Source organism: Monodelphis domestica, chromosome 2 (genome assembly GCF_027887165.1).
Source record: "Monodelphis domestica isolate mMonDom1 chromosome 2, mMonDom1.pri, whole genome shotgun sequence".
NCBI classification, from domain to species: Eukaryota; Metazoa; Chordata; class Mammalia; order Didelphimorphia; family Didelphidae; genus Monodelphis; species Monodelphis domestica.
This window is the reverse complement of record NC_077228.1, coordinates 423,471,756-423,543,844: the sequence shown is the minus strand read 5'-3', so window position 1 is coordinate 423,543,844 and position 72,089 is coordinate 423,471,756.

Below are 72,089 nucleotides of genomic sequence, written 5' to 3'. Positions count from 1 at the left end.
ATGGTATAAGAGTTGCTTTAAGCTGACCTGAGCTAGAGCTATTGGAAAAAACCTTCAAATGGGGAATCACTACTAAGAAATCTGTCTAGGCAAAAATAATGGGCAAATGGACATTTGCCAAAGTTCCAGCTGAAATCCAAAAGATAGTAGACCTGAATCAAAAAAGTTCCAGTATTGGAGAAAAAGAAGTCTCTGCCTGAAGATAAGATGTAATGCCTGAAATCTAGGAAATGGAAGAATGTCTACTAGAGTCCTGGTGAAAAACAGGCTAATAGGCAACTATAAACATCCACTTCATTCTGTTAAACTGACATGATCTAACTGTTCCTCTATCTATGCCTTTATTTGCACCTTAAACTATATTTGTAACACCCTTCCTCCCCTCCTCATTGCCCAAAAGATCAACCAGATCTCAAGGATTAAAGAAAAAATAGAAAAGAGACTCATCAGTGCCCCCTAAAATTGTTGACATCAATCAAGGCATAAAACAAGGAGATGTATATTCACCCAAACTACTGTTATGTGGAATGTCCTGAGCAAAGACCAAAAGGAACAAGTGATTTCCTATTGAACAATATATATGCTCCATTGTACAGATGATAGTATACTGACTATAAAATATACCTTTAGAAGACTGCAGGATATGGGAGGACATCAGAATTACTCAAAAGAGGTCAGTTTTTAAATCTATTAAAAATACTTTATGAATAAAAGTTGTAACTATGATATAGGGTTGAACAGGCTTTGAATTGGTACATCAGCACATTTTATATGCAAAAAACAATGTGACATTGTGGGTAGATAATGGAGGTGAAGTCAGAAAGATTCATGTTCAAATCCCATCTCTGAATGAACTCTTACTGTGTATGTGACTATAGGCAAATCATTCAGGCTTTATGTGATTGAGTTTCTTTATATCAAATGGAGATAATACCTGCATTATACCCAGGCCTGCAATGTCACAATTACCTCTTGGTACCACTTTTTAAATAGATCACTGATAATTTAGAGGAAGGCACCAAGTATGGGGAAGCCACTCATTCATAGGACTTGAGGATTGGTTAATGGAACTGAGGGTGTTTTGCCCAAATAAAGAGGTAGTTCTACTGAACACAATGGCTGAATTGAAGTATTTGAATAGCTGTCATGTGACAAAACAATTAGACTCATTTTATTTGTTCCTCAGAGATAAAATGTGAAGTGGAGGTGGAAGTTTCAAAGAGAGAAATTTAGGATTGCACAGTTAGCTAGTACCTATTATGGGGTGATCAGGGAGGGGTAGCACCCTTGGTATGGAGAGCTTGTCATGCCCTCCTAGGGCAGTTCTCCAGCCTCTGACCATTACCTGACACCCAGCTCTCACTTGTGGCTCCTAGTAGCTGCTAGCATGCATCAGTGGCCACACCCTGGGCAATGGCTTCGACAGGCAGGCTAAACCTTGTGAGGGTAGCCATCGGCTCACCCAGCATGTGAAGACTGTTTTGGTGGAACAGGTGGAAGAAACTAACAAGAAGTTTCAATGGCTGAGATGGCAATGCAGCAAAGAACTGTGGAGTGCTCAGGGCATGTTAGAGCACAAAAGACAACATGGCCATCCAATGCAGCTGAGGAAGTCTCCAGGCGTAATGATTTTTCATGGCACTGGACCCAGGCTTCCAACGCCGAGAGAGTGGGACTGTCTCTGTGCATCGACTTTTCCTCTTAAATCTCTTTCACCCACAAGTGTCTTTGTGCACACTCATCTATTCCAACCCTGCCTACCCTTTTCAAGACCTGCAGCAATGGGGGAGTGGCAACTCAGCAGGTAGAGGTGACCACTGGCAGTCGTAGTCAGGATCCTGCACGTAGGCAGCCCATGGACCAGTGGTCGCTTGGCCTTGTAGGGCAGCAGAGTTGTTCGGCAGCATCCTGAGGGACTGAGCAGCCCTCTCTAGGATAGCACTGCTCACCCTAATCAAGGGAGGGGACTAGAAAAGGTTTCCCAAACATTGCCTGCCCTACAAATACCCCGTCAGCACACCACGGCAGACGGGTCATCCCTTTAAGTGGTTGAAAGCAAAGAAAACAAAACACAAAGAAACTCCTACTAGGAGCATGGGACATCAGGACATTACTTGATAGAGAGAATACCCCAAGACCTGAGAGAAGAACAGCTTTAATTGGTAAAGAACTGGCGTGATATAACATCGACATCGCAGCCTTAAGCAAAACACGCTTACTAGAATTGCTGAGTGCAGCGAACCCACCACTGGATACACCTTCTTCTGGAAAGGTAGAGCCACAAGTGAAGACAAAATCAACAGTGTTGGCCTGGCTATCAAGACCAACTTGCTTAAACAGCTGCCAGACTATCTTGTTGTTGGACAACAAACTGTCTGCCAAGGGACCACTCATTGGAAGCACAACCGAGAAATGGAACCAGTTCAGAGATGAGGTGATGGAAGCATCAAAGGCAGTCCTAGGCCCCAAACAATGCAACCACCAGGACTGGTTCGACAAGAACAACACTGCTATTGAAGACCTATTGAACAAAAAGAACAAAGCCTTTATGGAGTGGCAAAATAATCCAAACTCTGCTCCTAAAAAGGACAGATTCAAGTCTCTCCAAGCCACAGCGCAGCGTGAGATCAGGACAATGCAAGACCGATGGTGCAAAAAAAAGGCAGAAGAAATCCAGTGCTTTGCTGACACGAAAAATCATAAACAATTTTTCAGTGCCCTCAAGACTGTCTATGGGCCATTAAAATCTGCCACTGCCCCCTCGCTATCATCTGACGGTGACACTCTTAAAAGATAAAAAAGGCATCAGCAACAGGTGGACCCTCCTCGGTCAACCAAAGGGCCCTTGACCAGATCCCCTAAAACCACACCATCGAACAACTTGACGTCCCTCTTTCAATAGAAGAAGTCCAAAAAACCATTAAACAAATGAGTGCAGGCAAGGCACCCGGTAAAGACAGGATCCCAACCAAGGTGTAGAAGGCCTTAAAGGGAAAGGCTCTTCAGGCATTCCATATAGTGCTGACCAGCATATGGGAAGAGGAAGACATGCCCTCAGAACTCAGAGATGCCTCTATCGTAGTCCTATACAAGAACAAACGCACACAAGCAGCCTGTGACAACTACAGAGGAATCTCACTACTCTCCACTGCTGGAAAGATCCTTGCCCGTGCTATACTCAACAGACTCCTGTAATCTGTTTCAGAGCACAACCTGCCTGAATCACAATGTGGCTTCAGACCAGATCGCAGCACCATCAACATGGTCTTCATGGTGAGGCAAATGCAGGAAAAATGCCTTGAGCAAAATCTGAGTCTCTACATTGTTTTCATAGACCTAAATAAGGCCTTCGACACAGTGAACAGGGACGCATTGGGGGTGATCCTTAGCAAGCTCGGTTGCCCAGAAAAATTCTTCAAATTGATCCAGCTCTTTTATGTCGACATGACCGGGGAAGTCCTATCTGGTGGAGAGACTTCCGATCGCTTCAACATCTCCAATGGTGTGAAACAAGGCTGTGTCCTCGCTCCGGTGCTATTCAACCTATCTCTCACCCAAGTATTACGACATGCTATGATGGATCTAGACCTGGGCGTCTACATCAAATACCAACTGGATGGCTCACTATTCGACCTTTGCCGCCTGACTGCAAAAACAAAGACAACAGAGAGACTCATCCTGGAAGCTCTCTTTGCAGATGACTGTGCTCTCATGGCCCACCAAGAAAATCATCTCCAAACCATTGTGGACAGGTTCTCCACCACAACAAAACTGTTTGGCCTGATTATCAGCCTCTGCAAAACAGAGGTGCTGTTCCAACCTGCACCAGGGAGGCCAACTAACCAGCCGTGCATTACAATCGATGGCACACAACTTTCTAACATCAACACTTTCAAGTACCTGGGCAGCACCATCGCCAACGACGGGTCGCTTGTGAGATGGAAATCACATTAAAAGACTGATATATATTAATTTAAGGTCACCAAGGAATTCAGCTATGTAATTCCTAAATGAAAACTCAAGTCAGCAGTCAACCTTTTATGGAATTTTTAATTACTTAGAGGAGGAAGAAAGGCATGAGAGAGAGAGAGAGAGAGAGAGAGAGAGAGAGAGAGAAAGGGGAGAGAAGGGAATAAGGCTTAAATACCCACTCTGCTTAGGCTGGGCCACAGGCCCAAGGCCTTGGATAGCCGAGGCAAAGAAAAGAGATCAGTCCCTATCACTCACGTGACCAAAATGGAGAAATAGTCTTAGCGCCTCCACTCCAAAGCACCAGGCTCCAACAACCTCCTCTCTCTTCACACCTGAAGTCCCCAGAACTCCTCAGCTGTCCTCTACCTCACTTCCTGTGTCTCACCTGTACCAATGGTGGCTCTAGCTTAACCCAGGACCACCCAGAGGTCTGTCCCCTTTGCACATGTTGTTGAAGGTCATATTCTCAAATTATTAAATCTTGAGCTTTACTGCAGCCGTTCCTAAATCCTGTTACCCTGAGTAGGGTGGAGATTGTAGTTTCCAAGACCTGATTCTATCATTCCAAGTATCTCCATTGTTATTGATCAGGAAATAGCCAAATCCCATCCTCTAAAGAATGGTTTGAACAAGGTTGAGTAGTTTTGAAATTCACAATTCCCCCTGAGGCCCAAGGAAGGCTAACCTCTTGATGGGTCTTGTAAACATACTAGCTATGAAATTACAATAGTTAGAGATAGGGGAAAAATAGGAGAGATAGAGAGAGACAGCAAAACCAATGTTTTGCTGGGCATATTGACAAAAGCCAATTAGGGGGCAGTCCCCTTTGGCAGAAGAGTGTACATTCAAAATAAATTCAATCAACCTTCAGTTCAAGCAACTACACCCCAAGGTTCATTCTTGATCTTGATGTAATGTAGGTTTTCTGGCATCTTTCTGCAACAGTTCATTCTCTGGATTTAGGAGTTAGCAAGCTTCTTCCTTGAAGATGTTTCTCAAACAAAAAAAATTTTTTTCAAAATCTTGGAATTTTATTAAAATACAATCTCCCCTGAAGTGGGTGTTAAAAAATCCAGTTCAGCTCAGGATGCATTGTTGAGTTATGGGGATATATGTGTCAGTTATTAAAAGAATTCAAAAAACAATAAAAACAAAACAAACAAAAACAAAAATATATAAAGGGAAGAAAAAAATTTCAAAATCAGAATCAAAATAACAAAATCTATGTATAAAATGTTGAGTAAACAAGAATAACTTCATAATGGGCCCTTGTAAAGGTCCAATTTACAGTAACTTCTATCCCACAAGTCTGTAGGACAGAATTCAGTAATATTTCACTTACTCATTTGCAGCCAAGACTACAGGAAGTTGTCATAAGAAGGAAAGGAACTAGAATTTTATTTTGATAGGGAAGAGTCATTCCCTGGTCTGACTTTTTTCATTCTCAAGGATATAGGGAGCCAGCATGATAGTCAAATTTTTGTACTTGTATGAGTACTTCATAAAGAGTGTAGATACAAGGAGTCCTATGACTTAACGTATGTCAAGTGTCGCAACCTCGAGTCCACATTAGTATTTCCTGTGTGCTCTTTTGGCACTATTCAGGTAAAGTCTGTGCTCCTAGTTTTTATCCCATTTCCTGGAATCAGACACAAACATTAATCATAGTCCCATAACATTGTATCAATAAATGGCAGGTTCCCACAGTCAGAAGCTGTTTGGGTATGTATATTTAAACTTATATCACTGCAGAGAGAGAGAGAGAGAGAAAAAAAAAGAATCCGTTCCAGGGCAAAAGAGTGGTAAGGGCTAAGCCATTGGAATTAAGTGATTTACCCAAGGTCACATAGCTAGGAAGTACCTGAGATCAAATTTGAACCAGGACTTTCTGTCTCAAAGTCTGGCTCTCTATATACCAAGTCACCAAACTTCCCCCTCATATTTTCTTTTGGAAGGAAAAGGAGGTACTAGGGATAAAATAGAAATTCTGAAATTCAGGGGGGGGAAAACTCAGTTGTATAAATTGAAGATGCGAAAGACTCAGCTAAGTAAGTAAATATTAAAAAGTCCTATAGATATGAACAGAATGCACATTCAGTAGTAGTAGTAGTAGTAGTCTCTCGGTAACCGAGGATGACGATTGTCTTTGTGCGCTTTCATCTGTGATATAGATGAGTGTGCACAAAGACACTTGTGCATGAAGATTTAAGTGGAAAAGTCCATGCACAGAGACAGTCCCACTCTCTCGGCATTGGAAGCCTGGGTCCAGTGGCATGAAAAGTCATTACACCTGGAGACTTCCTCAGCTGCATTGGATGGCCATGTTGTCTTTTGTGCTCCAACACGCCCTAAGCACTCCACAGTGCTTTGCTGCATAGCCCTCTCAGCTGTTGAACTTTCTTATTGGTTTCTTCCATATAAGCACATTCAGTATAAGCCAACAATACAGCATATCTGGGGGGTAGGGGGGAGTTTTTTAGTCTTAGGTGGTATTACATTGAAAAACTAAGGAACTTTGATCAACACAGTGATCCATGATGAAATATCCTCTCCACCTTTTAGGAGGGAGGTATTGGATAGATTTGAAATATACTTTTTTTGGGGGGTATGGCGACTGAGGGAATCTGTTTTTTCTTGACTATGCATATGTTACAAGGGTTTTGATTTTCTTCTTCTTCCCAATTGGGGAGTTTGGGAAGGAATGGAAGCAAACAAATTTTAGGCAAAAAAAAATTTAAAGCAAAGTCTGATTTTAAAATCAGACAGATTATAATCCCAGTCTCTCTTGATCAGGTCATATCTATAATATTAAGTTCCAATCTCAATGCCATAGGAATCTAGGAAGTACCATGAGTATAACAGTAGTCATGGAATCAGAAAGACCTGAGTTTAAATTTGAATTCAGATGGTAAGTCACTTAAACTATGTCTGTCTCAGGTTCTTCATTTACAAGATGAGTATAAAAATACTGCCTACCTCCCAGGGTCATTCTGAGAATGAGAATATTTGTATAGCTCTTTAACCTTAAAGCACTTCATAACACTAGTTATCATTATCATCATCTTCAGATTCATCATAAGTACTTAATAAATACATATTAACTGATTCATGTCACATTAGAATCTGTTGATGAAAATAAAAAAGGCCAGCCTAGAGAACAGAACTCTGGAGAGATACAAAAAATCCTAACAATTCTGAAGAATTGCTATTTCAAAGAGGGCTATTTTGCTTGGCCCCAAAAGGCAGAGCAAGAACAAATGGATGAAACAATTCTAGTTACCACCTTACACCTGTCAAGCTGGCTACTAAGACAAAATAAAGAATTATTTAAAGGATTATTAAAAACTGGCTTGACATGCAATCTGACAAAAACATTTTAAAAAGAAACAGTGGATGAAAGCTAGAGTGAGGCAGATGTGAACATGATAAAAGGAAGGACTATGTGATACATAGAGAGTGTTTCATCCTTGGAAGTATTCAAGAAGAGAGTGGATTTCCCTGTGTTGGGAGAGTTTAGAGAAAGAATTTCTACCTTGAAAAATTAGTCTCTGAGCTTGGAGATCATTTTCCACTCAAAGAATCTGTGATTTTATGTACCACTGCCACTTGACTCAGACTATAAAGAAACCCTGAATGGATAAACCAACCCAGAAAGTTATCAAAAATTTTTGCTCAACAATGGAGCATAGAGTGGAACAACTTACCAACATGGCATCTTCTTATTGTCCCCAGTTGGCTAGACTTCTACCTCACCTTGGGAACTGTCTGTGCTGACCTGGAATGCCTTAAAGAAATGAATAGAATTGTAATAAGTTCTATTATCAGTCTTTTTATCTCTCTTCCCCCCAACCATAGCTTGAACCTTCATTATAGATGCTTCTTCCATCCCTGGATTAGCTAGATGCCTAGAAACTGTTCTCACTCCAACATACTACCTCCATTCCAACTGTAGCTGGGTATGATGGACAATGATGACTACAACAACAACAATGACAAAGATAATGATTGCTATTGCTGCTACTACTACATCATCACCATCATCATTATGATAGCATTTATATAGTTGTTGTTTTTTAAAGATTTGTAAAATGCTTTACCTATATTATCTCAGTTGATCCTCATTACTACCAAGAGAGGTAAGTTGTATTATTATCTCAACTTATCAGATAAGGAAACTGAGATAGAAAGAAGTTAAATGACTTTCCCAGAATCATACAATATCTGAGACAAGATTTGAATCTGATCTTTCTGATTGCAAGTCCAAAGCTCTATCCACTAAAAAAAAAAAAAAGCAAGTTTCCAAGGAAAACACTTCTTCCTCCCTTAAATCTCACATCCACTCATTTGCCTGCTCTTGTGGATTTTATCTTTACAACATAACTCACACTGTTCCCTTTGATGATACAGCCCTTACCCTAGTCCAGGGCCTCATTAGTTCTCACCTTCTAGTATTCTGCCTTTCCAGATTTTTCTTTGTATTTATTTTGTTCCTATCTTATATATGTTGTCTCTTTCACAGAATGAAAGCTCTTTGAAGGCAGGTTTATTTTTTTGTCTTTTGGTCTTTAGCAAAAGGGGCAGCCAGGTGGCACAAACCTAGAGCACTAGGCCTTGAATCAGGAAGACCAGAGTTCAAATCTGGCCTCAGAATTCTTACTATCAAGTGATTTATCCTCTGTCTGTCACAGTTACCTTAGCTATTAAATGGAAAGAGTAATAGCACTTATCTTCCAGAATTGTTTTGAGGAACATATGGGATATTTGCAAAATGCTTAGCAAAGTATTTGGCATATATAGTAAGCTTAATAAATGCTTATTGCCTTCTTCAGTATCTAGCAAAACCCCTGATACATAGTAGGCATTTAGTAAATACTTGCTGTTTGATTGAAATATTTAGCAGTCACTAATTGGACTCCTAGCTTCTAGATTTCCCCCAATCCAATCCATTACTCATATAGCTGTCAAAATAATCTCCCAAAAGAAAAAGTCTATCCATGTTGGTCCCCTGTTCAAGACTCTTCTTACTCCCACAATAAAATCCACATTCATTAGCCTATCACTTAAAGACCTTCATCTTCTGATTCCAGTTTGTGTTTGTAGGCTTAGTGTACATACATCCTCTTTATGTACTTTATGTTCCAACCATGTTGGTCTTCTCACTATTTCCTGAATTCAATATTCCATCTTCCACTTCTCTACCATTGCCAATCCTGTCCCTTGGTTCTGGAATATACCCTTTCCCTATCACTACCTTTCTTTCTCCCCTACATGATGATTTATGTTTTTAACCATTTTGTGCTACATGTCCAACACTAGAAGTGAAACTTCTGAGGACCTAAGCCCGTTTTTGTTTGCCTTTGTGCTCCCAGCATTTAGGTGGGGGTTTAGCACAGGACTTTGAACAAAAAATGCTTGTTTGGATTAAAGTGGCTTGCCTTAAGAAGTATGGGAGGTGGTTGGATAGCTGAGTATTCACAAATATAAAGACTTTTTAAAGCATTACAAGTACCATGTCAACAAAGAAGAAAAAAAAACAGAATAAAGGATCTCCAATTTTATGACAATAAACTGAAGCCATTAAGGAGTTTTCCAAGTTTTTTGAATTGGAAATTACTCCACAGGTCAACTAGTCCAACCTGCACTTATTCCATTTCCAGCATTTCTTGCAAGTAGTCAATTAGCTTCTGCATGAAGACCTCCAAAAATTAGAAAATTCATCTACTTCTCAAGACAGGAAGTTTAAAAGACTCAAAGGTCAGAAAGAGATCAAAGTGGCTTCCCATTAATCCTTTAACTAAGGGACATTTTGCTTTCATGTCTGGTCCCTTTCATGGATCCTTAGCAGAGGGTCAAGATGATGAGAGAGAGACAGAAACATTTTGCATATTCACATGTGTAAATTTTTTCAGGGTCTCTCAAATACTAGAGATGTGACCTCACATGGAAATACAAACATACAAAATGGCCAAACTCTTTCAGAATAAAGTTAGGAAAATTGTTAATCCAATCATTTTAATCATGTAGCTATATTTCTGAGTCACTGGGGAATTGATCCATCCCTTAACATCAGCACAGATGGGGAATGCCAATAAAATAATCCAATCTGTCTTATATGCTTTTCTTCACCTTTGGTGTCTCAGGAGAGATTTGAGGAAGAGGGAGAAAAAATCTATTATTTCTTGAAGTAAAGAAAAAAAATTTAGTAACTCATGTGCTCTGGTTTATATTTATTCTACTTCTCCTCTCCCTACCCTGGAGGCCCTTCTGGGAGTTGTCATTTTTTGTGGTGCCTTTTATTTCTCTATGGCCTCTTTTGCTGGTAAGTAAGCAGACTTCCACTGTGGCATCCATAGGGTGCACTCATGTCACTGTGGAAATGGCATGTAATTTATCCTTGAAAATGCATAAAACAATATTTGGGGGAAGTCTAGGAATGAAGACGTAATAAGGTTTGAGAAAGAGACCAGTTAGGACTGTCAGGACTCTGATAAAAGACAAACCCCCTCCTTTTAATCAGCACCTGCCAACACAACAGGAAAAAGTCAACGTGACTTGTTTTGTGCTTTGTTTCCACAGTGACTATGGCTGAGTTTAGGTACCTTGGTTCAATCCACAGCATTAGAGGCTCCCAGAAGATCTAAGACTTTGCCATTGCTCCAGATATTCCCCTCTCTAACACCTCCTGGAAAGGCAGGCACCCCTAATTAGCTAACTGCTAATCCATAAACAGGGTCAATGTGCTTTTGAATTGGCCTTCTGTGAGTGGCAGCACCTCAGGTGGTACATTTTACACTTTTATTTCCTTGACAAAAGCGGTGTGGGCAGATGGCATTAAAGGATTTCTTAGAAATCATGGGAATATCTATTTGTGAAGAAATTAGCACTAATTTTCTCTGGACTAATAATAACGCCCCAAGAGGAAGATGAGTTCTGTCCAGAATTCTAACAGACAGATGACAGGTCTAAAAAGTGAGGAAGTCACTGCCCTTTTTGGAACTTCATTAACTCTTCCCATGTGGTAAGAAACCCTATAAACACTTGAAAGAAGCATCTATACTCTGAAAAATTACTTCCTCTTTAGTTAAATAGTCCTTGTGAACCAGAAAGCCTTTAGGACTTAAGATACTTTCCCCTCTAAAAGAAAGAATCATAGGTTTCACTCCTTATGGAATGGGAAATTCTGTCTGCACTGTTGTACCAGTGCTTAGATTGTCTTTTGGGTTACCACCTCTTCTCCTCCATCAATGCTATACTTTCAATGCCACCCCCACCTCTCTTCCACCAATTGTTTTTGTCCCAGATGAAAAAAAAAAAGTCCCACTTAAGAGCTCTGCCAGAGAATCCTACCCTCTTTCTTTCTGCATGATGCAAAAACCTACAATAACAACAAAAACAACCAAAATCCACTCCTATAGAAGCAATGAGGAGAAAAACCAGAACCCTGCAAATCTTGGAGATAGAGCAAGTCAAAGCTTTTGTTTAAAACACCTCATATGTGTAATTGTATACCACTTTAAACATTTACAAATCCTTTTAGCTCAGCTGATATTCCAACAAACATGACGTAGTACAAGTCAAAAATGCCTAGAGACTAGGTTCCAGGTAAGAAAAATCATATTCTTGATTAGGCTAGAAATAACCAATAAATGAATGGTCCATGATCTCACTCAGTGATCAGGGACAATTCATCCAGGGTCTTGAATCATTTAAATACAGTTCTGAAAGTTCATTATTCAGCCCTGGACCACCTAAGACATCTCTAATCAGTGAATACTTAATGAGGGGAGGGCTAATATTTTCCAGCCTCTCTCATCCCCCCATGGTGATAGAGGGAAGTCACACATCTCATCACAGTATTTCAATGTCCCCGGTTATCTGGATAGAAGGAGAAATGAAATTGGGTCTGGTTATGTTTGACTTCCATCGTTAAATCCTAATGGAAGAAATCAAGGTCACAGCCATGTTTAAGTCAAAGTTAGTTCTATTTACAAGAAATATGGAACTTATATTCTCAATTTTAATCATCCAAATTTTAGAATATGCTCTGGGAAAAGGTATATAGGGACATTTCTATGATTGTCAGGAGATAGGAATAAGTAAAAGGCTTGGACATAAAATGCAATATTACCGAGCAAATTAGAAATCAAATGATGCTGTGTGAAGAATAAATTTTAGTAGGAAAAATAAGCATCATTAATCTCAGTTTTAAGACTGAAAATTTTAAACACAGAGGGTCAGTAGGTTACCCACCAAAACCAGGACAAGGACCCAGATCTCTTGAGCCCTAGTCCACCATATTGTTTGTGCCTAGTGAAACAGGAGTAGCTCTTAGCTATCATGGACTATGGCTAAATCCCTGATTGACATAACCTATGCAGAATTGGCAGTCACTTAGCAATGACTGTGTATGCCAGAGGAGTAGCAGCTCTTGAACCTTGACACCTAGGAACTGCCCACCCCATATTCAATATCCATAAGCTGAACTGTATGCTCCTGTCTGAACACTCAAGCAATGTCTTTGCAGTGAGAAAAATTCACAGCCTCACAGAAACCTCCATATTGCATTTATCCCTTTTTTATTACAAAAGTCTCATATCCTAACTATGGGTCAGAAAACAAGGGTACCTTAAGTTGTTGTGTTCTTAAATTGTTTCAGTAGTGACTGACTCTTTGTGACTTCATTGGGAGTTTTCTTGGCAATGATACCGCTGGAATACTTTTGCTATTTCCTTCTCTGGCCCATTTTACAGATGAGGAAACTAAGGCAAACAGGATTAAGTGAATTGCTCAGGGTTACACAGCTAGTAAGTGTCAGGTCAGATTTGAACTCAGGAAGATGAGTCTTCTGACTGTGACAAGGAAATCACTTTTAAAAGACTGATATATATTAATTTAAGGTCGCCAAGGAATTCAGCTATGTAATTCCTTAATGAAAACTCAAGTCAGCCGTCAACCTTTTATGGAGTTTTAATTACAAACAGGAGGAAGAAAGGAATTAGAGATAGAGAGATAGAGGGAGAGAGGGAGAGAGAAAAGGGGAGAGAAGGGAATAGGGCTTAAATACCCCTTCTGTTTAGGCTGGGCCAAAAGGCCCAAGCCCTTAGATAGCTGGGGCAATGAAAGGAGATCAGTCCCTATTACTCACATGACCAAAAATGGAGAAACAGTCTCCGGGGCCCCCACCTTCAGCTTCCTTCAGCGCAAGCTTCTCAAAGCACACCGCAACCACTCCGACAAACTCCTCAACCACCTCCGAGTCTTCAGACCCCTCTATCCTTAAGGAAACCATCCAAGTTCCCTCCCCTCAGTCCTCACATCTACCAATCACCTGTCCATCAATTTCCCTGTGCCAATGGAGGCTCTAGCTTAACCCAGGACCGCCCAGAGGTCTCTGGCTTTGCACATGTCTGTTGAAGGTCATATTTTCAAATAATTAAATCTTTGATCCTTTGCTACAGCCCTTTCTAAATCCTGTTAACCTGAGTAGGGTAGAGATTGGAATAATTAAATTTTGATCTAGGCTGCAGCCCTTACTCAATCCTGTTAGGATTGAATAGGGTGGAGATTGATTCCAAGTATCTCCATTGTATCAATTCTAAAATCAATCATGACTCAAAGAAATTCCTGTTCTATGCTTAAGCATAGGACAAAGTCCTTTCCATTGTTCAGCAAAGGGTTTCTGTCCTAAAGTAATCTTAAGAAGGGAAGAGAAGGAACCTCCCATGCCAATGGGGTTCACATTCCAATAGTCAAGACCCACTATCAATAGGAAATTTTTCAAGTATGAAATTTCCCAATGGTGAAATTTCCAACATTTATAAGTCTAAGAAATTTTGAGGTTTACATGACTTCAAACCTGGCACTCTATCCTCTGTGCCACCTAGCTGCCCTGTCTTAAGGCATGAATCTCAGATAAACAGAATGCTTGAGATTTTGGCATAAGAACCTTAAGGAATGTTTTATATATATTCTCTGTCCACAAGTGCATCTCTCTAAAGACAGTCAATGGGAAGAAGGCTCAATTGATTCAAAAGGTATTGCTAGAGTATCATCTCTTGTTTCCTCCATAGTGCCTGCCAGGTTTGGGTTTGGTAGTAACCAAACATTCAATTGATGACAATTTATCAACATCTCCTAAGTGCCATACACTGTGTTAAGGTGAAGGAGTAGAGAGACAAAAGTGAAAAAACTCCCACCCTAAAAGAGTTTATATTCTAAAAGGGAGAGACAGCATGGACATAAGTAGCTATATACAGGTGTGTCATGAGGCTTAAATGAGATCATTTAAGAGGCTTATAAAGCTATAAAGCACTTTGCAGACCTTCAAGTGCTGAGTAAATGCCAATTGTTTTTGTAGTCATTATTTAGTTTTACCATTATTATCCTACTTGGTGATGACTTAATTCCCTACATCTTCTATTGTACTTCTATTGTGCTCAAGAGATGTTCATAAAATAAAACAAAGTTGCGCTGATAAATGTTTAAATAGGCTCTCCAGGAAAAAAAAAAGCATGCGTTTTTATTCATCTGCATTATTAATGTTTTCTTAAGTCTAAACAAATACAATAATAAATAAAGCCTAGATTTGAAATTGATTTCTATTCCTGACAACTGTAAAATAGAAGCTTCTTAAGGGCAAGGACAACTGCTTTTATTTTTGTATGCAGAGTGCCTATAATAGGGTCTTGAATATGGTAGGCATTTGATAAATATTTATTGAATTGAATTCCTCATTAGCAGTTTTATCTTACATGTTCAATCCTCCTGGTGGGAATGTGCACTTTACATAATAATAACAGCTTATATGTAATAGTCCTTAACATACATTATCTTCAAAACAATCTAACTGGTCTCCCAGCTCCCAAGCTTTCTCTTTTCCAATTCAACTTCCATAAAGCTGCCAAAATATGCTTCCTAAAGTAAGCTCTTTGAAGGGGAGTTCCAGGCTATCCTAGGTTGAACTGAATAAATAACTGCCAAAGAAATGTTGAATTGGTACCATATTATGATAGCAGGACTATCTATTTGGATAGCTTGTCCTAAGGTACTATCCTAGAGCGAGGCTCATGCAGGATAGGCTGATTTTTCCTCAAAAAGTTTTTAAAGCATCCTCAAGATTCAATTGGCCCAGAATACTAAAGATCAAATCACAGAGTAATTCCCTAACATACAAGTACAAAATCAAGACCAGAAGCATCAGAAGAAAATATTTTTATCAAGCTTGACATTTTCTTAAAAGTATTTATTATTAACTATGTGCCAGGCACTGAACTAAGTATTTTATTAATATAATTTCATTTGGTCCTCAAATGTTATTATTATCCCCAGTTTATATTTGAGGAAATGGAGGGAGGCAGAGGTAAAGTGACATTTCTAGGATCACGGAGCCAACAAATGTCACATTTGAACTCATCTTACTGACTATAGGACCATCACACAATTATTGCACAATCTAGATTCCAGTGGTAAAGGGAGTCATTGGTAAATGCAGAGAAAGGGAAGCTGTGACCAGAGGAATTAATACTGGATTCTTACTGAATAACTTTCCCCATACTTCGTTAAGTAAACTTCTTTTTGTTAACTCTTGGATAATCTGGGGAGGTCTCATTTCATTCCATATCTATACCTGAATTACCAGACCTGGACCACAACCCATATATATCTGAAGTTATCAATATACTTGCCAATATCTGAACTGAATTATCAGCTGTACAAAACCAGGTCAAATCAAGAATTTTGTGCTTAATACAAAGTGTATCAGCATTAGTATTCAAGATATAAAAGGAATATAAGATACTGTTCTTGACTTTGCAGACTTTTTCTTTTAAATATAAATGTAGTGTAAGGGATTCTAGGCTTGAATGACCAACAAGAAAATGCCAAAAAAAAAAAGCTGGAAAGACTTAGGAAGTGATGCAAAGTAAGGTGGGAAGAACCAGAATACCATTGTACACAACAATGTACACAAAAACATTGCACACAACAACAACAATAGCAATAATGTACCATGATCAACTGTGAATGACTATTATCAACAAGGCAAGGATTCAGGAAAACTCTAAAGAACTTGTGACCAAAAAAAAAAAAAAGCAATTCACTGCCATAGAATGAATTGATGGATTCTGAATATAGATTGGAACATACTATTCTGCACTTTATTTCCTCCATGCTTCTTTCTCCAGAGTAAACAATATGTATTCATTCTAAAGATGATGAATATAGAAATATATATTATAACACATTTATGACCTATATCATAAAACCAGCTTTATTAGGGATGGAGAAGAGATAGATGGGAAGGAGAGAATGAGAATTGCAAAATGTCAGAAAATGATCATTAAAAATTGTATTGACAGACTAAAAGTAAACCACTGGTTTAAAAGGCTATAGTGAAAGAAGAAAAGTCAGAACTAGGAGAGGATATCAAAATGCTAGGGAATTCACAAGTGACAATCATAACTTTGAACATGAATGGGATGAGCTCACCCATAAAATGTAGACAAATAGGAGAGTAGATTAGAATCCAGAATCCTACCATATGTTGTCTACAAGAAACACACATGAGGTGAGTAGATACTCATAAGGTCAGAATTAAAGAGTGAAGTAAGACCTATTGGGCCTCAACTGACAGAAAGAAGGCAAGAGTTGCAATCATGATGTCTGACAAAGCCAAAGTAAAAATAGACCTGATTAAAAGGGATATGGAAGGTAAATACATCCTGATAAAAGGGAGTATAGATAATGAGGAAATATCACTAATCAACATCTATGCACCAAATGATATAGCACCCAAATTTCTAATGGAGAAACTGGTAGAATTGAAGGAGGAAATAGATAGTAAAACTATACTAGTGGGAGACCTGAACCTACCACTATCAAACTTAGATAAATCAAATCAAAAAATAAATAAGAAAGAGGTAAAAGAGGTGAATGAAATCTTAGAACAATTAGAGCTGATAGATATATGGAGAAAAATAAATAGGGACAAAAAGAAATATATCTTCTTTTGAGCAGCACATGGCACATTCACAAAGATTGACCACAAACTAGGTCATAAAAACATGGCATACAACTGCAGAAAAGCATAAGTAATAAATGCAACCTTTTCAGATCATAAGGCAATAAAAATAATAATCAGTAAGGGTACATGGAGAGCCAAATCAAAAATTAATTGGAAATTAAATAATATGATTTCCCAAAATTGACTAGTCAGAGAACAAATCATAGAAACAATTAATAATTTCATTGAAGAAAATGACAATGATGAGATATCCTTTCAAACTCTATGGGATGCAGCCAAAGCAGTACTCAGAGGAAATTTTATATCCTTGAGTTCATATATTAACAAATTAGGGAGGGCAGAGGTCAATGAATTGGACATGCAAATCAAAAAACTTGAAAGCAAACAAATTAAAAACCCCCAGAAGAAAACCAAACTAGAGATCCTAAAAATTAAGGGAGAAATTAAAAAAATCAAAAGTGATAGAACTATTGAACTAATAAATAAGACTAGAAGCTGGCATTTTGAAAAAACAAAAAAAATAGACAAAATATTGGTCAATCTAATGAAAAAGAGGAAAGAAGAAAATCAAATTAACAGTATCAGGAATGGAAAGGGAGAACTCACCTCCAATGAAGAGGAAATTAAGGCAATCATTAAAAACTATTTTACCCAATTATATGGCAATAAATAGGCCAATCTAGGTGGTATGGATGAATATTTTAATAAAATATAAATTGCCTAGGTTAACAGAAGAAGAAATAGAATTCTTAAATAATCCCATATCAGAAAAAGAAATTGAACAGGCCATCAAAGAACTCCCCAATAAAAAATCCCCAGGGACTGATAGATTCCCAAATGAATTTGATCAAACATTCAAAGAACAGCTAATCCCAATACTATACAAATTATTTCACATAATAAGCAAAGAGGGAGTTCTACCAAATTCATTTTATGACACAAATATGGTACCAATTCCAAAGCCAGGAAGGCCAAAAAAAGAGAAAGGAAACTACAGACAATCTACTTAATGAATAAAGATGCAAAAATCTTAAATAGGATAGTAGCAAAAAGACTCCAGAAAGTCATCAAGAGGGTTATTCACTATGATCAGATGGGATTTATACCAGGAATGCAAGGATGGTTCAACATCAGGAAAACCATCCACATAATTGAGCATATCAACAAGCAAATCAACAAAAACCACATGATTATCATCAAAACAATTTGGTACTGGCTAAGAGACAGAAAGGAGGATCAGTGGAATAAACTTGGGGTAAGTGACCTCAGCAAGACAGTCTATGACAAACCAAAAGAACCCAGCTTTTGGGACAAAAATCCACTGTTAGTTAAAACTGCTGGGAAAATTGGAAGACAGTGTGGGAGAGATTAGGTTTGGATCAATACCTCACACCCTACAACAAGATAAACTCAGAATGGGTGAATGACTTCAACATAAAGAAGGAAACTATAAGTAAATTAGGTGAACACAGAATAGTATACATGTCAGACCTTTGGGAAGGGAAAGATTTTAAAACCAAGCAAGACTTAGAAAGAGTCACAAAATGTAAAATAAGTAATTTTGACCACATCAAATTAAAAAGTCTCTGTATAAACAAAAACAATGTAACTAAAACCAGAAGGGAAGCAACAAATTAGGGGAAAATCTTCATAACAAAAACATCTGACAAAGGTCTAATTACTCAAATTTACAAAGAGCTAAATCAATTGTACAAAAAATCAAGCCATTCTCCAATTGATAAATGTGCAAGGGACATGAATAAACAGTTTTCAGTTAAAGAAATCAAAACTATTAATAAGCACACGAAAAAGTGTTCTAAATCTCTTATAATCAGAGAAATGCAAATCAAAACAACTCTGAGGTATCATCTCACACCTAGCAGATTGGCTAACATGACAGCTATGGAAATAATGAATGCTGGAGGGGATGTGGCAAAGTTGGGACATTAATTCATTGCTGGTGGAGTTGTGAATTGATCCAACCATTCTGGAGGGCAATTTGGAACTATGCCCAAAGGGTGCTAAAAGACTGCCTACCTTATGACCCAGCCATAGCATTGCTGGGTTTGTACCCCAAAGAGGTAATAAGGAAGAAGACTTTTACAAGAATAGTCATAGCTGCACTCCTTGTGGTGGCAAAAAAACTGGGAAATGAGGGGATGGCTTTCAATTGGGGAATGACTGAACAAATTGCAGTATATGTTGGTGATGGAATAATATTGTGCTCAAAGGAATAATAAAGTGGAGGAATTCCATGGGGATTAGAATAACCTCCAGGAAGTGATGCAGAGCGAAAGGAGCAGAACCAGGAGAACATTGTACACAGAGACTGATAAACTGTGGTACAATCGAACTTAATGGTCTTCTCCATTAGTGTCAATGCAATGTCCATGAACAATCTGCAGGGATCTATGAGAAAAAAAACCAAAAACACTATCCACAAGCAGAGGACAAACTGTGGGAGTAAAAACACCAAGAAAAGGCAACTGCTTGACAACAGGTGCTGAGGTAATATGATTTGGGATGTAGACTCTAAATGAACATCCTAGTGCAAATACCAACAACATGGAAGTGGGTTCAGATCAAGGATACATGTGATACCCAGTGGAATCTCGCATCGGCTATGGGAGCGGTGGTGGGAGGGGAAGGAGGAAAAGAAAATGATTTTTGTATCCAATGAATATTGTTTGAAATTGACCAAATAAAAATAATGTTTAAAAGTAAAAATGTAAAAAAATAAAATAAAATTTAAAAAATTGTATTAACATGTAAATCTTAATTTTTTTAAAGAGTTCTAGACTTGGAGGAAAAAGAGATCTGGGTATGAATCCTACCTCTGACAGTTACTTGCTATGTGAACTTGGCTAAGCCAAGGATAGCATTAAATGAGTTAAGATCTAACATAGCCTCCTCAAATCTTGTTAGACCTGTAACAAATTCAGTTTTCTCATTTGTAAAATAGGGATTAAAGTGCTTTTACTAACTATCTTATAGTGTGGAGCAGCTAGGTACCACAATGGATAGAATGCTAACCTAGGAGTCAGAAAGGTCTGAATTGAAATCTGGTCTCAGTCACTAGCTGTGTGACTCTAGGCAAGTCAATAACCCTGTTTGCCTCAATTTCCTAATTTATAATGTGAGCTGGAGAAGAAAGTGTCAAATCATTTTTGTATCTTTGCCAAGAAAACCACCAATGGGTTTTAGTTTACATGAGTATTCTCTTACAACAATGAACAAAAAGGTAATGGTTTTGCATGACAATATATTTTTAGTACTTATATCATATATGTAATATATAATGTATATATATATATATATATATATATATATAACATTTATAATAACCCAGATCAAATTGCTTATCATCTTCAGGATAGGGAAGGAAGAAAGAGAGAGGAGGCAATTTGAACCTTATAACTTCAGAAAACTTTTGTGGAAAACTGTTACTACAGGTAATTGAAAAGATAAAATATCTTTTAAAAATAAATAAAGAAAAAGAAAGGAAACCCCAAATGGGGTGACAAAGAGTTAGTAAAACATAACTAATCAAGTAAATAGCAACAACAAAACCTTGTAGGATTACAAAGAGGGAAATGTTTTGTAAACCTTGTGGGAAGGAAAACTGAATCAAGTTTTGGCATTTCTGCCACTGAGGTGGAACACACAGGACTTGAAATGTTGGAGTGAAAATATTGACAGTGAAGACAGTTGGGGAGGGGGAGGGAAGAGTTGGAAAGTGACAGTTGCTCTCAAGTGGCATTCTTTCCTGGCCCTCAGACTGGAAGGAGTGCTCTCTCCACGTCTCTGGATAGAAGTACCTCTATTCCTGGATATTTCCCAACTGTGTGCTCTACCTGGATTCCTGTGATCATGTCATTGAACAAAAGGATTTTAGGGGAACAGTTTGGACTGTAAGGCTGGTCTTTAGGACATTAGCCTGAAGAGATAGGCCCAACCAGCTGTGAAGGTCAGATTTTTTTCTTCATTTTGCTGTATACAGCTAAAGATTTTGAACTTAAAACAACTAGCATAGATTAGCATAGACAGGAATTAAAAAAAAACAAAACTCTCCACCAGCCCGTGAGGCCTGGCTTCAGCTCAAAAGCTGAGAGAGACTCAAAACCAATCAGTGTCAAAGTATAGGGAAATCCCTCTTCCCTTTACCCTGACACCTTCCCAGTTTGAATTTCTTATTAAATTCATCTATAATCAATAAAATGCAGTCAGATATCTTTGTAAGGGTGAGGGGACGCTGAAGGGAGTAAGGGCTTTTTAAAAGAAAAGGTTCTCTGTAACCTCAAGTACACAAATCTTGAGGTTCCTGTCTATGCCTCTCCCCCCTTTCACCCCTGGTATATTATTTGTAAGAAAAGAGTATTTTATTACAACCTTAAAGTACTAAACAATGTGAGTTATCATGATTATGGTTTGTTTTTATCAAGGTTTATCCAGTTATTAATCCATTAAGAGGTTATGCTGCACCAGATCTGGAGTCAGAAAGAAGTGGATTCAAATCTAATTCAGTCACTTCCTACTGTCACTTCACCCCATTCGCCTATCTCTTTCCTTTTTGTCTTAGTTGTTACTAAGACAGAAAATAAGGTTTGTTTGTTTGTTTTTTTAAAAAGATGTTATGAAAATTTGATATTGAAATACAAAAAAAGAGAGAAACATGAAAAGGTAAATAAGTAAGAGAGGTTTCCTATTTTTTCCCTTCTTTAAGGACCTCAATAAGGCCAAATTTTTTATATTCTTATATAGAAAAATGTTAATTGTAACTGTCAAAAATTGTATTCACTATTATAGTAGTTAGAAGAATTATCCATAGGTAGAGAGTGGGGTACTAAGTGGTTTAAAATCATATATAAAAAAAGAAGAAGAAAGAAAGGGGGAGGGAAAGAAGATGACATCAAGAGAAACTTGAAGAACTAAGAATATTAGGAAAATCTATATTACACAAAAAGGCATATGAGAGTGGGAGGGAAGAATACAACTATAAGAAGGAGAGAAAGAGAGTGCAAAAAGGTAATACTCAAATCTTATGCTCAATGGAATCAATTATGAGAGGGAAGAGCATATAGATCCACTGAAGTATCAAATTCTATCTTACCCTATAGGGAAGTTGAGAGGGGAAAACTAAGGGGAGAGGTGTGGAGGGGATTTAAAAAGGAGGGAATGGAAAGAGAGGGGGAAGGGAATTTAATAGACCCTAAAAAATAAAAGGGCAATAAAAAGAAAGGGGGCAGAAAGGGAGGGTGGGGAGGGAAGTAATACAAGGGGGGGGATGTGTGTGGTAGCTTAAAAAGACCCCAAAAGAAAAATAGGAGAGGAATAAGAAGAGAAAGGAAAGTAAAATAAGGGTGGGGATTGGAAGGACTAATTAAAAACCAAACACTGCTGTAGAAGGAAATAATGAAAGAGGAAAGGGCAAGACAAGGTGAGAAAATCAAAGTGTTGGGGAATAAACAAGTAATAATCATAACTTTGAATGTGAATGGGAAGAACTTATATGAAAAGTGGAAGCAAATAGCAGAGTGGATTAGAAACCAAAATCCTACCATATGTTGTCAACAAGAAACACACATGAGGAAGGTAGATATGCAAAGGGTAAAGGTAAGCAGATGGAGCAAAATTTATTGGGCATCAACTGAGAAAAAGAAGGCAGGAATCACAGTCAGGATATCTGACAAAACTAAAGTAAAAATAGATCTAGTTAAAAGAAATAGGGAAGGTAATTACATGCTGATAAAAGGCAGTATAGACAATAAGGAAATATCACAACTCAATATGTATGCACCAAATGGCATAGCATCCAAATTTCTAAAGGATAAACTAGTGAATCTCAACGATGAAATAGATAGGAAAAGTATACTAGTGGGAGACCTGAACCTTCCTCTATCAGAAATAGATAAATAGAAATAAAAAAAATAAATAAGAAAGAGGTAAGAGAAGTGAATGAAATTTTGGGAAAATTAGAGTTATTAGATATATGGAGAAAAATCATAGAGACAAAAAAGAATGCACCTTCTTTTCAGCAGCACATAGTACATTGACAAAGACTGATCATGTACTAGGATATAAAAATATTCCAAACAAATTCAAAAGAGCAGAAATAATAAATGCAACCTTTTCAGATCACAATGCAATAAAAATAATAATTAGGAAAGGTACATGGAGAGGCAAAACAAAAATTAATTGGAAATTAAATAATATGATTCTCCAAAATCAGTTAAAGAACAAATCATAGAAACAATTAAATAAAATTTCATTGAAGAAAATGACAATGATGAGACATCCTTTCAAACTCTATGGGATGCAGCCAAAGAAGTACTTAGGGAGAAATTTATATACTTGAGTTTATATTTTAACAAATTAGAGAGGGCAGAGGTCAATGAATTGGGCATGCAAATTAAAAAACTAGAAAGTGAACAACTTAAAAATCCCCAGTTGAAAACTAAATTAGAGATCCTGAAAATTAAAGGAGAAATTAATAAAACTGAAAATAAAAGAACTATTGAATTGATAGACAAAACTAGAGGCTGGTACTTTGGGGAAAAACAAATAAATTAGACAAAGTACTGGTTAATCTAATAAAAAAAAAGGAAAGAGGAAAACCAAATTGATAGTATCCAAGATGAAAAGGTAGACTTCACAACTAATGAAGAGGAAATTAAGGCAATCATTAAAAATTATTTTGCCCAATTATATGGCAACAAATATGGCAATCTATGCGATATGGACAAATATTTATAAAATTTTAAATGCCTAGGTTAACAGAAGAAGAAATAGAATACTTAAACAATTCCATCTCAGAAAAAAAGAAATTGAACAAGCCAACCAAAAACTCTCTAAGAAAAAAATCCCCAGGACCTGATGGATTCACAAGTGAATTCTATCAAACATTCAAAGAATAACTAATCCCAATATTATACAAACTATTTCACATGATAAAAAAAGGAGTTCTACCAAATTCCTTTTATGACATAAATATGGTACTGATTCCAAAGCCAGGCAGTTCAAAAACAGAGAAAGAAAACTACAGACCAATCTCCTTAATGAACATTGATGCAAAAATATTAAATAGAATATTAGCAAAAAAAAAAAAAAACCCCAGCAAGTGATCACAAGAGTTATTCATTATGATCAGGTAGGATTTATACCAGGAATGCAAGGATGGTTCAACATCAGGAAAACCATCCACATAATTGACCATATCAACAAGCAAACCAACAAAAATCACATGATTATCTCAATAGATGCAGAAAAGGCCTTTTACAAAATACAACACTCATTCCTATTGAAAATACTAGAAAGCAAAGGAATAGATGGGCCTTTTCTAAAAATAATAAACAGCATATATTTAAAACCATCAGCAAGCATCATCTGCAATTAGGGATAAATTAGATGCATAATAAATTAGAAGCATTCCCAATAAGATCAGGAGTGAAACAAGGATGCCCATTATCACCTTTATTATTTAACATTTTACTAGAAACACTAGCAGTAGCAATTAGAGAAGAAAAAGAAATTGAAGGTATTAAAATAGGCAAGGAGGAGACCAAGTTATCACTCTTTGCAGGTGAGATGATGGTCTACTTAAAGAATCCTAGAGAAACACCAAAGGCTAGTGGAAATAGTTAACAACTTTAACAAAGTTGCAGGATACAAAATAAACCCGCATAAATCATCAGCATTTCTATATACTTCCAACTCATCCCAGCAGCAAAAGTTAGAAAGAGAAAGTCCTTTAAAATCCCCATAGACAATATAAAATCTTAGGTATCTATATGCCAAGACAAACACAGGAAATATATGAACACAACTACAAAACACTCTCCACACAATTAAAACTAGATCTAAATAATTGGATAAATATTAATTGCTCATGGGTAGGATTAGCTAACATAATAAAAATAACAATTCTATCCTAACTAATTTACTTATTTGGTGCCATACCCATCAAACTAACAAAAACCTTTTTTTACAGAATTAGAAAAAAACAATAACAAAGTTTATTTGGAAGATAAAAAGATCAAGAATGTCAAGGGAAATAATGAAAAAAATGCAAAGGAAGGTGGCCTTGCAGTACCAGCAGCAATCATCAGAACAATATGGTCCTGGCTAAGAGACAGAAGGGAGGATCAGTGGAATAGACTTGGGATAAGTGACCTCAGTAAGACAGTCTATGATAAACCCCCAAATCCCAGCTTTGGGATAAAAACCCACTATTTGACAAAAACTGCTGGGAAAATTGGAAAATAGTATGGGAGAGATTAGGTTTAGATCAGCATCTCACACCTTACAAAAAGATAAACTCAGAGTGGGTGAATGACTTGAACATTAAGTAGGAAACAATAAGTAAATTAGGTGAACACAGAATAGTATATTTGTCAGATCTTTGGGGAAGGAAAAATTTTAAGACCAAGCAAGAGTTAGAAAAAATTACAAAATGCAAAATAAATAATTTTGATTATATTAAATTAAAAATGTTTTGTACAAACAAAACCAATGCAATCAAAATTAGAAGGCAAGCAACAAATTGGGAAACAATCTTTATAAAAAAACCATCTGACAAAGGTCTAATCACTCAAATTTATAAGGAACTAAATCAATTATACAAAAAAATCAAGCCATTCCCCAACTGATAAATGGGCAAGGGACATGAATAAGCAATTTTCAGATAAAGAAATTAAAACTATTAATAAGCACATGAAAAATGTTCTAAATCTCTTATAATCAGAGAGATGCAAATCAAAACAACTCTGAGGTATCACCTCACACCTAGCAGATTGGCTAACATGACAGCGAAGGAAAGGAATGAATGTTGGAGGGGAAGTGGCAAAGCTGGGACATTAATGTATTGCTAGTGGAGTTGTGAATTGATCCAACCATTCTGGAAGGCAATTTGGAACTATGCCCAAAGGGTGCTAAAAGACTGTCTGCCCTTTGATCCAGCCATAGCACTGCTGACTTTGAACCCCAAAGAGATATTAAGGAAAAAATCTTGTAGAAGAAGATTCATAGCCTCAGTGTTTGTGGTGGCAAAAGATGCCCTCCAATTGAGGAATGGCTGAACAAATTGTGGTATATGCTGGTGATGGAATACTATTTTGGTCAAAGGAATAATGAACTGGAGGACTTCCGTGTGAACTGGAATGATCTCATGAATTGATGCAGAGTGAAAGGAGCAGAACCAGGAAAACATTGTACACAGACAGATACACTGTGGTAAAATCGAATGTAATGGACTTCTCTACTATTAGCAATGCAATGATCCAGAACTACTCGGAGGGACATTTAAAAAAGATAGCTATCCACACCCAGAGGAAGAACTATGGGAGAAGAAACACAGAAGAAAAACAACTTCTTGATCACATTGGTTGATGGAGTTACGACTAGGAAAGCAGACTCTAAACAATCACCCTAGTGCAAATATTAATAATATGGAAATGGGTCTTGATCAATGATACATGTTAAACCCAGTGGAATTGTGCATCACATACAGGAAGGGGGAGGTGAGAGGGGAGGGAAAGAGCATGAATCTTGTAATGATGGGAAAATATTCTAAATCATGTAATTAAATTTTTTAAAAAAGATAACACAAGCTTTATTTTTAAAAATTCATATTCATAAATATTTATTAAGTACTGATATGGTCAAATGTGAAAATAAAATGATTTGTTAATTTAAAAAATGTTATGCTTATATTCATCACCGAAGGTAGACCAATATATTCTGTTCCATTCTTAGTTGATCTCGGCTTTGGCTCCTATTTCATGTTTAGTTTCTCCATGACTTTGACCCAGCTACCTTTGACTGCAGTTTCCACATTCATTTCCCCTTCTTCATTATATCATCTCCTCTCAGTAGCAGGCAGTTGGCCTGACTTTGATTCTTAATTTGATTATATTTGTTTCTGCTTCTCAGATGGGATAGCTCACTTCCCTCTGTCTTCTTCTTCCTGGCCAGACCTCCTAATCAGTCCATCTCATGAAATTATCTCATTCTGAGGTTTGGCACTTAACTCTGAAGGATCACAAGATACCTTGTAATGGACCCTGCTCAGTCTAGACATCCCTGCTCTATACATATCTTTAGGATAGGTTAACCCCTTGCTTCCTGTCATTTTCTGTACAAACTCAAACATTTATGATTTGACATTTAAGGAAGACTGAAGATTAGATATTCAAAATGAGGAATGTAAAAAGAATACAGAAAAAAAAAAGCCTGTTTCAATTTCTTTAAGTCTGTCATATAGCAGTGACTAAAGGAATCAGGCATGCTATTACTGCATTTGCTAAAAACCATACTATTTAAAGGGAAATAGAGAGTTTAGCTAGTAATTCTTCCAGGGAGCATAAGAAAATTTAAAAAAAAAATGAGTACAATTGGCAAAGAGGACATCAGAGCCTCCTTAGGACTTCCAAAAATAATCATTTCTATTTTCCAGTGTCTTAGTGTTTGAAGAGCACTTTTACATACATAACCCTTGAGGCCAGTTTGTGATATAGGTTGTACAAGTATTATTTTCCCCATTTTGCAAAGGAGAAAACTGAATGTTAGAGAGTTTAAATAAAGAAGTCATCTAGCATTTATTAAATATCTACCATGTGGCACATACTGTACTAATCCCTGGAGATACACAGAAAGGCAAAAAATCCTGTTCCTGAGATATTCACAGTTTAAGAGTGGAGACGACGTGCAAACAACTATTTACAGGTACAAGCTATACATAATAAATTGGAGATGATCTCAAGAGGAAGACACTAAGGCTAAAGGATATCAAGAAAGGTTTCTTGCAAAAAATGGGAATATCACTGAGACTTGAAGAAGCCAGGAGGTGAAAATGAGTAGGGAAATAATTCCTGGCATGGGGACATAGTCAGAAAAAATGCTCAGTAGTTAGGAGATGGAGTGTTTTGTGCAAAGAATAATAGAGTCCAATGTTATTGGATTGTTGAGTACTTAGATGGGGCAAAGGTGACTAAGAAGACTGGAAAGGTAGGAAAGGAATGGGTTATAAAGGGCTTTAAAAACCCAAGGATTTCATTTTTGGTCCTGGAGGTAATAGGGAACCATTGAGGTAACTGAATCAAGGGTGATATTGTCAAATCTGTGCTTCAGAAAGACTGAATTGACAGCTGAGTGGAAGATAGAGTGTATGAGGGAGAGATGGAAGGCAAGCAGCACAATCAGAAGCCTACTGCAATAGTCTAGATATGATATGAGGTAAAAGGGTCTTCAACCTGGAGTGGCAGAATTAGAGGGAGAGAACAGGGTATCTAGGAGATAGTAGAGTCCAAAATAATAGGACTTGGCAAGTTATTGTATGGGGTGGAAAGTGAATGAGAAGTCAGTGACACGTAAGGGTGGGAGGATAATCGTGCTCTTAGAATGTTGTCCTTTGGGTAGTTTAGTAAATAAATAAATCCTTTAGATTAGAGTCCAGGAAGGATTTGCTTTAAAATGATTTTCACTCACTAATAAGTAGTCTCATATAGCAAGTTTATGGTATCCATTAGATGAATTTATTTTCATTTTTACATTTATATTTCTATTAAGAGGTAGTGCAGTACAATGGATACATATTTGGTATGAGTTATAGAGGTGTGAGTTGTCTAAATGGAGATTTTGAACCTTTGACTTCATTCCCCAATATTCCTTAGTATTTCCCAAAATTTCCTATAATCTCTTCTGGGTTTCCACATTGGTAAGATCATGTTTTTGGTATTTAAGTGGATGTATATTTCTCTCATGCTTTCTTTTTTAACTGCAACTGGGTTGAATTCAGATAGTTCTTTTGTTTTAGTTATAATTAATAAAACTTTATAAAATGTAATATTTAGTTATTATGTATTAATTTTAATCTTTATAGAGTTCAAGGGCAACTATTGATTAATATTGGATGTTTGACCCTGTATAAGTTACTTAAACTTTTGGTTTCTCTAAGAAATTCTTTAAGAATATGTTTCAGGGGGCATCTGGATGACTCAGTGGCTTGAGAGCCAGGCCTAGAGATGGGAGGTACTAGGTTCAAATTTGGCCTCAGACACTTCCTCACTATGTGACCCTGGGAAAGTCACTTAATCCCCATTGTCTGGCCCTTACCACTCTTTTGCCTTAGAACCAATACATTGTATGGATTGTAAGAAAGAAGGTAAGTGTTTGTTTTTTTTAAGAGTATAAGTTTCAGAGCATGCCTTGATATGTATTGATGAAAAAAAAAATTCAGTATTACAAGCTCCCTAAATGAATAAAATCACAGTTCTAATTCAGGGGGAGGAGGGAAGAATCCTGTTCATGTGAATCAATTAATCAACCAATTAATTAATTAATCAATTAAAAATTCCAAAGGAAAGAAACCCACCCATTATACATGTATTTCAGTAAGGTAATTGACAAAGCACCTTACTAAATGGGTAAAATAGATATGGATTTTATACTAAGCTGCATTTGGAAGTTATTGAATGATTAAGAAAAATTACTGATGAACCGAGTGCAACCTGGAGGGATGTCTTCAAGAGAATGGTCCAGGAATTTGTCTGTGGCCCTATTTAATTTAATACTTTTATCAATTAATTACATTAAGACATAGATGGTGTATTTGTCAAATTTGTGACTAAAATCTGAGAGGCATAATTAGCATGTGGATTCCAGAACCAGACCCTATTTCTAACAGACTAGAGCAATGGGACCAGCAAAGCAAAAGATGGACTAAGGATAAATACGAAGTCAGAGGCAGTACAGTATAGTGGTAGAAGGCCAGTCTGAATTGGGAAAACCTAGATTCAAATCCTGGCTCTGATATATACTCACTATATGACAACTCTCAAGTCACTTACTATCTGAGGACCCCAGGAAACCCTCTAAGATAATATTATAGAAGAGCTGCCAGTCTTCATTTAGGTCTATACCCCCAAAATAAATAAAGTCCATTATTAAGTTTAAAAGGTCAACCTCACAGAGATATGACAAAAAACCCTGGGGATTTTAGTGAATAACAATATGAATGTGAGTAGACAGTGTAAGTGGGCAGGTATAAAATATAGTTGGGGACAGCTAAGTGTTTTAGTTGATAGAAAACCAGGGCTAGTTGGGAAATCCTGGATTAAAATCTGACCTGAGACACTTCCTAGCTATATGACTCTGGACAAATCACTCCATTGTCTAGCCATTCTCATTCTCTTGCCTTAGAAATAGAACATAATATTGATTCTAAGTACATAATATTGATTCTAATTTTAAGAAAAATTAATTTAGTTTTGAAATGCCCATAATGAGGAACATTAGAATACTGTTCTACTCTGCCCTACTCAGGCAATATTTGGAAGATTGTGGATGGTTCTGAAAGGCATATTTTAGGAGGACATTGACAAGCCAGTGCATGTCCAAAGAAGAATGACTCAAGTGATGAAGAGACTTGAATTTATGGCATATAAGGATCACTTAAAAAAAGAGAGGTTGGTTAACACAAAGAACACAAAGTTTAGTCATGAATATGACAACTGTATCTAACTATCTGAAGGCAAGGAAGATTAAACAAGTTTTGCTTGGCCCCAGAGGACAGAAATCTCAGCCTTCAGAAAAAATACAAGGAAAGGGAAATAAATTAGAGCTTGATATAAGGAAAAAATTTCTATCAATTAATGGTTTTTGGGAGGCAGCTGGGTAGCTCAATGAAAGCCAGACCTAGAGACAGGAGGTCCTGGTTTCAAATTTGACCTCAGATACTTCCTAGCTGTGTGACCCTGAGCAAGTCCCTTAAACCCCTAGCCTAGCCTTTACCACTGCTCAAGTGTGGGGCCAGGCCCAGAAGCCTTACCATGCCCTTTGTCCCCACATGGATTTTCTGGTAATACTCAACCAGGTGTCCTCAGCAAGGGTTCTACCAATTCAGCCTCCTCCAGGAAAGGAAGGCCTCTCTGGAACCAATCTCACCAAAAGCCAGGAAAGGAAGGCCAGCTACTCACCCACCCAAAGTGAAGTCCTCCAACACTGAAGTCCAAAGGAGAAGATCCAGGAGCAGTCCCCTAAGAAATAATCCAAGAGCCAAAGACTCAGCTCAGTCTCAAAGTGAAGCCAAACTCCTTGGATGGGAAGTTCAGGACTTTTTATAGTCCTTTATCCACACCATTTCCTAGCCCTTCCTCCACTTTACGGGAACCAATTGCAGTCTTTCAATTTGCCTAACACCAGGGGCAGGGCCATGGGTTCTGGATCTGACACACACTTTAGCAAGGGACTTTTGATGCTCTTACTTAGTGTTAAGTTGGAGTGCTTAAGTTTTTGATTGATTAACTTAAAAATTGCTGATTAATTGACTAAGAAAGTTTGATTCACTCCACAGGTATAAAAATAAAAGGCAAACTATAAAAATAATAGAGCAATGAATTGATTATGGGTTATAAACTGATTTAGATTCTCTACTTATCTCTAAACTAATATAACAAGACCCAATTTCTAATATCATCCTTATATAGGAGATAAGAAGGGAAAGCATTCCAGCAATGGGAGCTAACCAGTGAAAATGCCCAGAGTCAAAAAATAGAATGTCTTACGTAAAAGAAAAAACAGCAAGGAGATTGTATTAGAAATAAATATGTTATCATAGGATGAGCAATTTCCATTTGGTTTCAAATCTCAATTTTGTGACTAAGGAGTTATAACTTAAGTTTTTTTTTTTCCATAATAAGACAAAGACTTAGGGAGTATAGTTTTGTAATTGCATTTATGTCCCCTAAATTTGATAAACTACTACTAGTAATGTACATGTGTCCCTCAAATTTGATAAATAACTGCTAATTTTGCTTGTATGTATCCCAAATTTGGTTTTAAAAAAAGCTAGTTAAACACTTTCTAATAATGTTAGGAAACTAGACCTTTGATTGGCAAACTGAGGTGGCATGGAAGAAAAAAATGTTGACCCTGATGTTCAGAAGTTGTTCAGTCATTTTCAATTATATCTGACTCTTCATGACCCAACTGGTAGCTTTTTTTGGCAAAGAGACTGGTTTGCCATTTCCTTTTCCAGTAGATTAAAGTAAATAGAGACAACTTGACTTGCAAGAGCTATTTAGTATCTGAATCCAGATTTTAATTCAGTTCTTCCTGACTCCAGGTCCCATGTTCTATACACTGAGCCATATAGTTACCTCCCTTGGCACATAGTAGGCACTATATAAATATTCTATTTCCTTTGCCTTTCTCTATTGATAGTTTCTTTTCATCATAAGCTTAGGTAATTAATCACCAATCAGAATTTAGATTTTGCTTATAAATGTCTTTGATCAAAATTTAAAAAAAAAAAACAAACAATCTACCAGAAGCACCAACCATCAGCCTACTTCAGAACTTGGAGATTTGAGAATTTTGTATTTGCTTAACAGCAGTGCTGATTGATGGAGACTCTAGAAAACCACCTTAGAGGGAGACATGTGACCTTGGCTAGGCAGAGAGAGAGAACCTTGTCATCAGCATCAGTATGAAATATACTTACCAGGACCTCTAAGAATCAGGTTCATGATTTGTTCCTACATGGGGTAATATTTGCACATGTTGATGAATAAAGTTCAATTGCATTCATCGAGAATAAATCTAATTGGTGTTTCTGCCACACTAGTTAGTATACCTAATTGATATGTAATTGGCAAATTAGTTTTAAGTGTTCTTCATGGGTAACTGAAGTCAGTGTCACCAGATTACAAAGTACATGCAATGAGTAAGGTGTATGAAGACTGGAAAGGTAGGAAGGGAGTTGATTATGAAGAAACAAATAAATTTCATATTTTATCCTAGAGGTAATAAGAAGACCCTAAAATTTATTGATTAGTAGAATAACATGGACAAAGTATTGTACCAGGAGTCAAGGGAAATTGGAGGTTTGAATCTCATTTAACCTTAATAAGTTTTTTAATAACCTTAATAAATCTCATTTGCATAATGAGGACAAAAATACTTGTTCTGTGAATCAATAGAAAATAAAGTACAAAAAGTTAATCTTAAAACTTAAATTATTATATAAATTTCAAATGTTATTATTTCAGTAAGCTCATTGAAGGCAGGCTTCTTGCCATCTGTCCTGCCACAAAGATTTTGTTCTCTTTCTTAAGCCTCTTGATTTGGGAACAATGATCAAATAAATATTACCATTATTACTAGAATAGGTAAGATAATCTACTGCCCTACGGCTCCTCTCACAATTCCTCTAACTGCCTAGTTAAAAACTCTCTTCCTTGACCACTACTCTTCAAAATGTGTTGTTTCCTCCTTTAGAATGTATGATCCTTACTGTGAACTGATACAACCATTCTGGAGAAATATGGATACCACATCCAAAGGGCCACAAAACTATGCATACTCTTTGACCTAGCAATATCACTACTGGGTCTGTATCCAAAGAGATCAGAGATAAGGGAAATGAACTTATTTCTACAAAAATATTTTAGCAGCTCTTTTTCTAGTGCAAAAGAATTGGAAACTGACAGGTCATCTATCAGTTGGAGAACGATGAATGTGTTGTGGTAGTATATAGTTGTAATGGAAAACTATTATGATGAACATGATGAGTTTAGAAAAATCTGGAAAGACTCATGTGAAATGATACAAAGTGAGCAGAACCAGGATAATAGTGTAAACAATAACAGAAATATTGTACAATGATCAACTGTGAAGGACTAAACTGCTGTCAGCAGTGCAACATTCCAAGTTAATCTCAAGGGATTTGTGTTTAAAAAATGTTATCCAAAGTCAAAGAAAGAACTGTTGGAATCTGACTGCAAATCAGAGCAAGCCATCTTTCATTTTATTTCCCCCATGAGTTTTTTCTTGTATCTATGATATGTATCGTCAGTCATGACATGGGGAATATGGAAATATGTATTACATGAAAGCAGAGATATAACCTATATCAGACTATTTACCACCTTGGGGATTAGGGCAGGGAAGGAGAGAGAAAATCTGAATCACAGAGTGTCAGAAAACATTTGTCAAAATAAATCATTTCTATGTGTAATTAAAAAAAAGAAAAGAAAAAAATGATTGTAAGATCCTTGGGGATAAGACACAGGTTCACTTTGGTTTTTGTATTCCCAGAAGCTAGCACAGTGCCTGATACACAGTAAATATTTAATTAGTTGGGACTAATTGATTGTTCTAAATGGATTCTTCTTTAGGAACCGGTGACATATATAACTTTGGAGGCCCCTCCCAATGCTAAGCTTCTGTGATGAAGATACTCTCCAAACAGATATCAGTGACAGTGGAGAGTAGGAGAAGATGAGATGGCTGTCAGATAAGGTCCAAAGCACGGGGCTCTGTTTGACTTCCACACAGTACTGAAAAGACCATAAATTAAGCACAAGCCTTTTCAACCACATTTGTACACAGGTGCATTAAAATAGCTATCAACCTCAGTCAACATTTTGAATGCAAATAGATAGAATCTATCATCTATCCCCACAAATGGAAGATTGAGAGACTATGTGTGCAGGACAATATCAGTCTTAATATTCAAATTATTCATTATACTTATTATTCTAATCCAATCATTTTAATATGAATAAGACACTAATTCTCCTAACATGTAAAAATTCACACCTCACTATATTTCAGACTTTCTCCATCTCAGACTCAAGCTTATACTTTTTCTCAGACCCTGAACTCTTCTCTATTCAAAGGATCATATACGTAAAGCTGGAAGGAACCTCCGAAATCAATCTCTCGATCAGAGAGAGAAGCAGCAAGACTGGAAAATACTTCCAATATGTGAATTTCAGTGCAATTTCAGAATGAATATATGGGACATGATAAAGTCCTGAAGAACAGTCTGTAGGAGAATGAGGGAATAATCCTGCCTCAGAAAGTTACTAGCTGTATGACCCTTCTTAAGCTATGTCCTCTATCTGTGCCTCAGTTTCATCATGTAAAATTAGAGGTTTAGATTCAATAGCTCTGAATCTATGATCTTTTAATTCAGCCCAATTCTTCTATTTTATAGAAGACTAAGACCCAGAGAGGTTGAGACACTTGCTTAGGGTCACCTGAGTAGAAAGCGCCAGAGTCAGAACTAAAACTGAAGTCCATTGACTATAGGGGCAGCTAGGAGCATGATGGTTAGAGCCCTGGGTTTGGAATCAGGAATACTAACCTTTCTGAGTTCAAATCTGGGATCAGACACTCCTAGCTCTGTGATATGGGTAAATCATTAATCTTTTTTGACTAAATTTTCTCATCTGTAAAATGAGCTGGAGAATAAAATGGCAAACCACACTAATATCTTTACCAAAAAAATCTCAAATGGGCTCATGAAGATACCACTGAAAAATAACTGAACAATAACCACTGACTCCAGAGACAGTTCTCTTTGCACTGATGCAATGTCTCTCAGCTTCCCACAAATTCATGTAAAACTAAAAATCAGAATACCTGTTTTCTTCAAATAAATAATACAAATTAAATAGGATCCTGTACAAATAAAGATTATAAAGATGTTTGTTGATTTCGGAACAGAATTTCCCCCTCCATTTGCTCAACCCCATCCACCCCCTTAGCATTTTACTTTCAGTTTGGAGTCTGTGGGAAATATCTTATATCAAGAGTTGCCATTTTAATAAGACAATAGAAAAAAGATAAACAAAACACAATGTGAGGGGATCTCAGGCACATCCTCCTCCTCACCAGCTTTCAGGACCATGAAGCTATACAACCTTGTAACACTGACAATTCAGAAATGACAGGGGAGAATTATCCAGGGAAGTCTAGCTGTGACTCTGGCATTGGAGTGTCTGTTGCAGCTAAACACTGACAGATATTCCAGATGGGATTTAGATATTGCTGCTTCAACATCAATCTTGAATTGTGTACTCAAAGAAAGAGGGGAGGGGCACCTCTGTCCACCTGCAAAGGAGAAATGGTGTATTTGGTCACATCCTAGATGCCTGGAAGACTACAATGGAATGCTACTGCTTCTTGATTGTTTTCAGTTTGAGTTTTACCCCCTTAGGAACTGAATAACACAACAGAGAGGTCTCTAGTTTCCACGAATCAATTTGATGGTATGGGGGGAGGGGCTTGAGGTGAACCCCCTGGGCTTACAAGAATGCAAGACTCAAAAATTTAGCTTAAAAATCAAAAGAGAAATGTATTAATTTAGAAGATAATGTTGAATCTGCCCAGGAGGACAGCATAGATGGAAAGCTGCCTCCTAGAGGACATCAATTCTGGGGTCTTTATACCCTTTACAATAGTTGATATGTGACTTCAGAAAGGTGTACACTCAGGCAGGTTGGGGTGGGGGAGTTCATCTGACCAGGGTCAGCTGAAGATATAGGGGGTGACCCTCATAGTTTAGGGGACAGATAGATATCTTAGATACAACCCAATGGTATCAAGGCATAGCCTGGGGGTGTATCTCTATGTCCATCTCAAAACCTAAAGCACATTCAAGGAGGATAATCCTCTAAATGAATTTATCAGGAATTATCAGATGTTCTAAGGTTTGTAGTTACAAGGATGAAAGGAAGCAAAAGAATTCTTCTGCTTACAGCTTGGCCTGAAACACTTCTATAATTTGGGAGTATAATGTCCCATGCCAATGGAAATACCTGGGCAGCTCTGTCTAGGTTCTATGTTCCACAAAGAATCTACTTCACAACTGCCCTGTATCTTCCACTTCAAAATAGAGAGGTCACTCCTTTGCTCCAGTTGCTGGCCTCATTAACCTAACAAAAATGTTTTTAAAAAATGCTACTATTTCATTTGTTGAACTAGCAGACATATGGGAAGCATCTTTATTGGAAACCAAGACACATTGCTACTGAGGAGGAAGGGAGTAAGAATGGGAATAATGGGAAAAAGAGACTTAAACAAAATGTAATGTGTAATAATGGCAGGGGGAGAGGGGAGAAAGAGGGAGAGAGAGAGAGTTTGGGTTGATTGATTCCTTGTAGATGACAAGGAAGCCAATATTTCAAGAAGACAAATACTATCCTGTCCAGTATTATGATTGCAACATGGGCAAATGGGGCCACATGTCACAACATTAACCCATCACAACCATCAATAATAGCAAGGCTGTTGGGACACTCACTCATGTTTCAAATGGGAAATGAGCACTAATCCAAATAACAAATACCATTTAGAGCAAGTGCTCAAGCTACGTTTGGTGCCATCCCAAGTAGAAGCAGACACAGTCCATTACTCAGAGGGCATACATGATAATGGCAGTCTTAATGCAAATGGGGGCACACTGAGCTCCACTTGAGATTCAGATGTCCTCATCCGCAGAATCACAGAACCATGCCAGATCCTTGCTGTTCCTTCAGCTCAAATGTCACCTGTTTGCCCTACCTCTGGCAGTGTGTTTGTCTGGTTTAGATACAGACGGCATGTTAGAGCATTTTTTACTTCTTATTAAAACACAGTACGCCCTCCTCTTCTCCTCGCCCCAAAAAATTGCTTTGAGGGAAATTATGTGTTTATGCTAACATAACCTAGCTGAGCCCAAGTACTTGGGTGACAGGCAGGTTGTACAGTCAGAGGAAGACAGCTAGCCAGACAATGATAAAGAATGGCATCTAAACTCCACTGATTAGCAAGTCATTCATTTCTCATTTGTCAGCTCCACTGTATGCAGATTAATACTGGAGGGTTATCTAGGCTCTGAGCCAATTCAAGTCAAGCCAGAAATTACAGTATGCAGCTCCTTCAAAGGCAAAATGAAAGGTTGAGTTAGTAATGTGCTACTCTTTTGAAAAACAATAAAATCAACATTGACTCAGAGGAAATCAGATTATGGGCATCAATTAGAAGAAAAGACATATTACAAAAATCACACACACACACCCTTTTTTTTTAGTCTAGGTGCTTGTGATCTAATGAAACAAACAAAGGGCAAAGCATTGATAATGTAGTTGCTTCTGTGGTTTATAAAGACAAGTAACAGAGATGAGAAAATTAGTTTGGCAAGGTATAGCTTTCTGAAAGGAAAAGAGACAAGGAATAGCTGAAGTAATTATTTGTTCTCCCAGGATGATCCCTGCAGGAACAATTACCTTCTCATTCAATGAAATGAATATGAAAATTTTAAACTTACATCAATAGCCATCTACCCTGAATGGCAGTCTCTATCCAAGGCAAAGGAAAGAATTTGCATACCAGGGCCCATTAGTGCAGCTTGCAATGGAAAAAAAATAAAAAACTATTGCCTGAGCTAATTGTTTTCATAATTGAAGAGGAAATGAAACTGACTCTAAAAAGAGGGCTGCTAGAAAAAAAGGAGAGACTCTAGAGTGGGCTGGCTAGCTTGCTGACTCCTCACAAAGTCTTCAACTTTGTTTTTAAAATACCAGGACCTGCTGAGTGCCCCATTTTGATGACCCATCTCACACAGTAAATGGATGTTGAAGTATTTGCTTCTTAAATAAAGTTGGCCTCAGAATTCTCTATGCTGCATAGTTTTCTTTTTCTACTGAGGAACTAATGTGAAAAATACTTGGTAGGGAAAAATGAGTCACATTGGCAACTGCCAAGGACCCATCTACCTTTGTGTGGATTGTAGTGTGCTTTATAATGAGGTTAATTTAATTTGGTGCAAGATAAAAATAGATATATTATACCTAGACTTCAGGGAGAAGAAACAAAGCTATGTGTATGATTTTTGGAACCACGATTGCTGCCAATTCCAAAAATGCCTTGGGCAAGACCAAATAGGATCTCTAAAGCTCTCACCATGAGGCTGAGTTGGCATGAATCACCCGTCTATGAGATACATTACCATTGGCTCTGCTGCTCTATCCTAGACCTGCTGAATTTTTCCATCTGACATACAACTGAAATATCTTATCTCCATTTATTAAAATATGAACTCTTTAAGAACAAAGACTGTCTTGCTCTTATGTTGCTTTTCATATGGTAATCGTTTAATAAATGCTCTTTTATTCACTTGTTCCTAGGAGTTAGAAGTTCTGGGTCTTTGTCCCATTTCTGCCACTAACTAGCTGCATAAGAGTAAACAATCACATTTTCATGTTTTTTCATATGTAAAATGAGGGGAACCTACATTCTAGATACTCTACAAGGTCTCTGTTAAGTTTAACATTGTATTAGCATAATAGCAATGTCTATATCAGGTTGCACAATGGATAGAGCACTGGATGTGGAGTCAAGAAGCTGTGAATTCAAAACTGGTCTCAGACACTTACTAGCTGTGTGAACCTAAGCAAGTCACTTAACCCTATTTGCCTCAGTTGCCTCAACTGGAAAATAAGTTTGAAAAGGAAATAGCAAACCACTCCAGTGTCCTTGCCAAGAAAATCCCAAATGAGATTAAGGAAAGTTGGACATGAAGAATCCCTATCAAGCCATATATTTGGCTTATATATATGAAAGTGAAGCATGTGTGAATTTACTACAAAAATCAGTGGATAGCCAGAAAATATTTCCATGTAGTATTCTTGCTTAGTGCCTCCTTAGGGTCTGCTTAGTGCCTCCTCACAAAAATATGGAAGTTTGGAAGAGGGAAAGGTTTAGGGGTAAAGAAGATATATTTAAGGACCATATCTTGTATATCTCTGTGTCCACAAACACCTTAGGAATAAAACCAAGTTCCTAGTGTTTCTCGTTGTTCAGAGTCATGATTCTGTGCTGCCCTGTGCATTTTTATTCTCCTGAACTTAGAGTGACTCATTTCTTCCTTACATGTATTCCTCTTCCCACCCCTGTACCACCCCTCAATCCATTATGAGGAAGATATATAAATCCTCTTTCAGTTTTTAATATTATCCTGCATTTTATTTATATTTTATATTATTCTCTATATTATTTTATATACTCTATATTATATTATCTTCTACATATTCTCTGTATCCTTTATATTATAGTCTAAACTATGATAGAAGAGGTCTACAGTGTCAATTAACCAGTTGTATATCTAGCTCATAATCTAATGGCTTGCAATGGAGCAAGTACAGTTAGGGTTCTTAAGGATAGAATTGGAGAGAGCAAGTATGTCGAAGGGCCGGACCAAGTAACCCACCATAAGTTATTCAATCTTAGAATCTCCTGTTCTCAAATTCAATCCATAATTCTTTTTAGAGGCTTGAAAAACGAAGCATATGGAAGTTCCAGGAGGCACTGCCTAGGGACTCTGCAAAGGTTTCTCTCTTCAAAATCACAGACCTTTATCTCATCTCATTTGGTCAGAAGCCATAGTCATATAGGTATGGAATGTTAAAGTTCAAAGGGACCTTGGATATCATCTTAACTTAGAGAACAAAATTGGAGGCATTGTTTCAGGAAGACCATACTTATTTTTAATGTTGATGAGAATGAAAAGCATTCTCAACCTCCTATTTTTCCATAGCATAGTCCTGATTTCTCCTTTGCCTCCAACATAAGGCATTATTTTTTTTGTATACATAATGTAAATCTTACTATTTCCACCCACTTATATTTATTAGAAAAGAAGTGTATTAAGGTCAGAGACTGTCATATTTTATCTTTTTGTGTCTTGTCTAGGGGATAGGGATTGGATTTTTACTGGTAGAATGAACTCTTTGAGGAAGAAATTATCTCAAAGAAGTCAACATTTTCTCTGTAAATTATGTTATGAGAGAACTGCCTAAATATTAAGATGTTAAGTGACTTACTAAAGGACACATAGTTAATATGAATCAGAGGTAGGATTTGGACTCAGATCTTCCTCCTTGAGAGGCCAGCCTGCACTGTTCACTGCATTATTCATTACACCAAGCTCCTTCTTACTTATTCTTTGAACTTTAAATGAATTGAAATTTATTGAAAATTGAATGGAAGGGTCATAAATTGGTTTGTTAGGTAAAGTGGTGGTTACTTTGGATATTTCTGGATGCAAAGAAATTCTTAAAGGATGAGATGCAGAATGACTTGACTACAGCACTGTAAATAGAAATTCCAACTGTGACAAGTACCACAAAACCTGCTAGAGCCAATTGGCACAAAGCATGTCTTCAGCTAGTTGAGAGGGAAAGAAGACAGAGGAAACATATGGATGGAGAAGATAACCCTAATCTACCCTGTGGTAGTTTCTTATTTTAACTAATTGTTTGTGCTAACTAGGAGATAGGTTCTGTTGTTTCCACACCAGAAGGACTGCAATGCTGTTCACACCTAAAATCTTGGAGTCATTGCCCTTAGCTGTGGTCTAGTCTGCTTCCACTTTCACTTTTTTTTTTAGAATTTTTTTGTGGGGGGGGAAGGGAGACTGGATCACAGAGTAGAAGTAGGGAGAGAAAAAAAAATATATATATATGGGGGTGCCCAGGTGTTCGCTTATATCCACAGTTTTAACCATTCATGGTAGGTCTTAGAATCTTAGCCAGGTACTATAAAAAGGAGCCATAATAAGTAGACAAACTGCAATTTATTCACAAGTTTTCCTGGAGTTCACCTTGATGACCAGCACTGCTGGAATAGCATAGATTTAGTAAAACAGTGAAAGCTTCAGGATATTTTTTCTAGTCCCCTGGGAAGTGTCCCTACTACAAAATAATAGGAAGAGGTAATACTTGTGGGACTTGTGGCTTTGCATTCTCTTGGTGTTTTTGTTTTTGTTTTGTTTTGTTTTTTTGCTTTGTTTTGTTTTTGTTTCTTTGGAGAGACTTGTGAGTATAGATTAAGTTTTATATTCAGCCAATTCTTATGCTTTGCAGGAAATAAATTCTGCTATAACAATTTTTATTATTCCATTAAACCCTTTAGGAATATCATGCTGTGGTTCTATGTTCTCACCAGACTTCAAAAGTTTCTTGGCCTGATCCTATGTTGATTCTTCTCCTTTGTCTTACAATATTGATTTAAATACATATGAACTCTTTGTTCCTTTGGTGCCTGCAAAATAATTCATAACTCACACACATCTCAAGTTGTATAATTTGATCAGTGTCATGGATTCCAATAGTTACATAATTGAAATATTTGAAGTGAGGCACTATGAACTTGAATTCAGGACATGATATATTGAATTACAGCATCTCTGAGTTAAAAGGAACTTTTGAGGTCATCTGGACCAACTGTTAATGGAATATTGGAATGGAATGGAATGGAATAGAAGTCCCTTCTACAACATATCTAATAAATCACCTGAAATTTCCAGCAACAGGGAAACAGGTATCTCCTGAAACAGTTCATTAATTTTACTTTAGGATAGTTTAGAATGTCTTTTCCTTACCTCAAGCTGAAATTTGTCTCTCTTTGCTTTTACTCATTTTTCCTAGTTCTTCTTCTGAAGGCCAAACAAGCAAGAAATAGTCATTTATTGAGCACTTAATACATTCCAGGAACTGTGGTAAGTATTGAGGACAGGAAGAAAGGAAAAATCATGATCCCCATCCTCAGGTAGCTCACATTCTAGGAGAGGAGACAGTATGTAAATAACTAAATATAAACTTTTCTTGGATATCTGATCTATCTAGGGTTTCTGAGAAGCAAATAATTTCTTTGAGTTTGTTGTAATTCATAGGAACATTTCAAATACATTTTTAAAATTGAATATCAGTCTTTTTATATAAATGGTTAGGCTTTGATTTCCAGGGTAGCTTGGGATGTAATAGGTTTATTTCTGGAGTTGGTATAAGTATTCTTTCAACTGGCATTTTGTTTTTCATGTTCAGAAGTTCTGGGCTATCTTCTTGAATTATTTCTTGCATTACAGCAGGTAGGATTTTTATCATATGTTCTAAGATGTACAAAATCCTTAAATTGTCTCTATACATTCTGTGATCAAGATCAATATGTTTTGCTTAAATGGAAAGAGTGCTTTCATTTAATTATTGCTTCTCTTTTTGCTTCTAGTTTGTCCATTTCTATTTTGGGGACTTGATATTTGCATTATCAATTACATTTTCTTGGGTTTCTTTGGAGAGACTTGTGAGTATAGATTAAGTTTTATATCCATCCAATTCTTATGCTTTATAGGAAATAAATTCTGCTATAGTAATTTTTATTATTCCATTAAACCCTTTAGGAATATCATGCTGTGGTTCTATGTTCTCATCAGACTTCAAAAATTCCTTGGCCCAATCCTATGTTAATTCTTTTCCTTTGTCTTAGAATATTTATTTAAATATATTTGAACTCTTTTCCCTGATCTAAAGGCCATCTTCCTTCTGTTATTAATTTCTACCCTGTTCATTTATCTGAATATGCTCATGATCTTTAATTTTTCTTTCTTCTGAGGGCATTGGTAAGTCTCCTCCCACCCAATATTTTCTACTTTTACTCATGTTCTGTCTCATTTTCCTTTGATGGCAGTTTCCCTGAAGACTGGATCTCAAAGCAGCCACAGATGTCTTCCATGCTAAGTAATTCTTGGTTCATCAACCTAGGTTTCTGCCCCAAGTAATTTGTGGGGTAAAAGCTGGTCCCAGCTGAATATCAGACTATTTAGCTCAGATTTAATAGTGTCATTTGTCTGTTTCTTTCCCCAGTTTCCTCTGTTCCTCAGTTCTCTGGTTAAGTTACACTCCCTAACAAAATACTATTGATCCTTGCTGTTCTGCTACAAGTCTGTAATTCAGCTTCTATAGTGCCATGGTACTGATGAACTTTGGGGGGAAAATGAGGAGTGCTCAAAGTGAACAGTTATATGTTGGGAAGTTTTGTATTAGTTCATCAAGGTTTTGACTTTTCATTTGGGTTCCTGGCGTCCTGGACCATAAAGACAGCTGAAATTCTTATCATGTGCATAATTTCTCTTTTAGAAAGAACCATGAGAATCAGATTAAATAGTCCTCTATCTTATTGGTCACATAACATGGAAGTCTAATGAGGTATGTACAAGATATATACAGTGTAAATGGAAAGTAATCTCAGAGGTGAGGCAGCATCAGAAGGTATGAAAAGAGATCTTAAAGAAGGTGGGATATGAGCTGAAGTTGAGGAAGCCAAGGAATTTGGGAGGCACAGGTGAAAAGAGAGTCATCAAGGTTTAAGAAACAGTCAGTGAAAAAGCAAGGATTTTGAAGCTGGAGTTTCACAGAAGAAGCCTAACTTTTCTTCCCCATAACAATCTGGCAAATATCTGAAGATAACTATCAAATCTGCTACCCTATCCCAAAACTAAAAATCTGTATTTTATTGAACTAATCCTTTTCTGGTATTGCTCTCAGTTCTCTCATAACCTTGATCACCATTTTCTGGTAATGTTTTGGTCATATCTCTCTCCTCACATGTATAGTTTATCTTGATTTATAAACTATCTCTGTAAATATCTTTTCTCTCCTACTAAAGTATAAAATCCAAGAAAGCAGGGACTCGGGTACAAGCTTCATTGTACCTAGTATGTGAACTTGCATAGATTAGGTACAGACCTCATTGCATCTACAATATAGTCTTGCATTTAATTAATACCTGGGCTTTAATTCTATCTCCAATATTATCTAGTTCTATATCTATAGGTATATCACTCAACTAACTGCTCAATCTCAGTTTCTTAATATGCAAAATAAAGATGATAATATTTATAAGATCAATCATCTAGGGCTCTGGGGAATAAAAGGCTTTGTAAGACTTAAAAAGATTACTTATACATAATAAAGAGCACAATATATATTATATATCATATATATATCATATCATATCATATTATGTATTCTTTCAATAGTGTTAACCTAGTAATACCAGTGGCTACTGGGTAGATTAGTTGATCAATAAGCACTATTAAATGCTTACTATGTACAAATGATAAACACATAGAGCCCCTTATTAAAGGGCTCTTAACCTTTTTGTGTATCATGGACCACTTTAGCAGCCTAGTGAAGCCTGTGGACTCCTCTCAGAATGTTTTAAAGGGAATTAAATATATATATATATTGAAATTGTTATCAATTTTTTAGAGTTCACTTTATCAAGTTAAGGATCCTTGTTATAAAAAGATTCATATTTTCCATCTGAAAATCTGAAAAAATGAATCATACTCAAAGTTTTGGGAGGCAATTAATACATCAATTATTTTCTTCCTCTGACAGAAGGAACTTTCTTTCTTCAAAACCACTCTGTTAGAGCTATAAGAAAAAATCATGTGAAATCATCTGAATACAGAATATGGTGAAAGGTACCAAAAGAGGCAGGGCAACCTTAAAGGAAAAGTAGGTAGTAACTAATAAAGTATGATTTGAAAGTAGCAGACACACTGACTGCCCACATCACTCTCCTAGGTACCTAAAATTCGGAGATGCATGATTTATTTCTTTCAACTGAGCCCACCTCTCTTCAAGACATCTCTTTTAAAATGCAAATAATGGAAGGAACCTTGAGTCCCTAGCACCTCCATGTGAAGGAGTTTATCAGATTGACTTTCACTTTGAAAGCAAGGAACTGTCTCTTCTTCAGTACACTTGTTACTTGGAGGCAAGAAAAAATAAGGAAAAAAGAAAAAGACCACAAAAAGCAGGGTCTTGAGCTTTCAAAGTTCAACTTCAGGTACTTCATAATTTTGCCTAGAGATGGCCTTCAATCCAGGCTAGCTAAAGATAGTACTACCAGATCATCTTACTTGTATCCAAAGGAACCTATATGTGGGTCAAGAAACATTTAGAATCAAACATGAAACAACTGATTAATTTAAGATTGGGAAATGAATATGACAAGACTGTATATTATCACTGTGTTTATTTAACTTATATGTAGAGTACATTATGTAAAATGCTGGGCTGGATCAATCAAAAGTCAGAATTAAAGTTGTGAGGAAAAATATCAACAGTCTATGAGAAATAGGCAACAGATACTACTCTGATGGCAGCAAGTGAAGAATTAAGAAGACTCTTTTTATTTTCTTCTTCACTTTCAAAAAAATTATTTATTTAGAATATTTTTCCATGGTTACATGATTCATGATTTTTCCCACCCCAGTTCCCTCCCCCCTCCTGGAACTGACAAGCAATTCCACTGGGTTATACATGTATCATTGTTCAAAACCCTTTTTCATGTTATTCATATTTGCCATTGAGTGATCTTCCAATGCCAAAACCCCAATCATATCCCCATCAAACCATGTGATCAAACACTTGTTTTTCTTCTGTGTTTCTATTCCCACAGTTCTCTCTGGATGTGGATAGCATTCTTTCTTATAAATTCCTCTGGACTGTCCTGGGTCATTGCATTGCTGCTAGTAGAAAAGTCTATTACATTCGATTGTGCCACAGTGTATTCATCTCTGTGTACAGTGTTCTCCTGGTTCTGCTCCTCTTGCCCTGCATCAATTCTTATAGGTCTTTCCAGTTCACATAGAATTCCTCCAGTTTATCATTCCTTTCAGCATTACCATCAGACATCACAATCTGTTCAGCCATTCTCCAACTGATGGACGCCCCCTCATTTTCCAATTTTTTGCCATTACTAAGAGCTCAGCTATAAATATTTTTGTACTAGTATTTTTCCTTATTATCTCTTTGGGGTACAAACCCAGCAGTGGTATGACTGGATCAAAAGGCAGGCAGTCTTTTAAATCTCAGAAACTTCTTGATGAAGGTGAAAGAGGAGAATGTAAACACAGGTTTGAAACAGTGTTAAAACAACTATCATGGCTACTGGTCCCATCACTTCCTGGCAAACAGAAGGAAGAGAAATGGAAGCAGTGTCAGATTTTGTATTCTTGGGCTAAAAAAATCAGCCATGAAATTAGAAGACCCTTGCTCCTTGGAAGGAAAGCTATGGCAAATCTGGATGGCATACTAAAAAGCAGAGACATCGCCTTGCTGACAAAGCTATATATAGACAAAGCTTTGGTTTTTTCAGTAGTAATACATGACTGTGAGTGTTGGACAATTAGGAAAACCGAGCCATACAGGATCAGAACTTTATAAATTGTGGTGCTGAAGACTTTTGATAGTACCTTGGATAGCAAGGAGATCAAATAGATTAGTTGTACTTAAAGAAAATAATCCACAGGACTCACTTGAAGGATGAATACTGAAGCTGAAATTTAAATGCTTTGACCACATAATGAGAAGAAAGCACACCAATATTGAGAAAATTTAAAGGCAAAAGGAGAAGAGATGGATAGAAGATAAGATGGATAGATAGTGCCCTGGAAGCAAAGAACATGAGCTCAGACATATTTTGGAAGACAGTGGAGGATTCAAAAGTCTGTCATGCTGTGGTTCATAGGATCATGAAGAGTCAGCTATAACTGAATGAATGAACAAGAGTGGGCTTGTGCTAAATGTTCATCTATGAATATTTTGGGAAACTGGAAACAAGACATTTTATATGGAAAGCTCTCTGTAGAACACCCTGACTGTTTTATCTTGGCCAAGCTCCACTTCACTGAACTTCAGTATGTATGGATATATATGGTAGACTTATCATTTTAAATTGGCATATCCTGCTGTGAAGATAAGTTGCAGTAAATGGTATTGGTTTTTTTTTTTAATTCAGTTATCTATTTGTGGTTCTCTCCTGCTGTTCTTAATATTGCTCTTGGATATTTTTAAGTATTTTAATTAATTGTATTTTTAGCTGTTTTATTTGTGTCTTAAGGCTGCTCACTGATGGACTTTTTTTCAAAAGAGTCAAATTAATAGATAAATGAATCACTGCTCAGAATAACCACAAGTTGTAAAATAGCTGCCACATTTCACCTGCATGCAGAACATTTTTTGGTTAAATGATTCCTTGCTAGCTAGGTTGAAAGTTAAACTAAGGCTCTGAAACTGTTCATGTATAAGACCGCATATTTTATTTCTATTACAACTCCAAGTGAATAATTGGGAGCCCCAGGTCCAAAGTCTAACTCTTCAACTTGTACTCTGAATTGGAGAACCAGAGCTGAAGTTGAAGCTCCTAGACAAGTAGTGTCTTGTTAAATTTATGGCAAGTGACCTGTTTTTGGTTGATATCCTACAACTGATGAAGAATCTCCCAGGGGCACAGAACAATATAATTGCCTCACGGTAATAGTCTGCAGTGCTATCTCAGCCCTCTTCCTCCTTCAGTCCATCCCCATCTGGATGCCATGTTCCCTGAGGGCCTTTTGAACCAGCTATTTCAGGCTGAGTCACAACTCAGGCCTTGCCTTAAGGTTATAACTCAAAGTTATAAGCCCCCGTGGATCTTCATCCTAAACTTAATGTGTTAGTTCTTCTGTGAATAAACACTCTGGTTTGGGAAATTTCTTATAAACTCTAGGATTAGCTCCAAAGTCACAATGTACTTCCAAATGCCTCTGATCTGACAAATCTTGGATTGCATAATTAAATCTTCTCAAGGGACTAAATGATCCTATTTGTTTTCCAAAGGGAATGAAAAGAGTATAAAAGTTTTCTGGGAAATAAAGAAGTTGGACATTTTCTTTTCCAAATACAAGAAAAGATATTCTATATGTTCTTGAAGTAGTAATAATTTATCACATTCATGAAGTACTTTGTAATTCAAAAGGGGCATTCCCTATAACTGTTGTAGGTTAGTATTTCTACACCCATTTTACAAAGAAGTAAATTAAGGTTGAGAGGTAAAGTGACAAAATCACAAAACTTGCAGGTTCCAGATCTATGTACTTAGGGTCTTTGTTTTTTCTAATGATGTTGCTTTCTCCATATCTATGCAAAGCAAGGGGTATCTTTCTCAGTGTATTTTTGTTCCTTTTTATTCATTTGCTGAACATATTGATCATTAGGACAGGTCAAATGTATAGACTATGTACAATAGATTAAGAGGAAATGCTAATACTGACATCATTCCTAATGAGGGAAATCTGATCCTGTGATATTCAATTTAGAATTGGAAGGGACCTTGGAGGCCATCAGATCTATGCCCCTCATTTTACAAATGGAGAAAATGAGATTTGAAGGGTTAAATGATTTCTCTAGGGTTGAACACCTAAGTAAAAGTTCAAGCCAGGTCAATAAGCATCTCTTAAGCACCTACCCCATGCCAAATACTATGCTGAATGCTAGGGAAAGAAAGAAAGGCCAGAATTTCTGCCTTCTAGGAACTTACAGTCTAATAGGGAACCCAATAAACAGCTGTGTACAAACAAGATACAGGAAGACCTGGAGATCTTCACCAAGGGGAAGCACTAGCATTAAAGGAGACTAAGAAAAGGCTTCTTGCAACAGGTGAGATTTTAGCTGAGGCTTGAAGGAAGTAATAGATACCAGGAGGTGGAGACAAAGAGAGAAAAAAATCCCATGGATGGGGAACAATGATAAAATTATAGGTGTGAGGGACAGTCAGTGAAAATGTAGAGAGTTGGAGAGATGGAGTGGCCTATACAAGGAACACCAAAAGAGGGCAAAGGTCCTAGGTTGAAGGGTTTGTAAAAAAGAATAAGGTATAAGAAGATTGCAAAGGTATGAAAGACTTTAAAAATCAAAAAGAAGGTTTTAGATTTGATCCTGAAAGTTATGGAAAGTCACTGGAGCTTACTGAATAGACACACTGAAGCCTCTTGTTTTAAGATATGATAGAGAGATATAACATTTAAGATAGGAGCAAACTTATACCCTAGTTGCCCCAAATTTTGACCTTGTCTACAATGTCATAGAGAAATTATTGACCTTAAAGGAAATATCTTAGTGAAAGATGAACTAAAAGTTTGTGTAACTTGATGACATATCATTGAAATGGTTCCCCAATTTGAGATGAAAAGAAAAAGCCTGAGTATCAAGCATGATGAAGATCAAACTACATATGAGTAAAGCTAGACACTAATGAACATGTCCTAGATTCACAGACTGAAGTCCCCTGGGTTAGGAAGGGGGGCATGGGGAAGACTTTGTAATTACTGACTCTTAGTTCATTGAACTGAATTTATTCAATCCTTGTTCTATTAGCATACGATACACCCAAAACATTGGTACTTCATGCGATGAGACAGCTGCTTCTACAGGGCATCAAGTTAATAGATTAATGCCCACACCCGAGATAATATTCGAGATAAACTTTTCCCTGGATCCCTCTCTCCGATTTGATGACTGCCTTTCCCAGATCATTGTTTCAGGATAGCCCCAGATGTGATTCACTTCCCTCATTTATGGGTCCTTCTCCCACAGTCTTCTTGACAGCTGCATTGCAGCCACACACATGTTCAATACCTTTACTGGCTTTGTGTTCCTGGAGAAGTCACTACTTCTGAATGATTTAAGCAGCTCTCTAAGACCAAAAATTGTGGAGAAGGTACAGATGATACTCCATTTCCCTCTGGACATTGTGCATTTTTAAAGAGAGAGAGAGAGAGAGAGAGAGAGAGAGAGAGAGAGAGAGAGAGAGAGAGAGAGAGAGAGAAAGACAGACACAGAGAGAGAGAGAGAGAGAAAGAGAGAGAGACACAGAGAGAGAGAGACAGCGACAGAGACAGAGAGACAGAGACAGAGACAGAGAGACAGACAGAGAGAGAGAGAGAGAGAGAGAGAGAGAGAGAGAGAGAGAGAGAGAGAGAGAGAGAGATCAATTTGGCAGTAAATTTGCATGCAAACTTAGTTCCAGGTCAGTAGCTAATCAAAAGACTTTTCTTCAGTACTCAGTAAGCGAACAGAAAACAACCAGAGAATACTTATGTATATTCTGAACTAGGGAGCACGAACGTTCTATTGTACCATGTACTTCCAAAGCACTGTCATCAAAATTCCCACATAGTTGGCAGCATGTAGAACCTATTGTACATGCTCTAAAGACTGAGCCTTAGGGCCAGTTACTGATTATAGTAAGGAATTTCCATTGGGAAGATCTTTAAAACTGATGAAAAATAAAAACAGCATCATGAGAAAAAGTCACAGTTTTGCATTTATTAAATACTTATGCCAGGAACTGTGCTAATTGCTGATAATGCAAATATAAACAAAAATAAATAATCCCTGCCCTCACAGATTTTATTTTCTAATCAGAGAAGACAACATACAAAAAAGAGATGAGAAGTGGGGGGAGGGGAAGCAAGGGCATATGTTGGATGGGGAAGGTTTTGAAGCTTGCAGAGTTAGAAGTAAGTCCAGGAAGTAAATGGGGAGGGCCCTCTGGGTCCCTCTCCAATATGAATGTCTTTCAGTGAAAGAGTAGGATGAGAAGGTCCTAGATGCTGAGGGAAGTTAGAAAGCTATAGCAGCTGAGGCATGGAGGCAAAGTAGGAAAAATCAGAAGCAGAGCCAGAACAGGAGTGAAAAAAAGACTAGCCTGGATCTCTCTCCAAAATGGAGGCTCTGGAGAAACTCATTAATGGTTAGAATCCTGGCAATAATGCAAATCGAAATGCAAATCACAACTCCACAATAATGCAAATTGAAACAACCCAAAGTAAGAACTCTTAAAACAATGATTTGTTTTAACACAGAAAACCTATTTCTCTCTTCACAAAAGATCAATGGTAGATGATAGGTAGAGAATGTTATGGAAGTTTCAGACAGGGTAGAAAAATGGTTTGTTTTAACTTTTTTTGTCATAAGTGAATTCCATGATATTGGGATGATGGGGGCATTGTTGGTTGTTGAGAAGTAATAATGATTTGAGGAACAGGTTAATCTCTATTGGATGATTGTCTAATAAACTGAACCATCAACTCTTCCAGTTAAACAGCCAATTAGGGGATTCATTTTCATCTCCTGACTAGAATATCACCTCCAAACTTGCACTTGGTCAACCTAAAGTTGGCATGGAATATAGTGCATATATGCATTAAAATGTGCATTCCACTAGGACATAAAGCAAACATCAAATGACGGAGTCAACATTTTCAAAAAATTACCAACCAGATAGAAGATAGGTTAAAACTAATGAAATTAAATTTGATAGGAATAAATGTTGTTATACAGCAGGATTCAAAATGTCGACATTATGTACTGAGAGAGGCATGATCAGACAAAAGCTCACCAGTGGAATAAACATTCTATTGGAGTCAAGAGTATGACAAAGTAGGCAAAGTGGAGATAAGTATTCTGGCCCTGGAAATTTAAGAACTATGGTTCAAAATGCAGCAGTTGAGGATGTGCTATACTGAAATCCTGTTTTTAAAAAAGGCATTGGAAAACAATCACCTAAGACTGCTTAGATCAATGAAAACAGATGAGCAAGCAAAATGACATTCTCAAAACATTTTCACCACAGGGGAAACCTGGAATGAGCTCATTAAAAAAGAAATTAATTAATTGCATTTTCACATGTACTTCACAACCGAGGCACATTATTAACTAAATTGTGTGTATGCAGGAGTTCCTCGTTAGAGCTTCTGATTCATTTAATTCAAGTTCACTGACTTGTCATAAATTCTACAGCCCTAAAGGTACTGCAAATGCCTTGTTGAATAGCTTTTTGCTACAGTAACCTTTTATTTCACTGCTTAAGGCATATATTTTTATGATGCTGGTTTATCTAGGATAAATCCAAGTGATTCAGACAAAATGCCATCCAGTGGCAGTTGTTGAATTTAGAAAAATACAAGTTCTTCCCCCAACTCCATATCTTTTCCTGCTCCTATTTTTCTCAAAGTCCACTCAGTTTTCTTCCCTTTTCTCTTCTACTTTCCTTCCCTAGTTTGATCCCACAAATTTCTTCATAAAAAGTATATTTGGCCTATATTGCTGAACAAGGCAGAGGGCTACCTAACAACTTATATGACAGTCATGAATTGACATAGGACTTTTAGATTATACAAATCACTAGCCTTTCAACAACCATGTGAAGATAGATTGAGCAAGTATTTTTATCTGTTTTATAGAGGAGGTTTCTGAAGTTCAGAGAAATTAAGGCACAGGGCTAATAATGATTATAGTCCTGACTGTCTAACCCTGGATCCAATTATCTTTCTTCTACCTTTCAGTATCTCTAAATGCATCATGTTGTAAGAGATTTTAGCAGGAGCAAGCGGAAAGCAGGAAGTTCAGAGGCAGAGAGAGAAAATTCCAAAACCCTAAGGAGACTATCTCTCTGGAGGACAATTGGGGTTCTCTGAAGAAGGAGATTTTGAAGCTGCAAAGAGACTGGGACTTTACTTCAAGCAAAATCATCTTCTGGAAGTGATAGAGTGGTAACACTCCACATAGGTGGACTATGTGGGCGAAGCCATTTCTCCCCTTCCTGATCCTGTGAGCTGCTACTGGTTTCTACTGGGACTTCTGCCAGACCCAAGAGGACATCAGTTTGTGAGATTTCCTTTGGCTTTTGTTCCTGTACCTACAAGCTCTTCCATAATCTTAAATAGTATTTAAGGATTTAATTAGCATAATATAGAAAGAAGTTAGTGAATTTAGTACACTGACTTTGGGGGTTAAGATTAGATCTTCCCAATTACCTTCCCTTGATTCCCTTAACTTAAATAAACTGTTAGTTTGATATAATTACATGTTCTACCTAGTATTTTAATATAGTTTTATCAAACACATTAATCCCCATTTTGATTCCATATTGTTGTTGTTGTTCAAGTGTTTTTAGTTGTGTCTGACTCTTTGTGGCCTCATTTGGGTTTTTCTTGGTAAAGATCCTGAAGTGGTCTGCATTTCCTTCTCTAGCTCATTTTACAGATGAGGAACCTTATTTCAAACAGGGTTAAGTGACTTTCCTAGGATCACACAGCTAATAAGTGTCTGAGGCCAAATTTGAATTCAGGAAGATGAATCTTCCTGACTCCAAGCATGGCATTCCATCCACTAAGCAACCTAGCTTGCCTATGATCCCATAGACCAGGTAAATGGTGGACATTATTTAGTATGAGAATGTAAGAGAATAAAGACTGCACTTGGTATCAGAAGATCTGGTTTTCAAAAAAGTATTTGAAATTTATTAGTTTTGTGATTCTGGCCAAGTCACTTATCTTCCCTGAACCTCATTTTTTTAAATTTAGATGGCAATTGAAAAGGCTGATAATAGGGAGATTCTAAGATACTTTTTTACAAGGTTTTTGTGAAGTAATTGTTTTATCAACCAAAAAGCATTATGTTAATGTAAGCTGTTCTTATCATCATCCTTATTGTCATTACATACATGAATGAGCCACAGGGAATATGTTTTGTTCAAATAACATTATATAATTTGGTTAAATAATATTCTCAAGGTCACAACATAAATCAAAGGAAGCCCTGAGGCAACAAGATGACACAAAGCTAGGAGGACTAGCAAACTCTTTGAGCAACATAACAGTATTACAAAATATATTACCAAGTTAGAATAGCCAAATCTAATAAAATTTGATTATAATAATTTCAAATGACTGATGATAAAATATATTCTCCACCTCCTGGCAGAGAGGTGATAGGGTTGGAGTGAAGATGATTTTTTGGAGTGCAATTTTTTCTCTAATTTATTTTTTAGTGGGGTTAGAATTATTAGAGAGAGAAAATAGAATTCTATTCATTAAAAAACAATTAAAATAGATTGGAGGAGAAGATTGTGATATGTGGAATATTGTATGATTTTCAAAGGAAGTTACTATATTATTAAATTTCTTATTTTACTATTTTTATAAGCAATATCTAAGGAGTAGAAGAGGTGGAACCAAGTAGAGAGAGTAACCTTTCCAACTCTCCCAATATTCCCTTCCAAAAAACTTTAAAATGATGCACCAAAAAAAAAAATTCTGATTCTGGAGTGGCATGGTCAATAAAAGATCAAGAAAAAAAAAACATTTTTCCAGCCCAAGACTATTTAGGATATTGAAAGGAGAAATCTGCATCACTAAAGTAGAGTCTAACCTAGAACATACAAGGAGAAACACCAGTGGTGAGCTCTAGGGTCAGCTGTTATGGCAGCATTAGCAGCATGAGAAGATGATACATATAACTCCTTAGAATTTTATCATCATTCAAACAGTTAGAAGAAATCTACACAGACAGAGAGTTTGGGCGTGAGTCAAGCACAATGGGATGATCTCAAGCAGTAGAGATGATCTAAAAATGTTTGTACCTTAAAAATAAAATATATATATACCATAAAAATTAATAAGAATGAATGTAAAGGGGGCAGCTGGGTGGCTCAGTGGGTTGAGAATCAGGCCCAGAGACAGGAGGTCCTGGGTTCAAATCTGGCCTCAGACACTTCCTAGCTGTGTGACCCTGGACAAGTCACTTAACCCCCATTGCCTAGCCCTTACCCCTCTTCTGCCTTAGAACCAGTACCCAGTATTGATTCTAAGATGGAAGGTAAGGGTTTAAAAAAATAAAGAAAAGAATGAATGTGAAGTTATTTGGGACCATTCCCAAAAGTTCATAAAACTGGGCATACCCTTTATGTCACCAATAACGCTACTAGGTCTGTGTCTCAAAGAGTTCAGATTTAAAGGGAAAGGACCTACCTGTATAAAAAATATTTTCAGCAGCTCTTTTTGTGGTGTCAAAGAATTAGAAACTGAAAGATTATAAGCTGGAAAATGGTTGGACAAATTGTGGTATATGATTGTAATGGAATTCTATTTTGCCATAAGAAATGACAAACAATATGATAACAAAAAAACCTGGAAAGACTTGCATGAAGCAATGCAAAATAAAGTGAGCAGAACCAGGAGACTGTTGCACAAGTAATAGTAACAGTTTTATGATCAATTGTGAATAATTTAACTATTATCAATAAGGCAAGGGCCTAGGACACCACTAAGGGATTCATAATGATAAAGGTTATCCACCTTCCCATAGAAGAAACTGACAGAATGTGAATGCAAATTGAAACATACAGTTTTTCACTTCATTTCCCTCATGAGTTTTTTCTATTAAAAATTATATGGCTTCTTTCACAACATTGATAAATAAAGAATTATGTATTGCATGATACCACATGTACAACCTATATCATATTGATTGTCACTTTAGGGAGGAAGAAAGAAATAAGAAGGAGGGAAAAATGTGGATTTCAAAATGTCATAAACTAAATATTAAAAATTGTATCTATATGTAAATAATAATAAATAATGGAGGTAAAACTTGTACTATGGTGAAAAAAAAATCAAATTCAGGCCCAGAGATGACTTCCTAGTTGTGTGACCCTGGGCAAGTTATTTAACCCCCATTTCCTACCTCTGCCTTAGAACCAATAACAACTATTGATTCTAAGATGGAAAGAAAGCATTTTTTAAAAAATTAAATATCAGCTTCAAAAGTAGAAGGTAAAGGGACATGACTCAGCAGTAGTTTGATAAAGATCTTGAAGATTTAATGGATTGTAAACTTAATGTGAGTCAAGAGTTTGATTTGTAGCCAAAAAATGCCATCAAGATCTTAAGTTGCATTAAGAAAAGCATGATATTCAGGATTAAACTTTGGAAGCCCTCTTGTACTCTCTACTGGTTAGGCCACCTCTTTTCTTTCTTATTGTCTTTATTTTGGCATCTTTATCACTAACCCGTCTCTCTCCCTAAAACACTCTTCACAAAAAAAAAAAAGCCTTCCCTTTCAACAAATATTAAGCAAAATATATCAACACTTTGGTCAATGTCTCAAAAATGCATGTCTTTTTGTACCTTTATTTCCACGCCTCTGTCAAGAGATGCAAAGCACGCTTCATCTTCAGGATAGAGTTGTGCCTGGTTATTACATATATTGATCAATGTTTCTAAGTCTTTCAGAGTTGTTTTTCTTTACAATATTATAACCATTCTTTAAAATTTTCTCCTGTTTCTGCTCTCTTCACTCTGTATCAGTACAGTTTCTCCAGATCCATTCCTTTTTAAAATTCCTCATTATGTAATATTATAGTCCATTACATTCTTATATTTTCTTCAGCTATTTCTCAATTTGTGGGAAACCTCCTAGTTTCCAGTTGTGTTTTTTGTTGTTGTTGGGGGGTTTTTCTGCAACAAGAAATTCTATGATATTTTTCAAACATATGAGTTCTATCCCTCTTTATTTGATCTATAGGGATTATACACCTAATAGTACATTTAGTGCTTTTCTGGGCATAGTTCCAAAATAGTTTCCAAACTAGCTAGACCAATTGACAGTTCTAAATATGCTTATCCTCCCAAATCTCCTCTAACAATTATTTTCCTTTTTTGCAATCTTTGTCAATCTTACTGATGAGGTAGAACTTCAGAATTGTTTTAATTTGCATTTTCTTAGTGGTGACTTAGAGAATTTTTTTTCATGTGGTTGTAAATAGAGCATATTTCTTATTCAAAGAATTGTCCATTCATTTTCTGAGGGCATTTAGCTATTGGGTAAAGATTTATGTACATAGACACACATCATTACGTACATTTCCACATATCATATATATACTATGTGATACTTTAATACTGTAATATATATGTGTGTATACTATACTATAATATTGTACTATACATTAATACTCTTAATTATATCACATCATATTTTAAATGTTAATACATTAATCCTATACATTTATTACATTTATCAGAAGAACTTGGTGATGACTGTTTCCTGTATTAGTGAGATTGATTTTGACTGTAAAAAAGCTTTTCAATTTTATGTAATCAAAAATCCATTTTTACATCTTAAGATGCTTTCAATTCCTTTTTAGTTAGGAAGTCTTCTATTTACACATGTAAAAGATGTTGTCTTCTTTGTTCCTTCAATTGTTGATGATATGATTTTATATTTAGTTCAAATCAATTTATTAATTTAGAGTTTATTTTGGTATATAGTATGAGACATAAATCTAAACCTGATTTCTGCTAGACTTCTTTCCAGACTTCTTTCCCATTAATTTTGAAGAAATAGAGTAGTCATTACCCCAGTAGCTAAGGTCTTTGGATTTATTAAATATTATGTCTTTTATTTACTTATTCTATCTATTTGGGTATATTGTGTGTGTATCTTTTCCATCTTTTGTTAGTCGATACTAAATTATTTTTGATGATTACTGCTTTGTAATAGAGTTTGAGATTTGGTTCTTCTAGAGTCCCTTCCTTCCTCCTCTTTTTATTAATTCCTTTAACATTCTTGAACTTTTATTTCTAAAGATAATTTTTTCCTAATTCTATTAAATAACTACTAATTGAGGTTATACTGGGATTATCTTGAATAAATAAATTAATTTAGAATGTATTCATCATTTTTATTATATTGGCATGACCTAAACTAGGATAATTAATACCCCCATCAAATTATATAAGCTTATCTTTATTTCTATAAAGGCATTTTTATAGTTGAATGCATATAATTCTCATCTATCTTAGTTGGTGGAATCCTAAATATTTTATATTTTTGTAGTTACTTTGGATTGAATTTCTTTTTTTTTCTATCTCTTCTTTCTTGATCTTGTTGATAATATCCAGAAAGGCTGATGATTGGTATGGATTTGCTTTTTGATATTTTGCTATAATTATTATTACAATTAACTTCAACTTAATCTCCAAAGTTCTCTAAGTAAACCATCACAGTGTTTTTGAAAAACAATAATTTTGTTTCCTCCTATGCTTATTACCTGAATTTCCTTTTTCATATCTTATCACAATACCTGGAGGCAACAAAGTGTCATAGTAAACAGATTGTCTGACCTGGATTCCGGAAGATTTGATCAAGTTCACACTCATTGTCAGATACTTACTAGCTATGTGACCCTACGCTAGGCATTTAAACCTACTTCTCCATTTGTTAAATGAGCTGGAGAAGCAAATGGTAAACCACTCTAGTATCTTTGCCAAGAAGACCCTAAATGGGATCACTAATACCAGGGATATGTAATAGAACTTAGTTCAAATAGTCAAGACTACTTTCATTTCCATATGGAAACCATCTAATAAACAGGAAAGAGTATAGTGACTCATATGATCTTCTAGCATCTGTCTAATCTGAAGGGTCCCAACTGCAGATGGAAGGACTTTTTATGTTCTTAAGTAACTAAGTTAAACATACCCAGAGGCTACCAGGAAGCTATGTTAAAGGAAGCACTTGATTCTACCTCTACCTCCATACCAATCAAGTCTTGGCTTTGTCGTGTTTTAGGGAAAATCTAGATTAGTCCATATAAAAAGAAGACACTGGTTATTATTAGTGCTATTTCACATAGGGTAGGATCTGTTTTCTTCTTTTCAAAACAGTGTATATAAGATTGGAACTAATTTTTCTTTGAACATTTAATAGAATTTCCTTGTAAATTAACTAGCTCCTTTTATAGATGAGGAAACTTAGACAACCATGGTTAAATGACTTGCCCAGGGCTATACAACTAGTAAATGTCTGAGACCAAATTTCAGTTCAGGAAGATGAGTCTTCTTTTTCCATGAGAGGCTGCTTATCCATTGTGAGATCTGATTGTCTCTAGCTATTGTGATAAGATATGAAAAAAGAAATTCAAGAAATAAGTATAGTCAAAAGGAAAAAAATTATTGCTTTTCAAAAATAGTATGATGGTCTACATCATTTTGCCAAATGATCCCTTCTCTAGTTTATGGGGAGGAGGGAAGGAAGGAGAGACATACCTGGGAGCTATAATATAACAAATAAACATAAAATAAAGTTTTTTAAAATTCTCTTTTGATCTTTATAATTGTAGTGAGTACCCAAGGGGTTTTGATTATTTTTACAGTTTTGTTGTTTTTGATGTCTACCCAATTAATTGATTTATTTTTTCTCTCATTTCTTGGTGAAAGTGTTTAGATATATGAATTTTTCCTTGATGACAGCTTTTAGGTCAAACCAGAAGTTGATTGCTGGTGTCTCACTTGTGTCATTTTCTTTGATGTTTATATATTTCTATCTACTGTTTTTATGATTTATTCTTTTGCCCACCAGTTCTTTTGATGTAAATTATTTACTCTTTTTGAGCTTGAATCCTTTCTACATGGCTCTTTATTGCATTGTAGTCAATCAATGAGGTCTTTGATTTCTACTTTTCTGCATTCATATATAAAGTTTTTGTGCTCTAGTATAATGTCAATTTTTGTACAAGTATCATACTTTTGTCATTATCTGACAATATGTACTTTTATTCTTATTATTTAGCAGTCCCCAGCAATCTATTCTTTTTGACTTATTATTCTATTTGGGTATTTAATTTCTGTCTGATCTTTTTGTTACATTTGTTTAGTTCTGAAATAGGCACATTTTGGCACCCATTTATCATAGTTTTGCTCTCTTTTTCTCCCTGCAATTTGTTTAAATTTTCCTTTAGGTACTTGGATGTCATTCTTTTTGGTGCACCTATATAAAGGATTTTACTTCATTGCAATGGTGCCTTTAAGTGTAAGCCATGTCTTTTTTTAATGTTTTAGGTGATAATTGCTACCCCTACTTTTTTTAGTTCACCTGAAGTATAACCCCCCCCCCCCCCATTATCGTACTATACTATGTTAGACTGTTGAGTTATTGTTGTTCAGCTGTTCTAGTTGTGTCTGACTCTTCATGACCCCATTTGGGGTTTTCTTGGCAAAGAAACTATAGTGACTTGCCATTTCCTTCTCTAGCTCATTTTACAAATGAGGAAACTGAATGCAAATAGGATTAAGTGACTTGCCCAGGGTCACACAGCCAGGAAATGTCTGAGACCAGATCTGAACTCAGGAAGATGAATCTTCCTTATTATGGGTCCAGTGCTCTATCTACTTTGCCATCTAGCTGCCATAATATTAACTTATATTCTGTTATGATCCTGATAATGGAGACCTTGCAATGATTTCATTAAATTAGTAGTTTTTTACCTTACACTAGAAGGCAGTTGTTAAAATTTCAGGTTTTTTATCTACCATAAAATACTTACAAAAATTCTATATTTTAGTTACTTTGAGCTACAATTACTCTTCATCTTAAAACACTAATAATTTCTGCAGAGATTATTTTATTTTGCCCACTGTATAAAAATGTTTCACTCATTTTGCTCCCTCTTTTTTGTTCTTGTTCATTTAAATAGGGGAAGTGTTGACAAATTTATCACAATGCTTAGGAAAATGATGATTTCAGCATTTGTTATGGTTACCAATGACTTGAGTAGAGAGAGTTATTAAGGGAGGGTGGGGGGGAAAGAACCTAGAAAAAAAATGTTTGGAATTGGGAAAAAGACAAACTAGAAAAATGGAACAGAAAGCACTGAAAAGGAAGCCAGTGTAATCTTCCCCCTCCCCCAAAATGTCTCATATTATTACACAATTTTCCTTCAGCCTGACATGGGCTTATTTAAGACTGTTCTAGCAAGAATGTAAAACAACACATACTCTTACCAATACTTTCCAGAGCTACAATCAGGAATACAATGTATGTATGTATGTATGTAAATATTGGTTTCCAATTAACAACCCTGAATAATTTTCTAATGTCTATTATATGTCAAGTATTGTACTGGTATTAAAGATACAAACAAAAATTAGTTAGTCAAAGAGTTTATATTTTATTGAGGTAAACAATACACAAAGACACTGCCCCCCCATCTGTATTGATTGGTTGTGGTCCTTTGCACTTGGAAAGGACCACAATGACATCACTAGGTCCAAGTCAAAGTACAATATGATTATGTTTGAACAGAACAACACAATCAGAAAGTTCTACCACTTGTTGGTTACAAAAAGCCTGAATGAACAATTGGGATGGAGATGTCTCTAAATTGTTATGTCTCACATTTTCTTGGAGTTACCCCTTCTTTGATATGGAAAGGCCATGCTGGACAATTCTGTACCAATGTTTCTGATCTCTCACAATTGATATCAAAGTTCTTCTGAGAAACCTTGAGTGTCTTTTTTTGACCTTCATGTGAGCCACTGTCTTGTGTGACTTCTCTGTAAAATAAACTTAAGCAAAGGTTCATTTGGCATTCAAACAAGGAGGTCAGCCCATCACAGTTGTACTCTCTGCAGTCGAGTTTGAATGCTTGGTAATTCAGCTAGAGGAAAGACATTAATATCCAGTACTTTATCTTGCCAGGTAATCTTCAGACTCTTTCTAAGACAATGCAAGTAAATGCAGTTCAGTTTTCTGGAATGGTGCTGATATAATGTTCAGTTACACAGGCATACAACAGTAACATCAGCACAAAGGCTTTGAAGGCTTTTGAAGGCTTAGTATGCAGCCTAATGAAAGCCCCTTCTCACCCACATCTTCTTTTGGGACCTCCCAACCACTGAGCTATCTCTGGCAATACATGAATTGACATCATCTATGTGGACATCCCTGGAAAGTATAGTGACAAAATAGGTGAACTTACCCACAGCATTAAAAAATTCTCCATTTCCTAAACTGTGGGAGTAAAAACACCAAAGAAAAAGAACTGCTTGAATACATGGGTCGAGGGGATATGACTGGGGATATAGAACCTAAATGAACATCCTAGTGCAAACATCAACACCATGGAAATAGGTTCTGATCAAGATCACATGTAATACCCAGTGAAATTGTGCGTCGGCTATGAGAAGGGTGGGGGGAGGGGAGAAAGGAATAGAATATGATTTTTGTAACCAAGGAATAATGTTTGAAATTGGCCAAATAAAATTTAAAAAAATTCTCCATTTCCTGTGACCAGTGGTTCCATGTATGATTGGTTCAGTGTTGGCTGTTGGAAGACCTTTGCTTTCTTGGTGCTTTGAGGCCAAAATTACCCTGAGTGGCAGAGAACAGATCTATAATCTATTGCATCTTCATCTCAGAGGTTGCATTGAGTACACAACCATCAGCAAACAGAAAGTCATGTACCAACTCTTCCTCCATGAAGATATATTGTATATATAAAGTATTTCCAAATAAATATAAATTAATTCAGGGATGAAGGTCACTAGATTCCAGTACTTGGCACACTGCCTCGCAAATGTGGGTGCTTAATAAAAATTTGATGATTCATGGATTAGCACTTTATTACTCATTTTCACTTGAAGTAATTGTCCATTCTGCAACAAATCTAGCAGCAAAAAAAAAAATGAGAAACATCTTTTTCAAGATCACTTAACTCCAAAAACCAGAGGAAAACATTGGTCAATAGCTTCCTCATCTCCTCTATGATATACATCTGTAAAACATTTCATTCATAAGCCTTCTGACCTCAGACTATAGCATCTTGTGACCTTCATGATGGCACTGCTCCTGCTTTTAGGATGACTAAGACAGTCTAGTTAGAAACTGAACTCACAGATGGTGGTTTTTTTCCAGTAGTATTTACACCCTTAGAAAAAATAGTTCAGTAACTTTAAAAATAATGCCCAAATAAATGAGGATGTAGTTTAGTTAACATTCCTTTTTCAGCCCATCCTTTTACATTTTATCCACACAACCTTGCCCTACTTCTAAGAGAAAATAACTGATATCATTCCAAGCCCAGATTCTTTCTTTATTATTTGTAAGTGTATTGTCACATTCTTAAATCATGCAAACCACAAGGCTATATTGTTTTCTAGATTATTTACCTGATAGATGACTTCTTTCATACCCTAGTAATATATCCAATTCTTTATATAATTGTACTATTACAAAGGGAACAATTTAAACCTCTGCCAGCACAGGACCAGAATACAGTTCAGACTAAATGTATTCTATTAATGAAGAGAAGAGTGAAACTCTGAAATGTCACCTGGTCTTAAACCTTAGCCAAAGCGATCACATCTGATTAATGTGACATGCTGTTCTTTCCTCTGCTCAAAGCAAGAGACAAAACTGTAAGCATTTACATTGTTCTTGAAAATTACTTGTGAGATTTTACTACTCTATAAACCTCTCTTATTTGATATCTGTTCCTCAAAAAGGAGGAAATCTGTCACCAGTTCCATCAGCCTGGACTTCTGTTACTATAGGAAGAAGGATGGACATAAGGATGCAACTGTGTTCTAGTGGACAGAGAGCTGGCCTCAGAGTTGAAGAACTTGGGGTCATCTTCAGGCTCTTACCCTAACTGGATATGGCACCCTGGGCAAATCATCTAATGCCTCAGTGCTTCAGGAAATTCTCTAAGTTAAGTTTATAAGTTTCTGAGATGAAGCTAATTTGCATTAATAGAAGACATTTTCAATTGGAAATTTCTTACACCAGTGAAATCAAAGACTTAGTCTTCCCTCCAAACCTACAAAAGACAAATATATAGACCAGCTTTTCACACTCTATACAACATAAGGTCAAAATGGATACATGACTTAGATATATAGGGTGCCACAATTAGCAAATTAGAGGAACATAGAATGGTTTACCTGTCCAATCTATGGACAAGAGAAAAATCTGTGACCAAGGAACAGATAGAAAGCATTACAGGATCTAAAATGGGTTACTGATTATATTAAACCAAAAAGGGTTTTCAGGGGGGAAAAAAACAAGATTAGAAGAAAAGAAGAAAGCTGCTAAAATTTTTTTTGCAACAAGTATCTCTACTAAAGGCCTTATTTCTCAAATATATTGGAGAACTGAGTAAAATTTAAAAGAATATAAATCATTCATTAATTGACAAATGGTCAAAAAATATGAACAGACAGTTTTCAGATGAATAAATTAATGCTATATATAGTTACATGAAAAATGCTCTAAATTGCTCTTGATTAGAGAAACTCAAATTAAAACAAATCTGAGGTACAATTTATACCTATCAGATGAACTAACATGTTAGAAAGGGAAAATAACAGATGGTAGAAATATGGGAAAATTGGGACACAACTACCACTGCTGGTGGAATTGTGAATATATCCAATCATTCTGAAGAGCAATTTGGAAATATGCCCCAAGTATTTTAAAACTGTACATACCCTTTAATCCATAAACCACGACTAGGTCTATATCTCAAAGAGATTTTTTTAAGGGCAAAAGTCCTTTTTGTATAAGAGGATTTATAGCAGCTCTTTTTGTGATGTAAAGAATTGGAAATTGAAGGGATGTTCATAAACTGAGGAATGGCTGAACGAGTTGTGATACATGATTGTAATGCAATACTATTGTGCTTTAAGAAATGATAAGAAAAATGATTTCAAAAAACCTAGAAAGATCTACATGAACTGATGCAAAGTAAAGTGAGCAGAACCAAGAGAACATTATACACAGTAACAGCAATATTGTATTATGAATATTAAAAAATGACTTAGCTATTCTTAGCAATACAGTGATCCAAGGCAATACTCAAAGACTCATTATGGAAAATGCCACCCACCTCTAGAAAAGAACTGATGGAGTCTAAACAGACAGAGAGAGACATGCTATACTTCACTTTATTTCTATATTTTTCATTTGTTTGAGTTATCTTTCACAAAATAACTAATATGAAAAAAATATATTACAGTATTACACATCTAAAATCTTTATCAGATTGCTCCCATCTCAGGAAGGGGGAGGGCAGAGGGAGATAGAGTGAGAATCAGGCTTTAAAAAAATTAGATTAAAAGAATTTCTTCATGTAGTTGAAGACAAAATTAAAATATTATTTAAAAAAGATGTTCTCTGTATGTGTGTTCCCCACATGATTCCCATATATGCCCATTCTTACTCTTTAGAATATGTTTGTTGAAAAGTTTTAAATGAAATATCACAGTCATAAAGTAATGGGATTATTACTCCCATAATCCATGAGCTCACCTTCCCATAACCCTTCTCTTCTACCTGTTGTTGTTTTTTTGTTTGTTTGTTTGTTTGTTTGTTTTTGTCTAAGCTCCTGAACAGATGACTGATCTCTGGCAGTCATTCACTCCCAATAAACTGTTATAGTAGATTCAAGCCAGTGAATCTGAAGAGAGCTCACTATTTGCCACTCCCTTTAACCATGCACTCTTGCCCACTTTATACCTGATCTTCAGCATGAAAATTTAGTTCTAATGCTAGCTTCTCTGGGGCTCCAGGGTCAAAGATGTTTAGATTTCAAATAGGCTGAGAATCTACCTGAACCCTAAAGATGCAGGGAAGTCTCAGCAAAAGTGTTGGAATAGTCTATTGCTGTTTGTTTGCTTTTTAAAAAATGCATTCTCTCCCACCACAAAGGAGGATAGAATTGTCCCAGAACAGCTTATTATATTGTTGCCTCTTCTCTTTTCCTTTCTCTTTATCTATCTACTTCTGCCATGAGCTTTTCAGTATAAATAAAAGTTTTGAATTTTCTTTTTAATTAAACCATCCCAAACAGTGACTGGTCTGTCAAGGATTCCTGCCAACCATCGATGCTGATTTGTGCCTGTAATTTATCATCCAAGTCATTTGCTAACAGGAACAGGTGTCCCTTAAGCTGACCTCTCTTCAGCCAAGTTAGAAAAATTATGATTTATCTCTTCCTTCCAAGGAGGAGGATGGGAAGCATGGTCATTGAAAAAAGGGGAGGAGCCTATGGGGTAGCTCCACAAGCTTTCTTGAGGCAAGGTTTTTGTTTTTTGTTTTTGTTTTTGTTTTTTTTTACCTTAGGAATAACCAAAAAACAAGTAACTTTAGAAAATGAGAACTGAAATTTGTTTTGTACAACTCAAGCCTGATTAACACCAGTTGTTCCAAAAGAATACAGATGTGGTAGGGGGAAAGAATTTGGGTTTCAGTGATCATCTGGATTATAATTGTAGCCTCCTGTAGTTACATATTAATATTTTCATGGGTGGACACCTGAGAAGGAGATTGGAAACAGAGGGAAAATGGATAGAGAGAAATAGAGATTGATAGAGAGAAAGACAAAGGAATGAAGACTCAGAGACAAGGAGTTAAAAAATATGGGCTCCATTGTGCTTGCCCCTCAGATGGAATTGAGAGAGAGTTCTACATGTGTCCTCAAACTTTTATTGGAGAGTTTAGGAATGTGGAGTGAGAGGTAGCTAATGAACATGTAGCATGGCATAGGCTTTAACATTGGCTCCATCAAAGAGGAAGAAGTTAATCAAACATGTGACTTGGTAAGGAATGTGGTTTGACAAGGTGGGGGCTAGGACCCTGTGATAAATAATGTCCTGCTCAGGAATTCTTTTGTCCTTTGGACTGAAGATTTGGAAATACAAAAATCAATAAGTAACAGGACCATGAGTCTTGTATATGAACACATGAGATACAATATCAATACACCAATAATGCTTTCAAGATTCTAATATGCCTGGTATGCTACAATAATAGCCTCTGTTTCATCACTTGCCTCAAGTCTCTCCCCAAGTCAATACATCCAAATGCTGTGACCAAAGTAATTTTCATAAAATAGAATTCTGGCATTCTCTGTCTCTCTGTCCATCACTCTTTCCCTTTTCCTTTCTTCCTCCTTCTTCCACCCTCTCCCTGTCTTTGCTTGACTGTCTCTCTATATTTCTTTCTCCCTCTCTTTTCTTCTCTCTCCCCTCATCTTTTTCCTTCTCTCTCTCTCTCTCTCTCTCTCTCTCTCTCTCTCTCTCTCTCTCTCTCTCTCTTCCTCCCTCCCTCCTTTCTTATCTTTTCCTTCTTTTTCTCTCTCTGTCTCTCTGTGTCTTCTTCTTCTTCCTCTCTCTCTCTCTCTCCCCTTCTCTGACTTAGTCTCATCTGTCTCTGTCTCTTTTTTCCTCCCTCCATCTTGGAATCCTTGGTTTCCTTCAAGATTCATTTCAACCCCTGTGCTAGATTCTTCTCCACATTATTTATCTGTCCTATATATACCTGTGTTTCCTTGGGGCTCACGGCTGGTGTATTTTGATGAGACTCTCCTCATTAGTGGAGCAAGTAATTTCCCCAAAGGTTTCTCTACAAATCAATTGCTTTCTGAAGTTTTTTTTCTTCTCTCTCAAGGGATTGCTTCCTAAAGAAAGTCTAGAACCATGTGTGTTTCCTCTGGAAACTAAAAACAAGACAAAAATCTCTCCTCTTCCAAACTCATGTACAAGTTACATCTGTCACATAGTCACCTAGCATCAAGTAATCATTCTTTTCACCAATGGTGAGTCTTAAAAGCTTGAACACTAGATTCATGTAGTGCCTATTCATGTAGAAGATGTGTCTGCCATTAGAATGTGGCATTCTTAGTGGAAAGAATTGTCTTGCGTTTGCATTTGTATTCCCAATGCTTAATATAGTGGCTGGTTCATAGTAAGCCTTTGATAAAACTTTAATGTCGGGTATTTTATTTCTGTGTGGGCAGCTAAGTGGCTAAATGAGGTTACATAACTAAAACAACTAAACAACAATAATGACAAATGTTATTTCTGTTCAAGTTCTGATGTAACTTTACTGACCTAACTGCCTTAGCTCCATTAAACCAGGCTACTCTTATAGATCTCTGCCTTCATCTTACTTTTAATCAGGCAGTCTTTACTGAATTGAGTCTCTGACTTCCAAGAGTCGGTTCTATACATAACCTTCCTTTCTTCAGCTTATGTCTTGCCTGTTTCTCCTATAATAAGCCTTGCTTTAACTCAGTTGAGAAAGTCACCAGGAGAAGATAACAGGAAAGACAATTTAACCTTCAATGGAAACTGCTACATGGTACTCCCATCATTACATGCAAGCTCCTATCCATTCTCTTGGGGTGGTGATTCCCTGTTCTTTTTTTAGCTTTCATCACTAAAGGTGCCATTCCTTCATATGAAATATAATTTCATATGTAATCCTTACTTGGAACTTTTGTGGGAAAGGCAAATCCTTGCCTAACTACAGGCTCATTACAAAGGGATTGTTTGATTCATTGCATTTCTATCCCCGATGCTTGTCCCATAATAGGTGTTTAATAAATATTTGTTAAAGAATCGATTCATTGTCTGTATCCCATCCAAATTATGTGTTAATGAAAAATTGCTGAGTTAAGTTTAGGGACAAAGCAGGAATGAAAAGAAGGTCAGTACAGCAGTCCAGAATTATCGCCATGCAAGCAGACCTCCAGATCAGGGACATAACTTGCAATGTTTTATGCCTAAATTTAGAGGCTAGGGGAAGGCGAGAAGGAAGTTTGTTTGGAGTTTAGCCATGGTTGGGAGAAAAGGAAGTATGATCCAATATGAGGCCATCAGTGGGAGGAAAAAAGCTCTAGGCCAAGTTGTCAGCATCCTGGGATGACTGTGGTGGTCATGGTAGAAAAGCATGTCCTGAGATGAAGGAGTTAGGAAGCAAAGGTTGCCTAAATTTCTCAACTTCCAGAGGAAATAAATAAATACTTAGAAAAGGACCCCATCAAGATCAGTGCTGCGGAAGGGAAATAACTGATAGTGCTGTTTGTATCTTCTCTATTTCTTCCCCTGAAACAAAGCCCTAATAGCTTCTCCTTAATTGTAGCTTTGGTCCTGCCAACCCATATCCATAACTTCAGAATTCCCTCATTGACTTGACCTTTTGCCTTTGTTAACTCCATGTTCTTTGATTTTTATTCTACTTAATCTTGCTTGTGTCTGGCCCTGGCTTCTACTACTACTAGCTTGAATTTACCCAGTCCTGGGAAAATCTCTTTGGTCGAGACCAGAGCCTCTCATTTTATTCAACTCTACTACATCTATCCCAGTCTTTAAAATAAGATAAAAATACCTATTATATATAGTGAGTGAATACAAGAATAATGATATTCCCAAAGAGCTCTCCCTCCTGCTGAGGGCCTGGGGGAGTGGTAAGAACTAATGAACATTACATGATGTGAAAACTAAATTGAATATCTAAAAACTAGATAATGGGGTCACTTTAAAAGGAATACTATTCAGCAAACAGGAATTAAAATGCCAGATTAAGTTTAGTCCTTCCCTTCTCATCCAAAAATGAAAAACCTGAGTTGTTAAAGTATGTGATCCCATGATGCAGTGCACTATGAAAGTAAAAACACTGAATTCTAAAAGAAAGAATCATTAAAAAGTATCCCTGGCTTGTCCAATTAGTAGATTTATGATCCAGACATCAGATTCTGGACCTCAATTTCCTCATAAGTAAAATTAAAGGGTTCATAGGATCACTAAAGCAGCTGGATCAGTCAAGCAGGGAGTAAAAATTTATTAACTACCATATGTCAGTCACTGTACAAAGATATGAGGATGTAAAGAAAGACAAAAAGTCTCTATCCTTAGGGAGCACAATCTAATGGGAAAGACAAAATATAAACATGTACAAACAAGTTATATAAAGGATAACCTAGAAATAAGCAACAAAAGGAAGACTAGTATTAAGATAGACTGAGAAAAGCTTCTTAAAGAAGGTGAGATTTTAGCTGGGATTTTAAAGAAATCAGGGGAGTGAGGAGGCGGAAATGAGAAACAAAATTTCAGATATATGTACAGCCAGGAAAAATGCCCCAAGCCAATAGATAGAGGGTTTTGTTGAGGAAACATGAAGAAATTCACTATAGTGAAAAAAGCATGGGATGAGGGATATAAGGTAAGACTGGAAAGATTTTGTATTTGATTCTATTTCATTTGGCACCTCAAGTTATTTGGCACCATATTCCTTCAGGCAGGGTAGGAAAGGAAGAAAAACAAAAATGTTCAGACAAATTATTTTGGACTGGTGGTCATCGCAGTCATTGCCTGCTTTTGGGTATATCATATTCTATATAGTAAACTAACCCAAATGATAGTGGAAACTGTGGATTATGTTAGCAATGTTACAATATCTGTTTTTCAATTGACATTTCAACTTGAGTTGGTACTCTGGCAAGTCTTGGCACAAGTATATGTAATCATTATGGCTGTATTGCAGACTCTAACTCAAGTGAAGAAAGCATTCAGATTTGTAGTACCCCTTAAGGCAGAGAATATTATGGCTGATGATACCAACTTAGAGGGCATGATTAAGGCTGTGTTTGTGCAATTGATCAAAGAAAAAGGACTAGATCTGGTTATGGGCAAGGCAATGAGCAAAAAGAGAATGCACCTCAGGAAACTAAAGGTGACAATGAAAACAAGGCTGCTAGTGACCCTGAGAAAATCTGTCCTTTGAAGGAGGTCACTAAGCTCACTACTAATGCTGGTGTGATTCACTCAAAAGCCCATAGACAATTTACTCCTCAGGAACTTGAGTCCATAAAGTGCTATTTCCCAAAATGTGTGGACAATCCTTTTAAATCACAAAAGGAGCTTAAACATGCATTCAGGATCTTTGATCTGGATTTCGAAGATGTTGAGTTCCCATTATCTGAACTGTTCAGTCCCCATAAACAGAGACAATTTTTGGAGAAATCTACATTTGACAGCAATTTGACTAGCTGGCCAACTGTAGAGCAAAGGGGTGGAAATGGACTTTGCAAATCCCACCTGAATGTCATACCTGAAAAGGTGCAGGGAGGATGTTCTGCAGTCCATTAAGCAATGCCAAATGCATGGGCCAAGTTTGACAAATTCAGGCAGAATAAAGGGGAACATCCTGCCACATACATAAACGATCTTTCAGAGATGGCAGACTCAATCTTAGGTCTAGAAGCCTATACTGAAGAGACAGCTGGCCATGTACATAGGCAATTTCTAAGGGGATGCACACCCAAATTGAAAACCTTTTTCAAAATCTATTTCCCTAAGTATGACTCAGTTTTCCTGATTGAATTGAGGGACATAGCAAGTTACCTATTTGAAAATGATTCAGATCAAGTAAGCAAGTTCAAGACCTGAAAGATGAGTTAGAGAGGACTGAGAATGATTTGAAACAAAAGGAAATTGAAGAAATTAAAAATCTGAACATGGTTAGGACTTACAAAACATCTAATTTCCAAAAACCTAGTTATAAGACAAGTCCAGTGCAAAGAGAACTAGGGAATGTTTCTTTTGTCACAGAAAAGGTCACTTGATTAGAAACTGTTTTTTTTTAAAGAAGAAACATGAAAGTAATAACAATGACAAACATAAAGCACAAACTAGGTATAAGAAGTCCACTTGTTGTTCACATTGCAAGTTAAGGTCCTCAGAGCAAGCTCCGGACTTGAATGAAATGCAATTGGCCATAAAAACAGGAGCAAAACCAAAGTATTCTGATGTGGTCCAAAGAGAGTTATGAAGCCAGGCCATAAGTTGTATAGTGTGACACTTAGGGATAGAAGAAATTGTGAGAAAGAGGCTTCATTTAAATATAGTAGAAAACAGTTGGGAAATAGTGTAAAATTGGTGCAAGAAAGTGTCTTTTTGAATGATATCCATTGCAATAAGGCAAGAGAAAGGCTGAGACAGATTAAAGAAAATGAGGCAGAAATTAAGGAAATGACATCTCAAATACTAAATGAGATGAAAGTCTTTGAAATGAGTTGTACAGTAACCACACAGGAAAAGTCTGTAAAGGAAATCAGTTCATTCCTAGAGAACTTTTTCCAGTGTAGAGTGGATAATGGGACTGAATTATGCAAAAGAAAAAGAAAGAAAGAGTCACAAGGACTCAAGCAAGAGTTTGTGACTAATGCAGAGTCACATAATTTCAATTCCCTAAAGGTT